This window comes from Lactuca serriola, chromosome 4 (genome assembly GCF_051521515.1).
Source record: "Lactuca serriola cultivar US96UC23 chromosome 4, Lser_US96UC23_V15, whole genome shotgun sequence".
NCBI lineage: Eukaryota > Viridiplantae > Streptophyta > Magnoliopsida > Asterales > Asteraceae > Lactuca > Lactuca serriola.
The window spans coordinates 8,441,165-8,513,253 of record NC_136411.1 but is presented as its reverse complement, the minus strand read 5'-3'; the positions used below and the strand labels follow the sequence as shown (position 1 = coordinate 8,513,253).

Here is a 72,089-nt window from a genome sequence, read left to right as displayed (position 1 = left end):
ATTATATTTCACAAATGTATTTGAGTTTTCTTTACATTTTGGAGAGAATATTGTATTTCGTTTGCAATTGCACATTCTTCAACGAGGCAGGAAAAACAGATGAAGTATATAAACTTATGGAGTTAGATAGATTACGACTTCGTGGTTGGTCTGACCAGAAACATGCAGTTGTCAACAAATGCATAGAGATGAGAAACCCAAATATTCTGTTCAGGAATGGATTGTTATGTTGTTAAATATATGCATAGTATTAATTAATTTGTTTCTTGTTTTGCATTACTTTAACTAGAAATTATGTGTTTAATGTTTTTTTTTCAGATGAAGTTATTTTTGTTAGAAGCTAATCATGAAGGGAAAACGACGCTTGAAGAAACATCTGCATTGGGACATTTGGATTCAACATTTGTCCTAGGAATGATGTTGATGGCTGAAGGGAGACAGAGGAAGCAGGAAGCTTTGTACATGTTGAACAATGCTTGCCGCAGAGCAAAATGTAAGTGGAATCTTAGAGCAACTTGTTCTAAGGTTCATTTCCAGTTAAATAGGGAGGGGAGGAAACATGTCCACTTCCATGGCTTCCATAGAACTTGTGCAATGCATAAGTCTGTGATTAGTGTGCGAGTCGCTTTTGAGAATGGATACAAATGGGTGTTTAGGTGTGAAATTTGTTTGTGGGATGCTTGTTTCGTTAGGTTTTCCAGGGAGTTTGGTATAATCTATGAGTATTTTATTGATATGTACTTTCATATTATGACAATTAATGCTATGTACATTCTTTTGGTTTAATATATGAATATATAGTAGTTTACTTGATAAGTAATTACTTGATGTTGTTACTTCATTAGTAAATATATTGTGTTGCTAATAAGGGGATAAAAGAGTAAAAGTTTGGAAAGTCGTATGGCAAAATGAAACTCAACAAAAGTTTACTACTCCTACCTTGATCAAGTTATACTATGTATATATCACATACTTGGAATGATGTTTGAATAATGTTTTAATATATATATATCACATATTTGGAATAATGTTTGAATAATGTGTTTTGGACTTTCAATATTAGTGTTTATATTGTATTATGATTATAGTTGTATGTAGCAAATGTTTATTCTTTCCTAGTATTAAATACATATAAAATACAATAAAACAAACATAATATATTACCAATTCAAAAACATATCATTCAAACCATTTCTTTCCAATTTGGTTTAATATCATTACATGAATACATACGTGTAATTTGATTAAATGCTAATATGTATTAATTTGTAACTTGGTTTAATATCAATACATAAATGTGTTTTATTTTGGATTTGGTAATTTGGTTTAATATCAATACATGAATATATACTAGTAATTTGGTGAAATGTTAATATAAATGTATTACATTATGAATTATGATATATATGTTATTTTTGTCTTTTTCATTTCAATAATCAAAAGTTCATTGTTACCTATAAAAGGTTATAATATGTAAATAATGTGTTTTGACACAAATACCCTTAGTATTCACATATTTGGAATGATTTCAAGGGTAATTTGGTCTTTTTGCACTCCAAATCGTTAAGGCGCCATCATACCTCTGACGTCACACCGGCGTTTCAATTCTTCAACCATTCAGAACATCTCAACTTTTCCGGACGATAAATCTGCATACAAACACTAAAACCCCCAAATCGTCAAAGGATAATCGTTCTTAAAATTGATTTGCTCCGATAATAGAGACTCCAGTGTGTGGAGCGTGAGAGGTTGGCCCAGGAGTACTTGGATTTGAGGCAGGGGACGAGGTGGTGACAGAGATCACCAAGATGTTCACAGAGAGGGCTATGTTTTGCCCTGAGTTTGCTGCATCCGAGCAGGCTCAGATGACCCGTCACTTGAGTAATATCGAGACGAAGATAAGACAATTTGTTTCAACCCAATGCTATAGTTCTTTGTTGGGGATGCAGGAGGCCGCCAGGCGGCATAATATTGAGATTGATTTTTAGTCTAGAGAGCAGAGACCGGCCCCGGCGCACTCACATCCTGCGCTAAAGCGGTTTAAGGCCGCTGATGTAAAATCTGGGATTCGGAGAAGCCACACTTGTGGGAAGTGTGGAAATGTTCATGAGGGTGCTTGCCGACCATCTTCTAGGTGCCAAAATTGTGGCCGGCAGGGCCATGTGGCAAGGGATTGTCGCCAGGCCCCAACACTCAGTTCCAGGATTTGTTATCATTGCGATCAGGTTGGCCATGTGAATGCCAATTTTCCCATGCTTGCTGCTAGGCCAGCGTAGGCTCCAACTCCTGCTACTTTAAGGATCACCGATGGGAGTTAGGGCAGGGTGGAGCTCTCGAGGGCTCGAGGTCGCGCTTTCCGGCTCCCCGCCAAGGAGGCTAGAGGAGCTCCCGATGTTGTGACTGGTATATTTTTATCCATTATTCTGTTGATTTTATTTATTGTTATGCTTATCTATGTGCCTCTGGTAGGTACGTTCCTAGTGAACTCTTTTCCTGCTCTAGTGTCATTTGACTCAGGTGTGAGTCGGTCCTTGGTATCTCGATTGTTCAATAGAGGGTTTGATATGCTCATTAGGGAGTTAAAGTGTCTGTTGTGAGTTTCTATCGCCAATGAACACATGGTTTCTACATCATCAGTATATATCAGGGTTATATTCTGGAGATCTTCAGGGTGCCTTATCTGATCGATTTGATCCCTATTCTCATGGGGGATGTGTGTGTGATTTTGGGTATGGATTGGCTGAGCATTTTCAGTGCTATGATTGATTCTGAGGGCCATCATGTAGTGGTTCGAACCCCAAGTGGGGGGGAACTGGTTATCTATGGAAAGGGCACCAAGATGGGTTCAGGGTTTTGTTCTGTAGCCAAAGCTCGGCAGTATATACAACATAGGTGTGCGGCTTTCTTAGGTTATGTGGTGGATACGCATGTTAGGGATCAGGTTTCAGCTTCAAAGGTCCCGGTTCTCAGGGGGTTTGTCGATGTGTTTCCGGAGTAGTTACTCGGTGTACCTCATGATAGGTAGGTCAAGTTTTGGAATGACCTTGTGCTAGGTGCGTCCCCGATTGCCAAGGCTCCGTACTGCTTGGCACCACTTGAGATGCACGAGCTTTCATTTCAGTTGCAGGAGCTACTAGGCAATCAGTTCATCAGACCGAGCAGTTCTCTGTAGGGAGCGCTGATTTTGTTCGTCAAGAAGAAGGCTGGTTCACACCGGATGTGCATTGATTACCGGGAGTTGAACAAGTTAACAATGAAGAACCGTTATCCCCTTCCGCAGATTGATGACATTTTCGATCAGTTGTAGGGTGCGTCTTGGTTCTCCAAGATAGATCTGAGGTCTGGGTATCATCAGATCAGGGTGGGAGAGGAGGACGTGGAGAAGACCTCATTTTGGACTCGTTATGGGCATTACGAGTTCGTGGTGATGCCATCTGGGCTCACCAATGTGCCTACCGTATTTATGGATTTGATGAATCGAGTATGCAGGCCGATGCTCGATCATTCGGTTATTGTGTTCATTAATGATATCTTGGTATATTCCAGGGCCAGAGAGCAGAATGAAGAGCATCTTCATGAGCTTCTGGGGGTTTTAAGGCGAGAACGGCTTTATGCTAAGTTCTCGAAGTGCGAGTTTTGGTTATGAGATGTTCAGTTCCTTAGACACCTGGTTAACCAGGATGAGATATTGGTCGATCCGGCCAAGATCGAGGCTGTGATGCAGTAGGAGGTTCTGGAATCTCCCTCGGATATCAAGAGTTTCATGGGTTTAGCAGGGTACTATCGGAGATTCATTCAGGATTTCTCCAAGATTGTAGTACCCTTCACTCCGTCTGACAAGGAAGGGGGGTAGATTTCTGATGGGGCCTTGAGCAGCAGACAAAATTTGAAACCCTTTGGCAGAGATTATGTGAGACCTCAGATTTGACCCTCCCAAAGCAAATTGAGGATTTTGTGGTATTCTGTGATGCATCCATCACTGGTTTGGGGGCGGTCCTCATGCTGAGAGGAAGGGTGGTAGCTTATGTTTTGCGGTGGTCGAAGCCGCAAGATATGCGATATCCCACGCATGATCTGGAGTTGGGGGCAGTGGTTGTTGCCCTCAAGATTTAGAGGCATTATCTTTATGGGGTCCGATGTACTATCTGCACGGATCACAAGAGTTTAAGACATATTATGGATCAGTCAAACCTGAACATGAGGCAGCGCAGATGGCTAGACGTAGTTAAGGATTATGATTGCGAGATCCTTTACCATCCAGGTAAAGTGAATATGGTGCCGTATGCCTTGAGCCGCAAATCGTCTAGACGTTCAAATGGGATATCGTGTATGAGGATATTAGTGGATTCTCTGCTGTTGAGATTGATTAGGGAGGCTCAGGGCGAGGGTGCTTGGGAAGAGAATTGAAAACCCTTGAGATATGATGCGGGCCTGTGTCATCGATTGTGGTGGGAGCTGGGACTCCTACCTACCTCTTGCGGAGTTCTCCTACAACAACAGTTATCACTCCAGCACTGGTGCTCCGTCTTTTCAGCTCTTGTATGGGCGGAGATGCCGTACCCCGGTTTGCTAGGGCGAGGTTGGTCATAGGGTTATGGAGCGGACCGAAGTGGACCCTCAGACAATGGAGATGATTCAACAGATCAGGTAGAGATTGCAGACTGCTCAGAGTCGGCAGAAGAGTGTTAGGGGTGTCAAACCCAACAAGTAATAGGGGTACAATAGACTCCAAATACACTACTTTAATGCACTAAAAAGTAGTACAAGGCAAGCAGGGTCGAACCACAGAGACACGGGATAAAAGTCTATACCTCTTTGTGCAAGGTACTTTGAAAATGGGGTTTTGTTTGCAAAAGTAAAATATAAAATAACAATCTACTATAAAAACATGTTGAAAGTGAAATAAACTTGTAAACAATTTGATTGAGGGGTTCTAGTTGTAGTTCTCAATGTTGTTGTTCAACTTGATTATGACTTGATGTAATTCATGATTGTTATTCTAAGTTGGTACTGAAAGATATTAACATGCTCTAATACCTCTCGCTTATCTAACCAAAACACGCTCTTTGACTAGATAGTCAAGAATGAGAATTGACACATCCTTAATAACCCGTCATGACAATTCAACTTTCATTGAAGCAATGAGCCCACCCGAAGGGGCCCAACTCCTATACTTTCACTTTTTCGAGAGCCACAAGTATCATATCACACAGTTCTTCATTATCCAGATTTGACTTTGAGATGGCTTCTGATTTTATTAAACTTGGATTTGTATTTCGTTTTAAGCTTGAGTTCTTCAATCAACTTTTTGAATTTCTTAAAATTTCTTCGATTGAGTGCTTGAAAATTTGATTTGGGTATTGGATATCATAGTTGTACCATTTCTTCCATCTTGATTGTGTGGATATGATACTTAAGCTCTCTGTTACCACGAGGGTACGCATGTCAACAAATAGGTCCATGTTCTATGGGTCCGGAGTTGTCGATAAAGATTCTTTTTAAACATTCAAAAGCAAATCATCCCAAAGTTGTTATTACTACTCACAAAAACGTTTCAGTATGACAGCTGATTCTACACTTCCAGTAACGATCTGATCGCTTCAGACTTTTTTCATGTTCCCACTTCGCGGAGCTATCGTATGTAAATATTATCCTCACCTCGGATTATTTATTTATTTATTTATTTTGATGAAATGCACGTGGAAAGTAGAACCTAATGTACAAAGAGCCCTCCACAAGCTTAATATTAAGCATCGTCCTCGATGCTCGGAGAGGGTAGGGCAACCTACTGACTGCGGGGGGATGGGGCAACATTGCATGAACTACATAGCTTCTTGTACCATTTGTGTCAGTTTTTGAATGAAGGCATTGGTTGCAGACAAATCAGTGCGAATGTCAACAAAAACTTGATCAAGGTGATCAAAACGCCTCATGTATGTGTCATGGTACTGAGTTTCTCGTTGGGTGTAAAAGTAATGTGCGGTCTCTACCGGGGCAAAAAAAGTGGATCCCCTGCAGTGGGAGGAGTGGAGTGAGCGGGAGGAATAAAGATATTAGCACGAGTTTCATCTTTGTGCTCGACGACCTGCCTCTCAAGAGCTCTAGGGATAGGCTCAGGAGCGCGTGGAATGGAATCTGCAGAAGTATTCTTTGGTAGACACCACCGAGTCTGAGTGATCTCATGCTAGAGTTGGAGGGAACTGAAATCCCCAGTATAAACTTGGAAATGTGGCTTACCCTGCACCTATCATGTGATACTACCACCACTTTCTCTGAGGAAGAAAGATGAGGCTACAAGGACATTGGATGTGATGGTATTGGAGCCTTGTGTGATTTTCTTGAGATTCGGGAGCTTACTCTCAAAAAGCTTGCCACAAGTAAGGCGGTGGCAATATAAGTGATAATCCTGCCACAATGGATAGTGTCGGAATCGCTAGTAGAGACCTTGAGAAGTTTGGAAGGCGCCAAAATGTGGTCTATTCAAGCCAGTGACCATGCACCAAAGAATTTCTAGATCCATCTTACCGGCTCTGCTAACATCTTCTTAGGGGAAGACATTATTAGCAATAATTCGGAGAGCCACCCTTAAGACCGGATGGATGATTTGGGATGCTTTGGAGGATTGAGCCTCATACACACCAAGTCCCGTGATTTAGTTCTAAAAGGATTTGGCTTGGGTTTTGAAAGGGGTATTTTTCTCTCGCATGTAGCCTAATTTGGGACCATAAGTATTGAATATAGAAATCTCAACAAACCCACTAAGATCGTTTAGACACGGAAAAAATTGCAACTACATGAGACAGAATGAGAGACATTTAGCATTGTCATTGAATTCCAAAGATTGTAAGAATTTAATGGTCATGTTTTTATAAGATTCCATTGGTGCCAAAGTGAGAAGTTTCTCCCAACCGATATTGCTAAACAACCTAAGGATGCCATCATAAACTCATAGTTCTTGGAGAGTGGGAATATCTACAAATCATTTCTGAGAATATTTGCGGTCCTTCAAGTGAAGGTAGAGCTCACGGTGATCAAAACGATTGTGAACAATGGTGGTGGCACCATATTTGGATTCCAGTTGTTCCTTTGGATTTGGAATTTTGCGTTTTGGCATGGTGACAAACCGAATGTAAGGCAGACAAGTGGTGACCAAAGACTAGAGCACAACTAGACAAGCACGAGTGAAAAATTATGTGAAGCACAAGAACAAATTCGCAATAATTCTAGCAAAAAAAACTTCAAATTAATGCATCACACTTAAGATATGGAACAAATGAACCATTCAAATTCATGAATTTGCAATGTTTGCTTGAATTATTAACTTCATCTTCAACCTTAAGAAAGCTTGAACTCTTCAATGGTGGAATGCACAATTGGAGATGAAGGCTTCCAATCTTCTTTCCAAAACACCTCCCAAAGATTGCTCTTAAACCCTATACAAGAATTTTGAAATCCAATACAAGAATCAATTCAAATTTTACAAATCAAAAACTAGGGTTTATGAAGAGAAATTTGATTTTTACCCATTTATAGATGAATTTCAACCTAGATAATGAATACGATGAAGTTAGGAACCAATAATAACATACCTTGGTGTTTTAATCTTGAAGAAATTTGAAAGAAATCGAGACTTTGGTTAGGGTTAAGGAGGTTTCGGCCGAAGATAGGTTTAGAGGGGAGAAGAAAACCATACGATCTTGAGAGAAGGGCTCGACGATATTTGATCAAAACGCATGGTCAAAGACTTTTTTCGAACATATCAGGATCAATGCGTTCTTGTGCTTGTGCTGGTGCATTTTATCGTTGCCAAGACATGTTTCAATTGCACGGTCTAATGGTGGCCATGTGTTTTCGATGTTACCCGTTTATTTCGACCATGCGCATTTTTTTCTTTGGAATATGCGACTCGGACGCACGGTCTAGACCTAGGTCGTGCGTTCGTGATTTATCCCGTTCGTTTCTTACTCTTGACCATGCGAAAAAAAAATTTGTTTAAAATCTTCAACGACACACATGGTCTAAGGCTTAAGTCGTTCGTTTTGTACATTTGCTCGTGCTTTTTCAAGTTTGCCCATGCCAATTTTTTTTTTATTAAAAAACCTCAAAGTCCAAGCACGGGTAAAAAAATTGGACCGTGTGTTTTGTGCCTAGCCCATGCGTTTTTTGTGATGGCCGTGCATTTTCTTCTGTTAACCTCAAAAATCACGATTTTTTTCAAAACCAATTTGCTCTTGACCCTTAGATAAGAAATTGTTTTGTACTGAACCCTCGAAAAGACTCAAAAACATCGCAACACTGATGAAATAAAGTAAAAGAATGAAGAATAGAAAGAAATACTCTTGAGTTGTCTCTCAGTTAGCCACCCTTGTTTCAAGTCTTTGGCTCGACTTTGCCCTTTGGATTTACTCAATATAGTTTGGGCGTTCCAAGCTATCAACCTCCATGTATTTCTCTTGGAAACCTTCATAAAAGACCTTTAACACATGACCATTAACCTTGAACACTTTTCCAGTTTTGTTACTTTTAATCTCGACTGCACCATGATCAAATACATTAGTAACAATGAACGGTTCCACCCATCGGGACAGTAACTTACCAGAAAACCATTTAAGTCGAGATTCATAGAGAATATCTTTTGACCAATCTCAAAGGTATTACAGGAGAGGTACTTATCATGGAATTCTTTGGTATTGTCTTTGTAGATGCATGAACTCACAAATGCTTCATTTCTTATCTCCTCCAACTCTTGAGTCTCTAACTTTCGGTGAACACCCGCTTCATCAATCTTCATGTTTAGCTTTTTGACAGCCCAAAAAGCTTTGTTCTCCAGATCAACATGAAGATGACAAACTTTTCCAAACATAAGTCTATAAGGTGACATCCCAATTGGAGTTTTTTATGCAATTCAGTATGCAAGAAGAGCATCTTCTAGTCTCAAAATCCAATATTTGCGGTTTTTGTTCACTGTTTTCTTAAGTATGGACTTGATTTCTCTATTTGATACTTCAACTTGTCCATTTGTTTGCAGGTGATAAGCTGTGGACACCTGATGTTGGACTCCATACTTCTTAAGAACCGATCCAGGAGTTTTGTTGCAGAAGTGTGTACCTCTGTCACTAATCAAGGCTTTTGGATTTCTAAACCTACATAAGATGTTAGCCATGACAAAATCTACAATAACTTTAGCATCATCAGTTCTTGTTGTCTTTGCCTCTACCCAATTGGAAACATAATCAACAGCCAAAAGGATGTATAAGTTCCAAAATGATGAAGGAAAATGACCCATAAAATCAATACCCCATATATCAAATATTTCACAAACCAAGATGGGGGTCAAAGGCATTCGGTTTCGGGAACTCAGATAACCTGTCATTTGACATCTCTTACAACTTTTACAAAGAGTGTAAGATTCATGAAAGAGTCGAGGCCAATAAAATCCACAATCTAAAATTTTTCTGGCAGTTCTTTGAGGACCGAAATCCCCTTCATAAACATGACTATGAAAAAGTTGAGGATAGATTGTACCTCATGGTCTTCAACATATCTTCTTATTACCTGATCTATACAATGTTTCAAAGGTATGGTTCATCCCAAATGTACCTTTCTGCATCTTTCTTGATCTTAACTCTCTGGGACCTTGTGAGATCGGGTGGGAACTTTCTCGTGACCATGAAATTGCATATATCCATATACCAAGGCGGTGTTTGGATAGCAAACAAGTGCTCGTTTGGGAATGTGTCATGAATGGCTGTCGCGTCTTCGGGTTGAACTATTTGGCTCAAATGATCGGCGACCAGGTTCTCCTTCCCGCTTTTATCTTTGATCTCAATATCAAACTCTTGAAAAAACAACATCCACCGTATTAACCTCGGCTTCAAATATTTCTTGGTAAGTAAGTGCATTATAGTTGCATGGTCCGAATAGTCGATCACTTTAGTTCCAAGGAGGTATTGTCGGATCTTCTCTACTGCAAAAACACTAACAAGTAACTCTTTTTCTATTGTGGTGTAGTTGCTTTGTGCATTATCAAGGGTCTTGGATGCGTAGTAGATGACATGATGTGCTTGATACACCTTTTGACCCAATACCAACCCAACAACCCTGTTGCTCGCGTCACACATGATCTCAAATGGGAGATCCCAATTAGGTGGTTGGATGATTGGAGCGAGGTGAGTAAATTCTTCAAACGATCAAAAGCATAATTTCATGGTCAAGTAAACTCCAATTCAACATCTTTTTGGAGTAGTTGACACATTGGCACCGTAATCTTTGAGAAGTCCTTGATGAATCGTCGATAGAAACCTGCATGACCAAGATACGAATGAACTTCCTGAACATTTTTCGGGTGAGGAAGACTCTTTATAACATTTATCTTGGCTTTGTCAACTTCCAATCCTTTTTGGGACACGATATGACCTAAAATCAATCCTTTTTCCACCATGAAATGGCCTTTTTCATAGTTAAGCACAAGATCTGTGTTAATGCGCCTTTGTAGAATTTTTGTTAGATTGCTTAAACGTTCATCAAAGGAGTTTCCATAAACTGTGAAATCATCCATGAAGGCTTCAATGATGTTTTCCACATATTAAAAAAAATGCTCACCATGCATCTCTGAAATGTTGCGGGTGCATTGCATAGACCAAAAGGCATACGCCTATAAGAAAATGTGCCAAAAGGACAAGTGAAGGGGGTTTTCTCTTGGTCTTCCGAGGCTACCGAAATTTGATGAAAACCCAAGAAACCATCTAAGCAATAGTAGTGAGATTTGCCCGCTAATCTCTCTAACATTTGGTCAATTAATGGCAAGGGAAAATGGACTTTTCTCATTGAGGCATTCAAATTTCTATAGTCAATACAAACTCTACACCCATTTTGCACATGGGTTGCCACCAAATCTCCCTTAGAACTCTTGACAACTGTGACCCCGACTTTTTTTAGGACTACCTAAACGGGGCTCACCCATTTACTATCAGAGATAGGGTAGATCATACCTGCATCCAAAAGCTTCATGATTTCTTTCTTTACTACCTCCATGATGGATGGGTTCAATCTTCTTTGTGCCTCTCAGGTTGGTTTGAAGTATTCCTCCATGAGAATCTTATGCATGCATAAGGAGGGACTCAACCACTTTATGTCAGCAATTGTCCACCCAATAGCCTTCTTATACTTTTTCAACAAAGTCACCAACTCATCTTCTTCTGCAATGGACAACTTGTTGGAGATAATGACAGGAAAAGTCTTCTCTTCTCTAAGATATGCATACTTCAAATGATCTGGAAGAGCCTTCAATTCTAGCTTCGGTGTCTGCACAATAGAAGGAAGAAGTTTGTGTTAGAAATGGGCAATTTCACATTGTTATTATCATACCTCATTCTCTTGCTCTTCCATGAACTCCACAATTTCAGCAACTCCTCATTAAGCTTGAAATTTGATGCAATCTCTTTGACTAAATTGTTATCAAAATTTCTGCTCAAAACTAACTCTAACAAATCATGGTTAGTCAACTTAAAACACTTTTCAGTCAAAGGTTGGATCATATCAACAAACTTTATACAATGAACGTCACTTGGGTACCTCATTGCTTCATAGATATTGAAGTTTATGACCTCCCTATCGAATTCCATAGACAATGTACCATTATAGACATCAATTTTTGTTCTTTCTGTTTTTAAGAAAGGTCTACCTAAAAGTATGGAACTCAATATTGGGTGGTCATCATCTTCCATATTAAGCACATAAAAATTTGTAGGAAAGACAAGTTCATTAACTTGCACTAGAACATCTTCTAATCCACCTTTTGGGTGTACTATAGAACTATTTGCAAGTTGGATAATCACTCCAGTTTTTGCTAAAGTGCATATGCCAATAGATTTATAAACAGAATATGGTAAAACATTAATTGAAGCTCCTAAATCTAGCATAACACGGGGGACATAAAAGTTTCCCAATTTACAAGGAACGGTGAAAACACCCGGATCCTTTCACTTTGGGGGCATCCTTTTCTGCAAAAATTCATAAACATTTTCACTTACTTTCAGTGTCTTATTACATCGCAACTTCTTTTTAGATGAGCAAAGTTCCTTAAGGAACTTAGCATATCTAGGTACCTGTTTGATCACGTCTAAGAGAGGGATATTGACTTCAACACTCTAGAACATCGCCATGATTTCACTATCTTTTCTCTCTTTTTTGTTGCTGCTCAATCTTGATGGAAAAGGTGGTGGTGTGATCTTTGCTTCTTTCTCTTCCGGCTTCTTTTTCTCCACCGTTTTTTCTTTCTTTTCATCTTTCTTTGGTGGTTCTTCTATCACCAACTCCTATTGTTCTTCTTCTTTGGGCATCTTCGGGCCATCATATTTCCTTTAACTCCTCAAGCTAATTGCACAAGCATTGTGCTTTGGGTTCTTTTCGGTTTGAGGATGCAACTTTCCTTGATTCTCCATTTTGCTCACTGATTGAGCAAGTTGTGCCATTTAGTGCTCAAGATTCTTGATGCTTTCCTTGGTTTCCTGCTGAAAACTTTGAGTGTTAGTGGCAAGGCTTTTGACTATGTCTTCTAAGGACATGCTTGAGGATCCGACTTGTTGAGGAGGAGGTTGCGGTTGCCTCGGTTGGTAATTTTGTTGTGGAAATGGAGGACTTGCTTGGTAATGGGTGGTTATATTTATTGATAGCCCATGTTTTGGTTGTTGTTCCACCCTTAATTACCTCAGGGATGATCATAGGTTCTTTGATTGTGCCCAGAATAGTCTCCTATAGCATATGCTTCTTCAGATTCTTCTTCTTGCAATTGAGAACACATATCGGTTGGGTGTCCCACTTGAGTGAAAATACCACAAGGACGGGGTGTGGATTGCACACCTTTGTCCTTATCAAGCATCATTACCACTTTAGTCAACTTAGATAGTTGAGCTTCAATTTGAGGAGTGTTCACCTCTTTTACGCCTTGGGGTGCATCTGTGTACCAATCTTCGTCTTGACTAGTATGCTTTGAATCCTCCGCCATGTTTTTTATGAGATCCCTAATCTCAGTTGGGGTCTTATTGATCAAAGATCCTCCATTTGAATCATTAAGAAGTATTCTTTCCCAAGGATTCATGTTTTCAATGAAGTATTGGAGGATTTGATAATCACTAATACCATGCTTTGGGCAATGGGCACAAAGTTTTTTGAACCTCTCCCAATATGTATGAAAGGCTTCTCTCTTGTGTTGTTTGATCCCAATTATCTATCTTCTTAGGGCTGAAACTTTCATTTTTGGGAAGTATTTGTCTAAGAAGAGGCGTACAAGGTCCACCCATGTGTTGACCGTCCCTGGTGGAAGGTCATAAAGCCTATCTTTTGCTAAGTTTTGCACTTCAAAGGGAAATGCCATAAGCTTGAATTGGTATTTTGTGACATTGTGTGGTTTCATGCCAACACACACAACATGGAACTCTATGAGGAACTTATGGGGACCTTCATTTTTAAGGCCTCTAAAGGTTGAGAATAGGTGGATTAGACCATATTTTAGTTCAAGGTTTATGGCTGTCGGATATATGATGTAAAGAGGTTGTTGGGTAACCTCTTTCCTTGCCCATTGGTGAAGGGTTTGTTTGGGTGGTGGATTAAAGGACCTTGGTTCCGTCCACGGTTATCTCCCATGGTATGATTAGGAATTGAGGTTTCTGTGGGTGTGGAGTTTGGAATGTTATGAGTAGGTGAAGAGGGTGGAGTGGTATTTTTGGATGAGGATGGTTGAGGTAAGAGTGAGAGGGTTTCTATTTCATTTTCTGACACACTTGAGAGGGGTATGTCCTCCCAAATGTTAATGACCAGAGGGGTAGATGATGAAGAAGTTCCGAAAACCGATTGTCTCTTACGAAGCTTGTCTTGCTTTCGTAACCTCTTTGCAGTCTTCTCTATCTCCGAGTCAATTGGCAGTGGTGTACCTATATGAAAAGATCTAGGCATAAACAATTAATAACATAGTATCCCTAACAACGACGCCAATTTGTTAGGGGTGTCAAACCCAACAAATAATAGGGGTATAATAGACTCCAAATACACTGCTTTAATGCACTAAAAAGTAGTACAAAGCAAGCAGGGTCGAACCACAGAGACATGGGATAAAAGTCTACACCTCTTTGCGTAAGGTACTTTGATCATAAAAGGGGGTTTTGTTTGAAAAATCTAAATAATAAAATAACAATCTACTTTAAAAACATGTAGAAAGTGAAATAAACTTGTAAACAATTTGATTGAGGGGTTCTAGTTCCAGTTCTCAATGTTGTTGTCCAACTTGATTATGACTTGATGTAATTCATTATTGCTATTCTAAGTTGGTACTGAAAGATATTAACATGCTATAATACCTCTTGCTTGTCAAATTATCTAACCAAGACATGCTCTTTGACTAGAGATAAATTTACTAATTCAACCTAAAAATGCTTTTAGATTGTATTGAAAAACCGCATTAAGTTTTGTACAAACTTCCCAACAATGTTTATTTCTTATCATACGCTTGGAAGTGTGAAAACATGTGATATATGTTTTATAATAAGAAAACTTATTGTTTGTTACCAACTATTAACTTAATATAACGATTAGGTGCCTTAAAATTTAATTAACTACGCAACAATTCAATTCATGAAAGTGGCTAATCAAACACAAATCATATTCAAGGATTCTAGTTTAAACAAAAACATAATCACTAGAATAGAATCAAAAATAAAACATCAAATCATATGCTTCAAGTCAAGCAATCAACATGTTTTGAACAAGAATTAGAAATTAGGGTTTCATAGCCACACATGGCTAAGAACAAATCAATCCAAGAGAAAGATGGAATTAGAAATGTTTAATGCTTACAAATGGAAATCAAAAGTGTTTGCAATGATTTGAATTCTTCAAAAGCTCCCAAAATCGCCCAAGATCGCCCAAAATTGCTCCAAAAACCGTCTCCTCTGTAAAAATGACGTCTTCCCTTGTTTTATTAAGTGATCACGTGCTTGCCATAAGACCATGCATTTTTAGCATGGTCATGCACTTTGCCCATGTATTTTTGGCATGGTCGTGTGTCTTGACCATGTGTTTTTGGCATGACCCATGCTTTTTGCTAAAAGTCAAATAAGTCTTCACTGTTAGCTCCTTCTTCAGTCTAACTTCACCACGAGTCGTGTTACTCAAATATAAGATGAGAAAGGACAAAAATGACCTGTGTTGGTGTGACTTGAACCGTGGTTCAAACATAATCCTTTGCTATGATGATAATGCAACAATGACTCGGTTATGTCTTCACGTTTTCTTCCATGGCACGATCGGTCCATGTTCTCTTCATGCTCCATGCTCCAAGCTCCAAGTTCCATTCTCCATGCATCCAAGCTCCACGCTCCATAATGCCTATAAAATAAATCAAAAATAGTGAAGCAGCAGACATTCTTAATGAAATGTGCAATTGCCCAAATAATTAATTAAATGCAAGAATTATGAAGTAGAATGCTATGAAAGGACGGAAATAAACATGCAAAATAGGTGCATAAAATGCACCTATCAAAGAGCTATGCCGACAGACGCGGATTCGAGTTGGAGTTTCAGGTCGGCAGCATGGTGTTACTGAAGGTCTCACCTTGGAAAGGTGTGATTCACTTCAGGAAGAGGTGGAAGTTGGGTACCTGGTATATTGGGCCATTTAGAGTGATCACCAGGGCTGGTAAGGTTGCTTACAGATTGGATCTTCCTGAGGAACTCAATCAGAATCACAACATTTTCCTTGTTTCGCAACTGCGAAAGTGCATATTGGATGAGGATGTAGTGGTTTCCTTGGATGATATTCAGGTTGATGAGCACCTTTACTATGTTGAGAAGCCAATAACTATTCTGGAAAGGAAGGTAAAGGTTTTGCGTAGCAAGGAAATACCTTTGATGAAGGTACGATGGCAACATCAGAGAGGCTCCGAGTAGACCTAGGAGCCGGAGGCTGAGATGCGGGAGCATTATCCGAATTTGTTCTCTATAACAGACTTCGAGGACAAAGTCTAGTTTAAGTGGGGAGAGTTGTAACACCCTGGTTTTCAGGTATTTTCAAATTCATCCCTTGATTTTAATTTATGACATTGTGGTCCTTATATTAGAAGGAATTAGTCATAAGAAGCCCTAGAGGCAAGATTGTAATTTTGGGGCTGGAGGAGAATGCTGGGTGTACATATATGTACGTTGGGTGTACTCATGTCTAAAAGAAACCCTAAGTTTTAGGGTTTGAGGGGTATTTAAACATCCTTATGGCTCTTTTATCCCCACCTTTTCAGCCTGCAAAGCCTTAGAGTCGTCCCTTGCAAAACCCTAGTCCATCAAGTGTGTAGTTGAGCTAAAAAGTGTGTTTTGGTGTGCTTAAGGAAGAAGGTGTTGCATCAAGAGCATAGAAGTGGAAGCAATCTGGTGGATCTTGGATCATTACCTTCTTGAGAAGCTCCAGAAGGTAAAAAGTCTTCACCTTGATGCTTTGTTTGCTTGGATTTCATTTTGGTAACCTTATGTTGTTCTTCTTGTCTCAAAAGTCCCATTTTTAAGCATGTTTGGTTTTAGATGTTTTAAGTTGTCCTTCCAGACCCTAGGACAGGTCCTAAGCCATTAAAATGAGGTCCCTTTAGCTAGTTTGATGCCATGCATCTTGTAAAAGGTCTTAATGGATTAAGACCTTGTGTTAATGACTTTATGGACGTGTAAAGTCATAAAGTTGGAAACTTTATGACCCTAATATGCCTCTGGACCTTGGATCTGAAGTATGAGCTTAAGTGTTGAAGCCATTAAGCACTTAATGATGAACATGGGGTTACTAGGGTACGCCCCACATATCTGGTCAGCCACCCCGATGATGGTCTTATGTGCAGCTTTGTGTATGTTGAGTGTACCTCTGGAGTACGCCCCCGCATACTTGCATGGGTCAGCCCTTGTTGAGTTAGTTTATTGATTTTGACCAGTTGAGTTTGAGTTTGACCAAGTTTGACTTTGAGGGTGTTTTGGGTATTTTAGGATTTTGATGGAATTGGTCACTTGGTGGATGTAGGCATTAAGTAGAGAGTTGGGATTTAGAGTTGGGCCTTATCGGTTTTTTTAAACTTATGAGGAGAGTCTTCCCCACGGTACTTTCGGGTCGAAGGCACCAAGGTTGTCCCATTGGTTTGATAACCTGATATTCGTTGATATGTTGAGTGTGGAATAGATATGCATGTTAGTTTTTATATGCTAGTCTGGTAGATTTGTAGGACTACCTGTGATATTGTCTGTTTATCTGTGTATGATATTATCTGTTATATGTTGACATATTGTGTGGGTTGGGTTGAGGTTGTACTGCTCCACGCTGTAGCCAACAAACCCTATATTAATCCAGATAAGAGCTGAGGGCCGATGAGGGTATTCCTAACTCATACTAAGGGATCATGAGCATTCCAGATACGAGCTGAGGTCCGGGAAGGGCATGTCAGACTCGTACTGAGGGTTTAGTGGTATTCACTCTGAGGACTGATCAGGTCGCGGAGCAAACAAGACATAAGTTGTGGGCCAAGGGCAAGCGAGACTGATGATGTGGGCACACGGGTAATCCAGTCTATTAGGTGTGGACCCATTGCACGCTATTATTATATATATGCTATTTGTTTGTGTATTAGTATTTTTTGGGAACTCACTAAGCTTTAGGCTTACAGTTTTGGATTATGTTTCAGTTACCTCAGAGGAACACGGGAAGGTGAATGCGTGATCGTACACCTCCTCATGTTTTGTTTTATGATTTTGGGAAGACTATGATATTAAACATGTTTTTGAAAACTATTTTGTAAATAATGATGATTTATGGGTTGATTTAAAAGTTAAATTTTTCATGAATTTTATGGATGTTACAGTTGGACATTTAGTCTTTCGGTATTAAGAGCTTAAAAGTGGATTTTGGCATCAGTGGGATTACGCAGGGTGTAACCCTTGAGTACGCAACATGAGATTGCACCATTTTACTTTTCTATGAGAGCTTGGTACGCAGGACGTAAGGAGAGAGTATGTATGGCATACTCCCAAAAGTGCACATGGTCCATTTTGGGGCCTTGGGTTATTTTTAGTTGGGTCTAGTTTGGAAATGGTAGAATGGTCTTTTACCATAAGTGAGAAAGAATATGATTTGGACCTTGATTATGCGTTATTAACCTAATTATTAATTAGGGTAGGTTTTTACATGTTCAGTGTGAGGAGCTTTTGTAGCAGTTGTGTGTGTGAGATTTCGATCATCTTCAGATTGAGGTAAGTCTCCTCACAATATTTGCGGGTCGAAGGAACTAGATCCTGCCTATTGGTTTTATATTTATTGGATGCTAGTTGTCTTTGTGACTCTTGCATGTGTTTGTATGTATCCGGGGCGGGGACCGACGCTGGACGGGGCCTGATGAATGTGTTGGGTGGGGCTCACCATATGTTATTGACAGTTCTGTACTGGGCGGGGCCCAATGGATGCCAGTTGAGGCTCGATGTATGTATGGTATGTGGTATTTTGGGGAACTCTCTATGCTTTGTGCTTAAAACTATGTTTATGGTTTCAAGTACCACTGGTTCGAAGGGGAATGTGCTGACATGATTGCACCACATCCACAAGTGTTCGCATTCTATAATTTTTGATTTGTAACTTTGATAACTATTTTCTACATTGTCGCACTTTGATTGGCTTATGAAATGAATGTTTGCTGGTTTTGGTTGACTTAAAAATACAAATTCTTACTTAGCATTTTGGGATGTTACAAATGAATTTATAACATAATTTCTCTAGATTTACTCCAAATCATCATGAAACTGGGAGCATATTCCATGAAATTATGGAATTGAATGCAATAAATCTTCCAATATAAGTAGATAACAAAGATGCTATAGGCTTTTTACAAATAAATAATTTGAGGTTTAATCTGAAAAAATGAATAAATGTAAGAACCAAATAAAAAAAATGAAAATGTAAGAGCTAAACTATATATATATATATATATATATATATATATATATATATATATATATATATATATATATATATATATATATATATATATATATATATATATATATATATCTTACTAACTTATAAAAGAAATCCTATTATTTCTATAAATAGATCCAATAAAATAATAATATTTTTTTAAGATATTCAAGTCTTTAAGCTTAAAGTACAACCAACCCTTAATATAATAATATTATCTATATACTCTTTGAATCTAGAATTTTATGAGGTCTAACTAATAATGCTTTAAGTACTATTGTTTATACATAGTGAAATTTATATCCCGTGATTTTTTACTGAAAATAGGGAGATTCATTTAAATCTTTTTGACCTTTCAATCCAAAATATAGCTTAGGTCAACACTGGAAAAAGGGCGGGCTTGCTCAATTAAACTCTAAAACAGATTTTGATTTTTTTTTAAATTAGAGCTTCTCATTTTCACGGCCCTATCCTGTAAATTACATATTTCATGCGTGATTGAGGAGAATGAATTAGAAATTTGAAAATTCTCTATATTTTTCCCTTATCTCGGCCACTCCTCTCCTACAAGTTAGAAATTTAGGTATTTGCATCCTCTAATTTCTCTATGCTCCCTCTCTCTCCCTCTTAAAGCTTCATGTTGTTGTTGGTTCGAAGATGGTGGCTGTTGAAACAATGTTTTCTAGCTCTAAGACCTCCCTGTGTACTGCCCACGAACACCAAACGCCACTATTCCAACTTCAACTAGGCACGGCTTCAGCTGCCTTCAACATATGTTATATGTCGCCGATTCTCCTCTATAAAAACCCCAGACACCGGCTGCCCACGAACACCAAACGCCGCTATTCCAACTTCAACTAGGCACGGCTTCAGCTGCCTTCAACATATGTTATATGTCGCCGATTCTCTTCTATAAAAACCCCAGACACCGCCTTCATCAAATCTCCGAGAATAAATAGGAACGAATCGCAGGTGCGATTTAAACCCTTAAAATCGTTGTTTTTTGGCTTCTTGGTTCTTATTTTTGTTTATGTGCATATAATTTGTTACTAGGTCTGATCTTTTGAGTCCCAAAGTTAAGAAATTGATGTATTGAGTGATTGGAAAGGTCCCCGCTCACAAATCTTCGCATTTTATCAAACTTTTTGTCTAGGAGCTGTTAGTATACATGGATGTAAAACCGAACACATAATGTATATTTTTTTTAATGTGATTGTGTTTGTGCTCTCATCTCATCTCCTTTGTATGATTCAAATTTTGCAGATTTTATCCTCTCATCCAAAAACAAAAAATTGTTCTCGAGTTCTAACATTTGAAAGGTAACACTGGATTTTGTTATGTAAACAAGTTCTGTTGGCTTATGGTTTTTTATGTCTATTGTGAATGTAATATTGTTGGGTCAAAAATATGGTTTATACTTTACTTTTTTGGGCAATTATATTTTTGTGTAATATTTTATGAATTTATGGTCTAGTTTATGGCCGTAAACACCTTACGGCCGTAAACTCATTTACGGCCCATTTGTTTCCGGCTCATATTCCAAGTATAAATAGAGGTGTTAGGGTGAGGAGTAGAGATTGTTGAACCCTAGAGAGTTTACGGCAAGAGAGAAAGGAGCGTTTGTGTGGGTGAATCTTGTGTAAGGAACTTAATTCATATTATCAATTCATACAGAGATTCATATTATTCTTCTTCTCCTTCTCTTCTATTTGATCTAACATCATCCGTTTGATTGAGATTCCGCACCATCAAACGGATCTGACTGATACACAGGCAAATTAGGGACTTACAATTGGTATCAGAGCCAGGTTGTATCAGTCAATTTTGTCAAATTTGGGGCATTATTTGATCTTATTTTCAAAATATTTTTTCATTTTTGGATAGATCTCGCAAAAATAAGGGGGTTTGTTCTTCGTGTTTTTCATAAAAAAATGTTTTTGATCGAGTTTTGGAGCAAAAAGGAATGAAAAACGTCGTTTTTTTAAGGGTTTACGGCCATTGAAGGGTTCTCGGCCGTAAACAGCTTACGGCTAAGGTTCCGGAGTTTGCGGCTCGGAGTGTGCGGCCCGAGGTTCACGATCCGAGCTTGCGGTCCAGCAGTCTCGGTCTTCGCCTCGCACCACGGTCCTCGTCCTCGCTTCCAGGGAGCTTCACAGTAGCAGCAGCCTTCGCAGTAGCAGCACCCTTCGCATATAAAAAAAATAGCAAGCGAAGGTGGAGATGCCAGGGATCGAACCCTGGTGTCCACACGTCTCACCAAGTCTTCTACGCTGCATCTTGGTTTATCACTTCCAATTTTTATTCATAAAGACACCTTTTCACAGCAAGTTTCGCCAATTTGACCCTTTTAACCCAAAAACTAAATTTCTTTTTATTTTTAAATTCCTTTTTCATCCAAAATATAAAAAAAATTAAATAAATAAATAATAAAATAATAAAAAAAATATATTTATTTTTGACTTTTATTTTTTAACTTTTGACCTTAAATTTTGACTTTGACTTTCAAGTTTGACCTTTGACTTTAAACTTTGACTTTTTCGTTTGACTTTTAAATTTTCAAATTTAGCTTTTCGGTTTTACTTTTAAGTTTGAATTTTCAAGTTTGACTTTTGAGTTTAACTTTTTAAAATTTGACTTTTAAGGTTTATAATCAAAGGGTTTGACTTTTAAGTTTGATTTTGGCTTCTAGTTGTGCTTTTTAATTGATTTTAAGGTCTACGAGGGAGTTAAAAACATGAAAGAGAGTCGTCAAGAGATGTTAAGACAAAACTTCAACATGTTCGATTATATCTCTGGAGAAACCCTCGAAGCTTAGTTGCAACGATTTACCACACTCACTACTGAGATGAATATTGTTGGGATCTTTTTGACCAAATCTGAGATAAACAAAAGGCTATTGAATTCACTTCCAAAATCGTAGGATATGAATGTAGCTGTCATCAAGAAGACAAAAGATCTCAATCGTCTTAGTATTGCTGAAGTAATTGAAGAGTTTGACGCTTTAAAGAGTTCTGTAAACCTTTCGGTCAATGAAGTGTCATGTTCTCATTCATGTGAAGTTTCATGTTCTCAATCATGTGAAGATACGATTAAATTTCATCGGGATCAAATTGATTTATTTAAAAGAGAAGTTGAGGACCTGAGATATGAAGGATATCAACTCAGGAAAGGACAGAAACCCCTGAAGGCTGAGTTGGAAGCAAAAACCAAGGACTTTAGGAAACTTCAGGAAGAGTACAACAACAAGTGTGAAAATTATGATTATGTTAAGAGACAACTTGCTGCTGTAACTGAAGAACTTGACGCTTTAAAAATTAAGTGTGGAAAAACTGATGTCAGTTTCAAAAATTATAATGCGTCAAGTCTGACAGTCGAGTCCTTATATGAAACCCAATTAAAATTCAAAGAAAATCAAAACAAGGGTCTAGGGTATGATAATGTACCTCCTCCTTATAATCATAACTACACATCCATCCCTATGACACGGGACGAAACTGACAGGGAGCCACATCTTCAATATGGAAAACGAGTTGGATTTGTATCAGGATGAGTTATTAATATTGAAGATTCTAATGTTGCTACTTCTTGTGCAGGCAAAGTAACAGAGGATGAGAACAAGGAGAGTTCTTCTGAACAAACAAACGACCCCTTGAACTCTGAATCTGTTGCTTCTAATCAACCTCCCGTTGGTAAATACATGCCACCATTTCAAGCTAAACAGAGTGCCTGTTGCAACTGTATGTGTGGGAAAAGTAAGAGACAAGGCAAGGATACGCCACCAGGGGCAGGAAGAAATAATTTCCTAGTGAAGAAAAGGACTTGTTTTCACTGTGGAACACCTGGACACATTGACAGAAACTTTCCTAATCGTGCATACGTTCCCTACTATGCACAAAGGTGGCAGAACGCACCAAGAGGAAGATACTCCAAAAGAAACCCCTCAAGGTCACGTTCAGACAATGCTGATTGGAACGCGCAGAAGGCCAAAAATCAATCTTCCAAGGCCAAGAATCAAAATCCCAAGGGCAAGAAGGGAATGTTGACCAAGAAGTCCAATCCAAGAGATGCCCCAACAAAACCAAGACCGGCTAGGTCAAAGTCATCTCGACAATCGAATTCAAGTTCCAAAGCAAGTGCCGAGGCACCCATAGGATCGAAAAAGAAATGGGTTAAACCCAACTACAAATGGGTTCCAAAGGCTTACTCTCCTAAATCTCTTAATGCTTCTAACGTTTCTACATCTTCTATTTGTGATAAACAGGATATGTAATGGGAGAGAGTATCGTGCGTTGATGACAAAGGTCGACCCAGTTTCAAAATGGACTGGGTTCCGAAGACCAACTGATCCCGCTCTGTGCTGGAGCAGCTATGGAGGCATATCATCAGACTTCGGTTTGTTGGTAGTGGCTGCTCCTGGCATATGATTGGAGACATCTCTCAACTGTACAACATTCATACCTTTGTTTGAGAGTATGTGTCCTTTTGCGGGAAAGGAAGAAAGGAAGAGATCACAAATGGGGTTAGTGCTTAATGATATGAAGAATTTTTGGATCTGTTCTGAGACTATGCTTGCTGTTCTCAGACCTTCAGAATGCAGATTCAATCGGTGAATTACGGTTTGCGTTTTCTTCTCTATACTCTTGCGTTTTTCTTAAGCTGATTCGCTTTAAAGACTGATTTTTGTTTTAGGATAGTTTAAATTTGCGCATTTATTTTCGTTTCTCTCCTATGCACAAATTTAGGGGGAGAAATAAAACAAAACAAAAATCCAAAAACATTAGAATAAAAAAAAATTAAAAAAAATTGTTGGTTTGAAATGTGCTGCTTGAGGGAGATGTTTTGGGAAGTGATATTATCTAGTGATAACAGACAACCTGAGTCTGCGTAACTTACCCAAAGTTGAAGGGTCTATGCTCTGGTTTGATGCGTCGGTAGGCACGGAAATTTTTAAATGGACTTGACTAGGGAGAGTTGAACTTAGGAAATTTATAGACTTGACAAATCTTGACCTAGTTAGATACGTTTAGCCTGACAATACGACGCTCGGATAGGTTGAGCAGGGAGATATATATGGGAATCTACTCGTCACATTAATTGAACCCGTACTTGGAACCGTGGTTTAACTTTTCCTCGATGTGCGGATTCTGTCCTTAATTCCGGTTGGATGGGGCGACTGGTAAATTCCGATAAATTAGGTATGTAGAATATCATTTTCTTTCTTTCCGTCTATTAGTCATATGTTGTCTCCTTTGCGTGACTTCCAATCTGACCTGGTACACAACATATGCAACTCTATTTCTTTGCAGGCTATATATAAATGTGTGAAATACTTCTTATCTGTTAGCCATATGCTGTCTCCTTTGCGCGACTTCTAATCCGACCTGGTACACAGCATATGCAACCTTCTTCTTCTCACCCCCTCTGAAGTAGTTAGCAATAGAATTCTAAATCTCTTCTCTCTCTAAATGGTTGTCTGCTCACCCGGTGTAAGGAGTACTCTGGAAGTTCTTGATGGCTGGGGCATATCAGGAAGCGGGAAACACATTCCAGTACACTTAAAATTGAACTCATACAGATTGTCTATAGATCTCGCTGCTCAATTTAGGTGGACAACAATATCCCTCGTCGTCGTCGGATGAATGGACCTTAAGAATAGTATCTAAGAAATTAGGGTCAGATATAAATTTTAGGTTTTTAAGTTCACCTTGTCTTGTAACAAATAGTATATCCTAAATTTGTCACAAATTTTTCGTGTTTAAGTGGACCACAATACCGACGATCGACCAGACAAAGATGTGAATATGAAAGGTACCGACAAGTGGATAAAGGTTGTCTAAAAACTTTGATCCCAAATCACTCTTAAAGTTAGATATTATTTTTATTTTTGTTAAATTTGTCATAGTTTCGTCTAGTTTAAATATTAGGGGAGAATTAAAAATTAAAAAAAAAATATCAGAAAAATTCAAAAATCAAAGAAAAATCAGAAAAATTAAAAATCCAAAAATAGTGTTATTTCTGTTTTATTTCTTGTTCAGAAAAATCAAAAATCCAAAAATATTTTTCTTTCTATTTTAATTTGTATGCTAAGTTTTCTTTTAGTTTTGTTTTGTCTTGAAAAGTGATTTCAGATCTAGATAAGACTCATGGAGTTTGTGTTGAAGATTTCTGAGCCAAAGTCTCGTCTGTGAGCATTGAAGAATTCGCATTCGAAGGAGCAAGAAATGAAGATTATTCTTTGAACATTCAATCCTTCAACCGCAGAAGCAAGGTGAAGCTGCAATTGAAGATTATGTGACGGATTGCATTGAAGCCTCCTCAATCGGTCTGCTGCTATCATTGTACTTGCTGAAGTGATCCATAAGATTTGTTCTCTCTAATGTTCTCTCTGAAGTCTCTCAAGCTGAAAGCGCTATTTTTCAAGAATCAGTACATCAAGCCTCCTCACCCAATGTGCGTTCAATGCCAAATTCTGAAGAAAAGCCCAACTGCTCAAGATGAAGTCATTCATTGAAGATTCATCAAGTTCATCTTGAAGTCGTGAAAAATTTGAAGATTAATGCTGAAGCCCATCTCCCATTGAAGATTGACAAAAAGAGCCAGCTACTTTTTAGGGGGAGCTTGTTGGGTCATTAAGAAAAGAAAGCTATAAACCAAGGGGGAGATTGTTGGGTCAAAAATATGGTTTATACTTTACTTTTCTGGGCAATTATATTTTTATGTAATATTTTATGAATTTATGGTCTAGTTTACGGCTGAGTTTACGGCCGTAAACTCATTTACGGCCCATTTGTTTCCGGCCCATATTCCAAGTATAAATAGAGGTGTTAGGGTGAGGAGTAGAGATTGTTGAACCCTAGAGAGTTTACGGCCAGAGAGAAAGGAGCGTTTGTGTGGGTGAATCTTGTGTAAGGAACTTAATTCATATTATCAATTCATACAGATATTCATATTATTCTTCTTCTCCTTCTCTTCTATTTGATCTGACATCATCCGTTTGATTGGGATTCCGCACCATCAAACGGATCTAACTGATACACAGGCAAATTAGGGACTTACAAATATCATGTTCTGTGATTTCTTGATGTTATTTTTTTTTATCTTTTATCATAATTTTTTGATGTTGAGTTTTTTTTTGTTGCAGAATAAACTTCTCTCTCACAATATGTAACATACTCTTCTATTTCATATTCTGAATAAAGAATCTCTAAAGTTGCTTAGATGAAAGTTATGGATGGTAAACTATTTTTTTTGAAGGCTATAATGCGTTTTTTGGTTGATTTATTTAATCTTAGTTTTGTATGTTGTAGAATTTTGATTACTTTATGCATCCTTTCAGTAATTTTCTTGATAATCATTATTCTTTATTCAAGAAGGATGCCCCCGCTCAAACATTGCTGATACTAGATTATGAATAATCTTTCCCAAGCTAGATTTACCATTTTGCCCCTATTTTTTGGTTATCGTTTGCTCACATACACCGATTTATAGTTCATGTTGTTGAAAGGAACACCTTTACCGGGGGTAGCCACTCTTGATGCATAGTTATATAGATGACCTGATCAACTTATCAACTCCCATATTTTCATCATGTATATTTTTAATTTGTGGTACAACTCTTACACCATTCCTCAAAGCACCACCAGTTGTCTTACCATCTCATGCATTTGATCCAGTTTTCTAAATTGCACTTTGGTGATTAATGTTAATAAATGTGCTCTTAATTGATCAATCCTACTTTTTGCAGGTTAATATATTAGCCACGTTTACAAAAACACTCATGTCACTGTTGATTAATATTTTGATTTAACTAATAGCGAAAAATCAATATTCAAGGAACATGAACAAAACGTCATCTCCTTCCATCAACAATTTGCAAAAATAAAGGGGGAGAACAACGTATATGTATATTTAAATTTTTAATATACGCATGATGTATATGCATTTCTTAAAGTAGAACAATTCAATGCATGATCCATTCAATATTGGTTGTGACCGGTCTTATAACTAAATGAGTAGATGCATGTTGTTTTTATATTTTACATCTTTTTACTGCGTGGTATATAACACATGATTTTACATTAATGACCGGTGGAGATACAACACCCCAGACGTATTTACATATGATGAAATCCCAGTGAAGACCTCTTTTCAAGCTAATCTGAAATTTACCTATTATAGTATTTTGTTATGAAACTATCTTTTTTTTATTAAGTGAAGAATTTGTATCGACCGTTTGAAAGATCAAAAGGTGAGAACTGAGGTTTGACATGAGAACTGTAGATTAGAAAGTATTCCATGTAAGTCTATGTGTATGTCTGTTGTTTGCTACAATAAGAAGGGATACATTCATGCTCACAATGCATTATTTTGACCATCTCTTGCATACTATCTCTTGATACTTGACTCTATATTTTTCATATTAAATACTAACCATATCATTGGTAAAATGATCAGATGAATATGGTTTCTATGTTAAATATTATTAAGGTTAATTTATCTCTAATTTTACAAAAAAAGATAAAAATATAATTTTGAATTTTGAAAAGTTAATTCATTGTCGATATAAAAAGGGATATTTTGTATGTCTGATTAATGAATTTCATTTTTTAACATAAATTTTTTGATATTCTTTGAAAATGAAACGTATAATCAAATGGTTTATATCTAACGAAGAATTTACGTTTTTGACATCTTTCAAAAAGTAAATTAATTTGGACAAAAATAATATTTACCGTAAAGAAAAAAAAAAAGACTGGTCATCGAAACTAACCACCGCTTGAAAACTATTTACCAAAATGAAACAACAGTCGGTCGGAAATAACTTACCGTAAAACGCTATCCATAGAACAGAAATTGGTTTACATTTGCCAAAACTAATGTAATTGGAGCCTAAAACTCATAGTCGCCTGTTGCATTGCGTGTGTGTATGTGTTTTAATTGTCATGTTTTATAGAGGAAACTATTTTCCGATGAATTGTATGTTTATTGTAATATGATATGTTTTCGAGAGAAAATAATCACCGATAGGTAACTATTATAAAAAAAAACCCATTCACATCACCCACATTCAATCTCTTCCACTGAATTGAAACTAATCATTGTCTGCTAACTAATTGCCGAAAAAAACTATTCGCCGCCCTCCGCTTTGCGCGGGTCAACGACTAGTGTATATATATATATATATATATATATATATATATATATATATATTGAGTATATGTAAGTTCAATTGAAAAAATAAAAAAATATTGGGTATAGGGAATCATTCTCAGTCAATCATTTATTTTTGCGCCAAAAAGCTCTGGTGTACCGGGCCGACGAAGGATGAGTAATATTCATATATGAATATAAATATAAGTGTATTCATATATGAATCCACCACCTCTCTCCCGCTACCAACCACCACCACCACAACCACTTCCGCCACCACTACCACATCCGCAACCAACCACTGCTACCTCTGACACCACCCATCTCCGCCATATTTATATATGAATAACCACTTCCTTTAAACGTATTCATATATGAATATACGTACTCATATATGAATATGACCTGTTCTGTCGGCCCAGTACGCTGAAGCGCTTAAGTAGAAGATTTGAAATGAGTGACCTAGATTCATTTCCTCATTCTTAACCTTTTTTTTCCTCAATTGAACTCATATCTCTCTCTTCTCTCTCTCTCTCTCTCTCTCTCTATAAAAGCTTAATTTTAAAATCAGATCTATATTTTCAAACGACAAATCCTTTTAGACTGTCACACCATTTTTTAAGAACATACATTCCCTATTACCACCACTACCTATCGCCATCGGCACCACCACCGCAAGCAGAGAACCACCGCCAGAATACCGCCTTCACCTCTCTCCACTATTATTGTTCTACCAGCGCCTTTGGCAACCTCCAGATTTGTGATTTTCTAGCGGTCTCCAGATTTTCAATTTTTTGGCAGTCATCAGATGTTCGATTTTCCTACCGATGTTGAACTAGATTTTCCATATTTGTGATTTTCTGACCTCCGCCACCTCCTACACCTCTCGATTCTTCTTTGTAACGATCACGACTAACATCACATCCTCATATAAGATCTGATGCCAATTGCTCTGGTGAAACACAACGAACTCGCATCCATCTTTTTCTCCAATATCTCCGGTGACAAGCCACTAGATCTGTATCATATCTGATGTGTTTGAGCTCTAACATCGACAAACTCCACCATTGCATTCAACCGCCACCACCACTGATGTCCCGCCGCTCCGATGAAACTCTTCCATGTCACCTCCATCTCTTTCTATCTGGTCTCTAGTTACACACCACCAGATCACATCAAATCTGATGTGTTTGATTTATTTCAAGTGTTGATCTGGTGGTTATTTTGTTGTTCATAGTGGTCGATGGTGGTTCCACCACCAGATTTGATTTGTTTCACCTCCTCATCCTCTTCTATTCCTCATGCAGTTTTTCTCTGTCATCACTCATCGCACCATACCAGAACTACATAGATTTGATTAGATCTGACATTTTTATGTGATTTCATAAAGCCTTGTGTTTTCTAACAAGCTTCCTCACCTCAGACCGTCTGAAAAGTCACCATATGTCATCAACCTCTTAGATCTAAAGCCAAAGACGCACCAATTTCTCAAATGTAGTTAGATCTGGTTGTGATCGGTGTATTTTTAGGCATAAATATGGTGTTTATGGAGCATTTCTTGGTGGCCGACGTTGGTCCCACCAACGCACCAGATTTGTTCCATAACCACCGCCTCCTTCCTTTTTATTTGACATGTTGATTTGTGGTGGTGTTTTGATAAAGAAGTTATCACAATAATTTGCACATAAGGTGTTTGATGAAAATCAACATCAATAGACTCTAAGAAACATGAAAATCTCAAATTTGTAAATCACATAAGATCTGAAAACAAATTGCACACAAGGTGTTTAACGAAATACATCAATGAGATCTGTAAGTTTTTAATTTATGAATAAGTGTTTAAAATTTTGTATTAAGTTGTGAACTAGTGTCTTGAATGTGTATTATACTATGAATAATGATTTTTTTGATGCATTAATTTCTAAATTAGTGTCTAAAATATTGAATTAAACTTTGAATTAGTGTCTGAAATGTTGTATTAAAATGTGAATTATAATTTTTTTTAATCCATATCTAAATTTTATACCAGTAAATGAGCTGTGAATGTAGTGTATTAAAATGTGAATATGTGTTTTATGTATTAATTTGTGAATTTATAAATTTTTAAGCCGTGAATGTGTTTTTTTATGCACTAAGTTGTGAATTAGTATATGAAATATTGAATTGAGTCTTGAATTAGTGTTTGATATGTTGAATGAAACTATGAATTCTATTTTTTAATCTATATCTAATTTTATAGGGAAATATGTGATGGGTTTGAGCCATAAGAACATTCATATGTACACATGCAAACCCTAATGCTTGGATCTAGGTTTCTCTAATGAACATGCTTTTCATCCAAGACTTGCAAACCCTAGATCTATGATATACAATTCGAAATTGACAAGACAAAGTAGATCTAGATGATTACCTCTTTCTTGGAAACTTGAATCTTGTTATCATTGGAGCTTAGAGTCACAATTGTCACTCCTCTAATGGCTTACAAACACCAAGAAGCAAGAGGATCGTATGGAGAGAGGTTGACGACACAAAATCGGCTCTAGGAACTCCTTAGGGTTTCTTGTAGCCGATTTCAATAGCTCCTGGGTCCTTTAAATACATGAGCTGCTAGGGTTACAGCCTAAAACCCTAATTAGATTACTTAGGCCTTAAGCAGTCCAAGGATCCTTCTAGATTAGGGATTGGACGATTTCAAGGAGCCCATGCACCTTATTTTCGTCCACCCCAAGATCCATAAGGATCCACAGCCCAAAATCAACTATCACACAATTGACAGTTATAGTCCCATTTATTTAATTAATCTCTTTTAGCCACAAAATTAATTCTTAATTAATTCTTGTCTAATATTAATTAAACTATATGATTTCTATATTAATAACATAATATATTAATAAATCATAATAACCTCTTTATTCATAAAGCATCCTATCATGTTGCTCTGGTGAAGGCAACCCAAAAGGAGCATGCACAACCGGGTCAAGTACTTACCAAATATAGTTACGGGCTTAGACACTCATCCAACAAGATGTTGGCAGTGTTGACATTGATGCTTGGTGGCGGCGATGGCTGGTGGCAATGTTTGGTAGTTGACAGTGTTGATTTTGGTGGTGGTGGTAGAGTAATCATATGTTCTATTTATCACTCATCTTTTTCATTGATTTCAGATAAGTTATCCTCTTTGATGATTCTCACACATATATATATATATATATATATATATATATATATATATATATATATATATATATACATATATATTCTTTTGGTGTTTGCTTTTAAAGTATTCTTTAACTTAAAAGTGACATTTATATTTTCATATCTAGAGGCATTTTTGTCTATTAAATTGTGAATTTATTATACTAAGTTGTGAATAAATTTACAAGTATATTAAATAATGAATTGTTGTATTAAGTTGTGAATTGTGTGTATTAAACTGTGAAATGATTATATTAAACTGTGAATTGACTGTATTAAGCTGTGAATTTTTTTATGAATTTTGTTTTTGCTTCTGAAATATGAGAATAAAGAATCATTATACACATATATATGAGTTTCTATAATTTTAAATAAATTATGTAAAATTTAAATTGTGAATAGTGTGTAAATGAAACTTTGAAAAAAAATGATAACTTCTAGATCTAAAGGTATAAATGTAAGTTTTAAGTTAAGAATGTGACATTTTTACATATTAAACTGTTAATTTATTATATTAAGCTTTAAAATGTATATATTAAACGATAATTGACTATATTAAGTTGTGAATTGACTGCATGTTGCTGCAATTTTTTTATATAGTTTTTCTGTTAAAATATGAATGATTTATGTAACAATTTTTGTATTAATTTCTTGTAATATATTTATTTTTGTGTTGTATAAGTACGTAAGAATTTCTTAATCTTTATAATTATTTTACGTTAAATTCAAAATGGATGAATTATTCAGTTTATTAAACTATGAATATAATATTTAACATGTCATTGTATAACTTCATATACATGTCTTATTTGGAAGAAAGAATTGTTGAAATGTTGACATAGATGGTTGGTGACATCGTTTGGTAGTTGTGGTGTTTGAGTTTGACTTCTCTTAATTAATTTAAGAATTAGTGTAAAATGATTGTATTAAATTATGAATTTTATGTATTAAACTGTAAATAAATTATATAAAGTTGTGTTTTATATAAGTTTTGTGTTAAAATATAAATAAACGCATTAATTAAAATATTAGACTAAAAAAATCACGATTCTGCCAATTTCTTACAATAATACAAAAATTAAGATTTTAATATAGATGATAATAATAATAATAATAATACATATTTACTTATTAAACTAGGATTTTCAGTGTTCTTAATTTTTGAACGACTCCATTTATATATAAAGGTTTTTTCAAAAAAAAAAATGCGAAGTTTAATCAGAAAAACCCCACCTATAAACCGTAAAAATTACAGATTACTGTTAACTTTTTATAACTTTTTCTCATAAAAACTAAATGCAAAACACTATTCCAATTATGAGAATGGTGTGATTCCATGTTTTATTTTGGAATAAGTAAAAAGGGATTCGTCCATCATGGTTTAAATTGTACACGACACTCAACAAGCTTTCCTTCAGCTATACCTTTAAACTCTCTCTCTCTCTCTCTCTCTACTACACTATCCACCAAATCAAAAAGCATCCTCCAAAGCAGAACCCTAACTGTTCTTCTGGCAACTTACACAAGAAGACGGAACTACCATCATTTAACTCATACACGATTAATCTTTCATCTTCGGTAGAACAATTATTTAGTTAGTATTTAGTCTGGAAATCAGTTAAATTCATCATGGAAGAGATGTACGGTTTCCATTCGATGTCCGATTACACTATTCCACCGGAAACTAACCTGATTTCGCCGTCAGACTACCACGGCGATCACTCAACTTCCGTTGATCATTACCGGACGTTTTACGGATCGGGTGATCTATTATCAGCGACTGCTTCTATCATAACCGAAGCTGTTTCCATCGCAGCAACGCCTGATCAGACTCTTCTTCCGAGACGTCGAAGCTGCCGACAACGTGATCAGAATAGAAACGGGAACGTTAGTGATGATCATCATGTTGATGCCTGTGATGATATCATCAAAGCAAGAATCGCTTCTCATCCTTTGTATCCGAAGTTGCTTGATGCTTTTATCGATTGCCAAAAGGTTATTGAAATAAAACCTAATTCTGATAAGTATTAATTTTACGCACTCATCTCTTCCGCTGTTTGTTCGTTTGTCGTCGCGAGCTCACTGTCGCATTAAACCAGTAATGATCTGTTGAATTTCATATTGTTTTGAACAATCGCCTTATTTTCACGAGGATCAACACGTAACATGCGCTGTAGACATCAAGTGAAACTAAATTCTTTGCGCTTTCCAGCAAATTTTTGGTTCAAAGTTTTAAGTGTATCTTTCTTTTTGTAATTATATACTTCAACTATGTGAATAAATTGGTTCGTATTTCATTTTACAGTTAGGTGCTCCTCCAGAAATGGTATGTTTGTTAGACGAAATCCGTCGAGAAAATGACGTTTGTATGCGGAACGCTGCCGCCTCTACGTGCTTAGGAGCAGATCCTGAGCTCGATGAGTTCATGGTTCGTATCGACCTTCTTTTGCATCCTATTGATCACCTTAGTTCTTTTTTTGTTTTTTTTTTTATCTCCATAATCATGTATTTGTTATCAAACACCATGAACATGAACAGATGAAAACATTTTCTGATCCTGTGGCTGTATATGGTTGTGTAGGAAAGTTACTGCCAAGTGTTAGGGAAATACAAGTCCGATCTCGCAAGGCCTTTTGACGAAGCTACTGTGTTCCTCAACAACATAGAAACGCAACTGGGAAATCTCTGTAAAGGTTCGTTCATATATCGTCTCTGATATTAGTTTTTTTAATCAAAAGCAAATTTATGTGTGGCGAGGATTGTAGTCGGCGTATGTTAGCATCAGGAGCTGGTTCATATTAGTCTTCTACTGCCCTCGCTGTTCTTCTTCCCCTTTCAGAGTCCTAGTCGCTCTCTTTCTCTCTCTAGTCTAGACTTAAACTCCTGACTACGGACACAAACAGCAGATTCGCTTTATCGGCTAGATTGTCATTTCTTGTTCCCGATTCTTTCCATGTTTTTGTGTTTAGACGAGATGAAGTGATTAAGCTTAAGCATGATGAAAGTTTAAAAAAGGAAAGATTTAATTGTGGAATATATATATTATATATATACATCTGTACAACTATATCAAAAGTCTGGATGTTACTCTTTTTCTCACTAGATGTGTTTCGAATTTTACTATATCAGCTGTGCGCACACACTGAAGTCTTAGGAATGTATATGTGCGTGTTTTGGTACGCGACTACTTATATATATATATTTGATTCTCGATAGAAAAATAAAAATTAAAACCAAGAGAGACATGCAATCATGGACCTTGGAACAGCATTTATTTTCGGTGTTTTTCTGTCACGCATGAGGTATTTCTTTGCTTTTGGTTTTCCTTTACAGTTCAAGACTTCAAGTTGACATTATAAATACAAATATTGTGTCAGGAGTTGGTCAGATAGTTTCATAAAAATACTAAATCAGGAGTTAGTTAAATAGTTTCATAGTAATTGATCGAATAGCTGAAAAACCTGGTTGTTTTGCATGTTCTTTTGGTAAGCAACTAAGATCTTTGTGTAGGAAGAGCTTCCTTTGTGAATGCTCATATTACTATGTATATTCTTTTGAAATATGATATGTGTGATAATTATGCTTTAGATAAGACCTTCCAAACAAGTTGCAGGATCTATAAAAGTAGGATATATGGACAAAATGATAATATGTCTTCAGTTAACTTTTTTAAATAGGTTTATATATTTGCAATCAAACAGTGTGTTAGTCTTTTGTTATATACTACTAGTATTTGTATGCACAAAATGATAATATGTGTAAGATGTCAATATGCTACAAAAATGTGAAACTTCATGCTTTCTTAATTTCGATCAGAGTTATTGGATAGTTTGTGAAAATAGCATGAATAATTTAAATAAAGAGTTAACTAATGCATGGAGATTAATTAATATATGAAGTATAGATTAATAATCTATTCTAATGGTACTATTTTCTAAGTTGATACTTGCTTCATGTGGTCCTCCTCTATCTGAATCATGAGAAAACATTCCAAAAGAAGGCCATGTTAAGGTTTAAGGCTCTAGTTGTTGTTTCTGTTCTTTTCTCTCTTTTCTGTTCATATGGATTCTCTATTGATCTGAGATATATGGTTAGTTAATACTTAATTAGTTAGTTAATAGTTAATTAAACCAAGTACACTGGTTGTTTTGATCTTAACTTTCCTTTTTGAATTCTTTAATAGCTTCATTCTATCCATATTTTTATTAACTTAAAGCCATGCGTTTTGGTCAGAAATATTCGGCTCTTTGTCTCCATCTCCAAATGGAGTGGTGGAGATCATGCAAGTCTTAGCCTTTTTAGCAGCCTTTGATGCTTAAACCCATATTATTATAATGAAAGTAATTCATACTTATGACAAAAGATCTTGTTTTGGACACTCAGATTTCTATGGTTTAGTAACTATTATTATATATACTCTAAAGTACAAGTTAACTTTTCACTGGCTTCATGTGTTTTGCTTTCATTTATTGCATTTCAGTTGCCTTTTAATCATATTTTCTGCATTCAAGGCATATAACCACGTGCATAGATTGTTCTCATGTTCTTATTGTCCTGCATGTAAATAGAAACTATTTTGGTACTTAACGCAAATTTTATTTTTATCACATGGTTTTTTATCTGTTTAGCATTCAGTAATTGTTCATTCCTGATTATGTGTTCGATTTCAGAAAGGTGACATCTTTTTTGCATTGTTGAAATATCTTAGTCTAGTGGACCTTTTTAGTCAAAAGAATGAATTTCCCTTGAGAAAGATATAGTTGCATTTCATTCCCCAGTACCCATACATGTACGCTGGAGGTAGGTCATATCACTTTATATTTATGGAGTGCTAGTACTAAGTAGTATTTGAATTGAATTACTTATTAAATGTATTTTTAGGTTATTTTATGTTGTATTTAATAGCATTAGTTTTAGACTTCTACTACACCTCTCAATCATATGTACATATCAAATTATGTTTGTCAATCTTACTATTGAATACTTTTTCTTTGGTAGAAAAAAATATCATTATTCATTATAAAGATACTAATTATGCCAAAAGTATATTATATATATATATATATATATATATATATATATATATATATATATATATATATATCACAGAAAAAGACAATTAAGATTAGGATTTAAGGGGCTCTATAAAGTATCTAAGACACATATTAGGATAAATTAGTTTGTTTTAATTAAAGGAAATCTTATGTTTGTAATGATATGATTTTGTTTAAATTAATTAGCTTTATTAGAAATTTGATGTGGTAAAAATAATTGGCCTTCAGAAGTTTTATTATTGTAAAAAATGATTTCGCCATATAATACTGATAAAATTTGATAAGTATATGTATTGTTTATGAAATGAAAAATATAAAAAATTGCATTGGTGTCAAGTTGAGTTATCCCAATCCGTTTGCCCACAATGTGTCCCGTGTCAGCACTACATACATATATAAAGAAGTGGTGGAATTAATTTCTCGAAGTCATTTAAATTTCGTTTGTCTTTGTCTTTGGGTGAATGTTCGTCGTCAATTCTGTTTGAAACAGTAAAACACTCCAAAATTCTATCGATGTAGAAATTTGAGAGGATAGGAATCCACACTGACATCAACCTTAACGCCATAAATGTTCAAATGAAATTCCCTTTTGGCAAAGAAAAAGATACGAGTAGAGAATGATGTTTAGGTGTTTCTTTTTCCTGGGTGATTTTCTCATTGAAAATTTTGTTTTGGTTTTTTGATTTTTGAGTTGAGAAATGATTGGATGGGGTGCAAACCCATATGGGGCATGGGTAGATACATTATTACTATTATTTATGCATGGGGGTTGGGATGTGATGTGATGGGGTTGTGTGGTTGAAAAGTCATCACATGGACTCCCGTGGTTTTCGCTGCCTGCTTTTTGCAGCTTTCACTAAAAAGAAAAACTTCGTAGTCTCACACAAGCACTGTCTAGTGGGGGGTGGTGCTGGTGGTAATCTGTTGACCTGTCAACTCGCTCACGGTCTATATGGCCCTTTGGCCGACGTGTCTTTTTGTGGGACCTTCGGTCTGGTGGACGTGTCATTTGTTTGTAATGCTGTCCTGTTTTTCCCATATTTAACAAAAGGTTTAAATCAAAATAATACTCTATAATTTTCAATGTTTTATGAGATCTTGGCCGTGATGGGTTGCATAGTTTGATGATAATAATTAATCTACAAAAATTAATATCTTCTTACATTTTGTTTTTTATTCATATAAAATAATGATATATGGAATCTTTTACTTTCTGATCTAATGAAGAGAAAATAAAAGATTGGTAGGGAGGACAAAGGGTTATTAGATATTTGTTTTCAGCCACAAGTTCAAGGTTCATATCTTGTTTGAGAGGAAGTGAATAGTTTAGCTGTTTAGAGAGGTATGTATGTTAATCATTTTAACAAAATTGATCTACCGATTAAAACCAGATAACACTCATTAATCATTACTCATTATAGCCCTTTAAATCTTCATTATATTTTGATTAATAGTCTCTGAAATAATGTTATCTTTGTTTATGGCATTATATGTGAAATGTATTATTTTTATTTATTTAATTGTGTTTAAAAAACGACAAGGAACTTTATAGTACAGTTCAGATAAATAAGGTGTAATTATTTAATTGTTAAAAAAACTATCAAATTTTTTTGCTTTGAAGAACGTATGTAATTGTTTGATGATAGATATTTAAAAAAAAAACGACTAAACGTAACAAAATCATAAAGTCTTCTGGATCGAACATTGAATGCGCTTAGTGGTTTTTTGCTGGACTCTGTCACTGTTTGTGGATTTAAAATCTTTTGGCTTGTAGTTGTAGGGTTTTACGTATTTATATACTCATGAACTCCTAAACATTTCCATATTTTCCAGCTTATGATGCTTTGCTTTCTTAAGTCTCATTGCAATTGCAAATCGATGGAAATTGGAGATGGAAGGCTGTAAAGGCTAGTGGCCGACTGGTGTGTGTGTGTGTGTGTGTGTGTGTGTGTGTGTGTGTGTGTGTGTGTGTGTGTGTGTGTGTGTGTGTGTGTGTGTGTGTGTGAGAGAGAGAGAGAGAGAGAGAGAGAGAGAGAGAGAGAGAGAGAGAGAGAGAGAGACGTGCGGGGGTTGCGTGGGTAAAGTTTGTAAGTTTTGTCTGTGGCGACGTAGAAAACAGGAAAAAATCAACATGAAAGATATTGCTGGTTTTGGGGAGTGTGTTTTGCTGACACTTTGATTTGATGGTGGGGTATCCACCTACTCTACTCCCCCGTCAATCAGTCAGTTTTAGTTGTTACTGACACTGAAACGACCTAACGAGCACTTGTCCTATACACCACACTATTCATAAACGACTTTAATTTGTCCTTCCTGCATTATATTCCTTTCATTAAATATTTATCATCTCTAACCAATCATTTTTCTCTAACCAATAAAAAAAAACTGTATAAAACCAACTATTATTAAATCTGTTATAAGCAAAGCTTTATGATGTAAACGGATGAGAAGATTGATGATTTTTACAGATGATGGAGCAGTATCATCGGAAGAAGAATTTAGTGGAGGGGAGACAGAAAACACACAACAAGTGAGCCGAGAAGATCAGGAACTGAAAGATACGTTGTTAAGAAAATTCGGAGGTCATATAAGTTCCCTTAAGCATGAATTCTCCAAGAAGAAAAAGAAAGGAAAGCTCCCAAATGAAGCAAGACAAACTTTGCTTGAATGGTGGGATTCACATTACAAATGGCCTTACCCCACGGTAACAATCAACAACTTTTTATTAATTATCACCCTTCTTTATATATCACCTTTTAGAAAGATAAAAAAATATATATAAAAAAGGGTAATTACATGGGTACGTATTTGATAAAATAATAATAATAATAATAACTAATATTGATCGATGATGATGTAGGAGGCTGATAAAATATGGTTGGCTGAATCAACGGGACTAGATCAGAAACAAATCAACAACTGGTTTATAAATCAAAGGAAACGCCATTGGAAACCATCTGAAAACATGCACTTAGCAATGATGGGTAGTTTTTCTGGTCAGGATTATTATGACGATTAAATTAAAAAGGGCAATGGAAATGGAAATGGGCTCCTGTATATTTACTTAACAATAATATATAATAATTCAATGGTTACAATTGGGGTTAAGTAATCAACCAATCATGTCATTTTGTGGAAATAAGTACATATATTTGAATGCACATATACATGAATACTTTGTATTGTCTTATTTTCTTGCCTTTCTTACCCTTGGCATAAAAGTGTGTGGCCTTCAGGTCCTTAGAGCATAGGGAGGGCTAAATTTGGTAGAAATTATCTATGCTTTTGTATGTGAGGTCTTTTGGGCCTGTGTTCTATCATGTCTACGCATGTCTTTTCCTCTGTGTGATCCTTTTATGTGTTTTTTACCTACACGACAAACACCACACTTTTGTCTCATATATACCCTAATTAATGTGCTTTGTATCCATTAACGTTGTATTCTCGAGCTTGGACAAAGTAATAATACTACTACTAATAATAATTACAATAATCTCGTGTATCAAATTATTGATAGTTATTCCAATCCTATAAAATCTAACTATAACAAAAATGACTGTACTTTAACAAAATGATCGTGCTTATATCTTTAGTTATGACTGCCAACTTTGCAACTGTTTAACATGACGAATTACAAAATACCCATGCTATGATGGGGTGTGGTCACAGGGCCGGTCCTGAGAATTCAAATGCCCAGGAGGAACCGGAAAAAAAAGGCCCTTAGGCCGTAACGTCTAACGAATTAAATTATATAAACTAAAGTTTTTATACTCATATGTCCATTTATGTAATGTTGAAATTGCAATTAATATAACACATAGACCATTTTTGTAATTCAATATAACATATGTACTATTACTGTAATGTTAATATAACACATGGAGAAATTCTGTAATTTATATAAATAAAATTGGTTTTTCCATAATTCTAACTTGTTTGCTTTCCCTTTTTCACACAAATATTAAAAAACCAAAATTTTTGGGTCTTATAAGTCAGAAAATAATGAGAGTCAATGCTTTGATTCAAATGATCAAATCAACTCAAAACCTTAAGAACAAGTAGAGATTGGAGGTCTCCACACAAAAGAAAGATAATAAAAAATCAGATAGTGGTCACACCCTTGTTTCTCAAATGCAAAAAGATATGTTGCAACAAACTCTTTGCAGAAACTGGCCAAAATACCCTTTAACCACCTTGAACCACCCGATGCTATCTTGGCACTAATGTATTTCCTATTTTACCTTTTTTGTAGCATACATGTATTGTAAATGTAGTCTAGTAGCGTGATGGTTAATTTTATTGGGCTATCATTGCTATTTTATGGTTGATTTACATTTTACTTTGCTATAATCTAATCATTTTTAATAAGAAAGTTAAAAAGAAGATTTTCTATCTTGAAGAAGGAAAAGTGGTTGGACAATACCATATATGGTGTTCGACATAGAAGGCATGACTAGCACCTATAAAGCTAGAAGACCATTGTTATCTTTTTACTGCTTTTATATTCAGTAAAATACAATAAAGATTTTGTTCTTATTCTTCTTTTGAATATCATTTGATTATCAGGTCATAGCAGGTCTTGACACTTCCTAATAAACATATTAACATAATCTGATAAACATATAAACATATTTTTAAATTCTAATACCTAATAAACATAAACTGGTATGTACAATTTCGGATTTCTGGAACAAATTGGAAAAACCCAATTCCTATTCAAGGCTTTAAACAAAAAGAAAAGTAGAAATCAGTCTTTTACCAGAAAATCACGCTTTGGCTATTGATTCCGATTTCTGAATCGTTAAGCCTGAACTTCAATCACAGAGATGGTCGTTATTCGTCAGATTTTTCTTTGTATGTCTTCACTTCTGACGGTGCGTCTTGTGTAACCTATAGGATGTAAGTGTATAGTATGTAACCTATAGGATGTAAGTGTATAGTATAAAAAAAATTAAAAGAACGGACCCCTAAAATTTTTGGGCCCTGTGCAGCTGCACAGGGTGCCCCTGCTCTAAACCGGCAATGTGTGGTCATCACGCCACCCCTCTATAAGCTTGAAGCTTGAAAAATAATAAAGTTTAATGTAAGACAACTAGTCTATAAGCTATTTTAGTAGCGTTACCAAACGTTTAATTACAATAATCTCGAAAAATAATCAAGCTTAATGTAAGACAACTAGTCTATATATAAGTTATTTTAGTAGTGTTACCAAACGTTTAATTACAATAATCTCAAAAAATTATCAAGCATAATGTAGACAACTAGTTTATAAGCTATTTTAGTAGCGTTACCAAACGTTTAATTACAATAATCTCGAAAAATTATCAAGGTTTTGTACGTCAAACACATGTAGGTTGTTCAAAAACGTTCTAAATTTGCTACATAGTTGAAATAGAGGTTAATGAGAAAGGTTATGGATATGGAAGATCTAAACCCAAGTTAGAATCTTCGTACCTACATTTAGGGGTGGTTGTGAGAAAGGTTTGGACATGGCTCCATAGAGGTTGATGAGCAATGATGAACCACAACTAGGCCTGGCAATAGAGCGGGTTTTGACCCTGATCCGATCCAAACCCTTAACATTATACAGGTTTGGAGCATAGTTTTTGATCCGTTTACCCGTTAACGACCCATACCCGCTAACCCTTTTATTAAAAGGATCGGGTATGGATCATCACCGATCCGCTCCATTTATAACCCGCCTCATATAAAATTTAGAATTATACATTTATATTTTATACTGCCTAAAGTTTACTTTAAATTCCAATCGATAGTCCAAAGAGAATAGGCCAAAAACTAAACTGTTTTTACATATGACTCGAGGACTCAACTTCTAGACTTCTAGTCTTCTCCCAAGAATCATGATGTCATTTCATTTATATTTCATCATGTAATCACCATTTTCATTTAAAATCAATAAATTCATTTATCAATCGAAAAAAAGTTTGAAGTTGCTATTCTCTATCAATGCAATCGACGGTCAAAAACCAATCGGAAGTAATTATAATAATGATTTTAATTCCAATCGAAAGTTTTCGAGTACATAATGTGTTTTCTAAATCAACATTTTTTTTATTTAATAAATGTGATTTTATGATTTAAGTAAATTGTGTTTGATTATTCAAAAAATCTACGGGTTATGGGGCGGGTTTGGATATCTGTTGATTCGGTGGATAAGGGTATGAGTTTGCTAAAAATAGAACCATACAAACATCAATTTTCACAAATGTCATTGCAAGGAAATATAAAATAACATAAAATCAAAATTTTTCTTTATTTATAAAATGCGGAAAATTGTCCTTACAATGCAAATACATATGAAAACTATGTTGCTACATATTTCTAAGCAATGTATTATAACTCTTAAGTAGCAGCTCACAATTCTGATCATTGAATCATGCGATCGGAATCCATCTCTTCGTGATAAGACTCAACATTCTCTTTCTTTAAGCTTCCTTTCTCTTCTTCGATCCTTCAAAACATCAAAATGTAATCTTATCTAGTGTTCTAAAAGGCGCGCCATGGCGGGCGCCAAGGCGCGCCATGGCGTGAGGCGCGGCGTCGCCGTTACGAAAAGCTTCACAACGTTGCTGTTAGGCGTGGCGCGTGGCAAGGCATGATATGGCGTGCCATGACGCGTTATGGAGTGTTATGGCGCGTGTTTTTTCGTTTGAGACACGTTTTTTTGCTCTTTTTTATACCTTTCTCTAATCGGACATACAAGTATTGTGGTTTTTTATTAACTTTCTGTTATTAGTTTTTGATATAAGACTTCTAAAAACTAGGTATATTTGATATAAATTTATATTTATGCGGTAATATAATTATAAATGAATACAAAATCGCCGCCTTACATCACGCCTTGAAAAACGCCATGGCTCACCATAACTCGTTAAGCTTGAGGCTTGGCCTTGCCGCCACGCCACGCCTCACGCCTTTTAGAACCTTGATCTTATCACATCGTGTATTAAGAATCTAGAAATAGGAACTTAATAGAGTTAGATAGTGGACTTACCTGAAGCAGAGTCAAACACTTTGACTTTACCATCCTGTGGTCTTTCAGGTAAAGACGACAACTTCACATCCAATGCCTCTTCTCTTGGAAATAAAATCAAACAAATTCTTTTGGAATGGCACATGGGACAATCTCAGACTTAGTCTTTCCCTTTCCATTGGGAAGAGAAGACTTTTCTAGACTTCTAATGTTTCCATTGTCAATGTACATGGAAGTTTGAGAAACAGATATTCCAATAAAATTTGCTTTACCAGTGCGCCAAATCATTGCTGATTAAGCAACAATTAGAAAATATGTAAGATCAATAAGGGTCACGTCGTGATCTGTCATATAGTAGTCTTTAACAAACTGACGATACGACGCGGGGAATGACTGAAGAACCAAGTCAACATCCAACTTCCTCGGGAAAATGACACCCAACATTCCCAGCATGTCAATTTGCAACTTCATCTCCAAGACGTGAGCACATACAGACTTTCCATCTTTGTGTTTGCTTGCCAATAGGGTTTGAGTGACCTTGAACTTTTTCAAGTCGACGAACATGTGGATCAGGGAGAATTATTGGAGGAGGTGGAGGAAGTGAAGTATGATTTCTGGGAACATCATCTTCATAAGGAAATCTTTTTCCAAAACATTTGGGAATATCATAGTTGTCAGAACTAGACATCTACAAGGGAGAAATTCAAGTTTAGTTGATTTTAGTCCTTAATATAACACCCAAATGAAATATTAAGGCTAGGACCCAACACAATAATTTACAATTTGGAAGAGGGATGTCGTAATCCAATTGCAAACTATTTGTCGGTAGGTAAATGACGATTTACCAATTCCACCATGAAAACGAAATTTTAAACGAATTAAGTTTTAAATGAAACTCCTAGATCTTTTGAGATTCATTGAACTTTTCAATGACATGTTTAATCTCGATTATGCCCTTCAAGTTTGTAATTGAGATACCGAGGATCACAAACAAGGTGTGAATAACCATGCAAATTAGCTTGGTACTCTCGAAGTCAATTATCACCTAATCAATGTACTGGTTAACCACACACGCTCCATTGGTCTATGATAAACATCAAGCTACCATTTGCCATCCTTAATAGTCCAAGTTAGTGTGTCGGTTAACCACACACGCTCCACTAACGACTTGGTAAGGTGCAAAGTGCAATTTCATGGATTAGCATCAAATTCACATTTTTCCTAAAGTAGCTAAGATTGGGAATTTATAAAAGGTTTACTTACTTTATATTTCATTATACTTTTAATGAGGATTTAAATGACCTATCAAACCCGTTCGGTTAACGACCATCCACTAGTGAATAGTACAGTGGGTAAGAATGGATACCCAATGACGGTCATTTTATAGGCCGCTTCCTTAAACACCCCTTATAGATCAGCTTCGTGAATGAGGCATACTAACGGTAAGACTGACTTTTTAACTTATACATATATATAATATATTAGACTTTTAATTTTATATAGTATTAGGGTGTATTTTACACATTCAAAATACTTGGTGGTTTAATCTATTAATAAATTATACTCTTAATTTAATTAAAATTAAACCATATCATTATGGATTTTAAAATACTCTCTTAATTAAACATTTAATTAACTTAATAAAATCCATAAGAGTGTAATTGAACTATTAAAAAAACTGTAACACCCGAAATCAGAAAGGTCAAGAAAGGAAAGGAAAAACCCTAAGTTAAAAAGGGTTGACTCGTCGAGTCCAGGGACGAACTCGGCGAGTCGGAGCGGGATCCGGGTGTAAAGCAAGTAACCGACTCGGCGAGTCGGCAAGTGGACTCGGCGAGTCAGGTCTGGGTTGGGAAACCCTAATTTTGGGACTTGGTACCCTATTTAAGCATCTTAATCTCTTCCCTAGGGCTCATTTGCGGCCCTATAGTCCAGAACCAGAAACCCTAAGCCTCCATTGTTGCTCAATCAAGCTTTCTTGCCAATTTGGGTGATTTGAAGGAAGGAGGAAGGCACACATTGGGGATTCAAGAATTGGCAGTAGATCCAGAGTTTGTGAGATCTTCCAGAGCTTTTGAAGGTAATGAGTCGCTACCTTCCCTCTTTTGCATATAGATCAACCTTTATCATGGGATTTGGGACTTTTAGGATAAGTTTATGAACCATTTCGAGTTAGAAGCCCAGATATGAAGTTGCTACTTCAGATCTATGTGTATCTTGGCCTAGAGAATCATAAAGCATCAGTCTATGGGTTGATTGTTGAGCCCCTTTGTCTCAAACCCTAGTTTATAGTGATTTGAGCCTAGATCTCATTAGCTACACATAAAGTTTGCCACTTTACGTAAGGAATAGGCTTTAGAAGAGTGGATCTACAGTTTAGAGTCCATGCATGACTCAAAAGTCCTCTGCATGTATGTAGATCTGTATGGACTCGGCGAGTCCTTCGAGTGGACTCGGCAAGTAGCATGAAGATGAGGAGGAACTCGACGAGTGGGATGAACAACTCGTCGAGTCGGATGAAGTTAAGCAAGAACTCGGCGAGTTGGAAGAACAACTCGACGGGTTGGTTGAAGATTTCTTTGGACTCGGCGAGTCTATTAGTGGACTCGGCGATTCAGGTCGCGAAACCCCAATCCCTTCGAGTTGAGATTCGAATCAGTGAGTCGGGTGGAGACTCAACGAGTTGGATAGGTCAGGACTCGGAAATAGTTGGACTCGGCGAGTCATGGACTGACTCGGCGAGTCGAGTCGCGAATAGAAAGACCCTGAGCATATGAACTCGGCGAGTCATTAGGTGGACTCGGCGAGTAGGGTTGACCTGGAAGGTTGACTTTGACCAGGACTTTGACTTTGACCAGAGTTGACCTTGTTGACTTTTAGAGGACTGTCAGACTAAGTGTCATATTGATATTGGTAGCTCGGAGAGCTGGAGGAGCAGCGGCTCAGGGGATTGTCGATCAGCAGCCAGAGGATTATCGGCGGGGCTCAGCAGTTCAGGTGAGTTTCCTTCCAGTAGGAACGGGTCTAAGGCCACAATGTCGGCCCGTTTAGCTAGCAGTAGTTTCCGGATTTTGATCTGATGCAGTAGTTAGTATGTTTGATGCCTTCGTGGCTCAGACAGGATTTATGTGTTATGTGTTCCGGGCTACGGCCCGATGCAGTATGCAGTGTATGTGTGTTCATGATAGTTGATATGTTTATGTTATGTGATGTTCAGTTAGTTCCGGACTTCGGTCTGATGCAGGGGGCAAGGCCCCAATTAGTCCGGACTTCGGTCCGATGCAGGGGACAAGGTCCCAGTCAGTTAGTCCGGACTTCGGTCCGATGCAGGGGACAAGGTCCCAATGAGTTTCCGGACTTCGGTCCGATGCAGGGGGCAAGGCCCCAGTTAGTCCGGACTTCGGTCCGATGCAGGGGACAAGGTCCCAGTCAGTTTCCGGACTTCGGTCCGATGCAGGGGGCAAGGCCCCAGTTAGTCCGGACCTTGGTCCGATGCAGTGGGCAAGGCCCAGTATGTGCTTTATATGTTATTGCATGGTATGTGGTAGATTGGGGGAACTCACTAAGCTTCGTGCTTACGTTTTTCAGTTTTGGTTTCAGGTACTCATTTTTCAAAAGAGGAGCTCGGGAAGATTGTAGTGCACACACCATAGTCAGTTAGCCTGGGAATGTTTGACTCTGATAATGAGATTATGTTTTGAATTAATACTCTAAAAATTATATTATGACTTATGATACAGTTTTGTAAATATGGTTTTAGTAATGTTTTAAAAGAAATTTTTAGTCGTGATTTTTGGGTCGTTACTAGTTGGTATCAGAGCCTTGGTTTGAGGGATTCGGACATACCCTCGAGCGTGTCTGAACTCAAACTAAGGGATTGGTATAAAGGTTTTCAAAAGAAAAAGACAGTTTTGAAAAAGGAGTTTGAGAAAAGAAAAGAGTTTTAGAAAAAGCAAAAAGAATATTTAGAAAGTAAATAACTTGAAAAGAGAAAACGGGTGTGGTGCATGCAATCAGCTGAGCTCAAGTAAGTACTCCCAAATTACCCATACAAGTTTATAATCATTAGTTTTAGTTTCAGTTTTAGTTCCAGTTTCAGTTTCAGTTTTAGTAGAACAACATGCTAGTATAGGACTAAGGATCTAGGAGGAGGCCTTATGTGCCTGCTTTATATGTTTCAGCTTGATAAGAATTTCATGCTAGTATTGAGTAGACAGTAGTAGGATAGCCTGTGTAGGTTATGCCTGATAGTATGAGCTTAGCATTGTAAGCTAGTACAGTTTCTTGTTATGAGAATAGTTTTGCCTGAGTATGTTTCCTTTATCCGAATGCTGCTTGCTTTGTGCTTTGTGGGACTCTGAGTGATGGGAGTTAGCCATTAGGTGAATACGTCACATCACATGTGATCAGGGTTGAATAATCTCAGAGTGCTGGATTTGGCCCTACTGCGCAGCTCTCGTTTGAGTCTAACCGTTGTAGGGACGAGACTTTTACTCGAAGGATTATCCGAGCCTCATTGCATGTGATGGTATTCAGGTGGTGGCTAATTGGCATTACGAGGAGGCCTTCAGCAGCTGAGGATTGGTTTGAGTGGAATCAGAGGTTCCCTAGGGCAAGCCTAGGATGAGAGTAGCAGAGATCAGTAGTAGAGAAAAGGGGACTTGGTGGAGTTGAGGTAACTCTTGAGGAAAGTACGGATAGATGTGGAAGGTAGTATGGGCCCATACTACTGAAAGCAGAGGATCCGTACTCGATTCAAGAGGGGCCAAGGCAAAACCATGGAACTAGTAGAGTGTGTCAGAGATCCCTCAGCAGTAGTGTGTAAATTGATCAGGAATTGTTATATTTTCAGTATGGTGACGTTGCGTGAGATATTAGTTGGCAGTTCAGGTGCCGGGGAGGGATCTGGCTCAGGCTCTAGAGCCGGGCAGCTTGAGGATCAGATGAGGGATTTCATTTCCGCAGAGATCATGCGCAACATCATTGATCAGACTCCAATGATTTTCGGTTCGGTTAGAGAGGCCATTGTGGAGCTCATGGACAGTCATCTTGAGGCCTTTAAGGCCGGGATAGTTTAAGGACAAATTGGGGCTCGTCTAGACCCCGATTCTTATGGAGTTCAGGGATCCATCGGGAGAGGAGATCCCATTTCTAGTTTTTTCCATCAGGGGACAGGAGTGAGTGGGGCACCCTGTCTCCAAGAGAGACCTTTGCATGATTGGATAGTTGAAGAGGTTACGCGAGCCATTCGCGAGGATCTACCCGACATGGTTGTGAGGATCACTGATAGGTTGATTGCGAAGCTCCAGGATCAGACAGCTGTTGTTCAGTCGACGGGCGGTGTCGACAAGGGAACGCAGGAACGAGAGGCGGGAAGGGAATCGGAAAGGAAAAGGAAAACGGATGAGACTCAGGAAGCCGCAGGTTCGGGCAAGAGGCCCAAGGGGTCGGATTTGAGGACGAGGAACTATCAGAGCCGCAGTCGATGCGGGAAGTGTGGTAGGACGCACATGGGTACATGCAGGCGTAGAAGTGGTGGTGATGCTGGATGTTTCAAGTGCAGCCAGATTGGCCATTTTAGCAGAGATTGTACTGTTACCATCGCCCATGGACTTGATCCGATATGTTTCCATTGCAGTCAGAGGGGCCACAAGAAGGCCCACTGTTCGAGTTTGTATACAGCAGGGCAGATGCCAGCTCCTGCCCTTGGGACTTCAAGTACCGCCAGTGGTTGCCGAGGCCGGGCAAGGGCGCCCACAGCTCGGAGCTGAGTTTTCCGGTTGATTTCAGCAAGGATTCGAGCAGCGCTGAGTGATGGAGGTATGTATCTTTTACCTCCCTGTCAATTATTATTCATGTTATTATTCATTATGTTGTTGCATTGATATCAATAAGTATATGTGTTGGGGGTATTATATTACCTACTTGTGACGGAGTGTTATGCCATCTGCATACCATGGGATTAGAATGGTTAATTGGAGGTCGTTCCCTCTAGATCAGGTTACTTCAGATGTGGTGACTGTAACATGTATGTGTAAGATTCAGTAGTGCCTTACTACTTGCGGAAGGCGTTAGTCGGGTAATGATCAGTTATATTCTCAGTAGTGATAATCCAGAGTTTTTAGTGGAGTAGCTAGCGGTCAGTAAGGAAGTGGGTTGGGGATGTGCACCCCAAACGCAGGTTCTCGGGATGTAGTCCCTAAAGCAAATACAGTTAAGGATCGAAGGGTGCTCAGTCAGAAAGCAAGAAGGGTGCGGATCTGATAAGAGTTAGTTGGAGCGCTGGCAAGGGTAAACGTTGGCGGACAACATATCGCCCTTTTAATGGAAGGAAGGTTGGGAATCCTTTCGACCAGTGAGCAATAAGGAATTAGCCGAATCCAGGTGGGGGAGAACCCTCCGGGTATACAAGGATAAGAGCCACGTAGACCCAGAATGAGTGTGCGACCTATGAGAAGAAAAGATAGTAGCATAGTGATTGATGGATTGAGAAGTTCAGAATTGGGAGTTCGAGGACCTTCCCAACAGTTAGTTCATGTAATCGAGAGGGTTAGAAGCTGGTTGCGAATCCAGGATTGGAGGACCACCTGTAGGGCTCAAGTGAGTCGGAATGAGGATCCTGAGTACGGTTAGCAAGAGATGCTTTCGTATTAATAGCCAGTGACAGAGTCGGCATGCAGAATTGTGTAGATTCAGGAGTTGGGAGTTTGGAAACTTCCCAACAATAGCTTCTTGTATCCGGATTAGTAGACGGTTGGTTTGGGAACCAAGCCAAAGAATTCCTCGACGAAGTGCTAAGTATATCAAGGATATAAGATGTCGAGGTTGATGCAGTATTCAAAGACTGAGGGCTGGTTTTGAGAAATCAGGATGAGGAATCCCTAACAGGACTAGGGATAGTCAGGATGTCATCAGATAGTAGTAGTAGTGTTGTAAGTCAGTGGGGGTAGCCGTAGCATTCACTAGCAGTCAGAAAGTAGTAGAGTGTTGTAAGTCTGCGGGGGTAGCCGTAGCATTCACTAGCAGTCAGATAGTAGTAGTAGTAGTGTTGTAAGCCTACGGGGGTAGCCGTAGCATTCACTAGCAGTCAGATAGTAGTGGAGTGTTGTAAGTCTATGGGGGTAGCCGTAGCATTCATTAGCAGCCAGATAGTATTAGAGAGTTGTAAGTCCGCGGGTGTAGCCGTGGCCTTTATCAGATTGGTAGGCAGCATGAGTGCGTTGTTGGACGCGGGAAAGCAGTAGTTCCCACCCGTTCGGGTGCAGCAGTGAGGATATGGGAATCCACGGGTTAGATTTCGGAATTTCCCAAATGGTTCAGTTATGTCTAAGTCAGCAATTTGGCTATAGATCGTCACATCAGTTATGAGATCAGAGTAGCAGTGGACCGTTGGGGTTTGGGTATGTTAAGGGCTACCACCAGTCTGGGAGCCATCATGTTGTTAGTCGTGGAATTGATGATGTAGGATGTGACGTATGGACCCGATCGGTTGGATCGGAAGGTTGTTAGAGCCACAGTGATAGGATAACTAGTGGAAACTAGTTCCAGAGAAAGATTTCATTCAGAAGTCGTGGGAGCGACTAAGTGAGGAGTCCTTTGACTCCACAGTTGAGTTGGAACTCAGTGTTGTAAATAACCGACGAACGACTGGAGACCAGGAGGGTCTCGAGATATTTGGGAAGCAGCCATATGTCAGTTCAGTGTTTCAGGCAGTTCAGTGTTTCAGGCAACTCAGTGTTTCAGTCAAGTTCAGTGTTTCAGGCAGCTTAGTGTTTCGGTCAGTTCAATGTTTCAGGCAGTTCAGTGTTTCAGTCAGTTCAGTGTTTCAGGCAGTTTAGAGTTTCAGGCATGTTCAGTATTGCAGGCAGTTCAGTGTTTGGATAGTTTCAGAGTTTTGGACAGTATTAGTATTTGTGTTGGAATGCAAGTGCTGACGGTATAGTTGGTTGATTTGGAAATGGCAAGTCCCTCTCAGCAGGATCAGTTGATCCTTCTGCCAAGTATAAGTAATCTGTGAGGATAGCTAGGCAGGTAGCTTTTCTTTCAGGATGGAAGGCTCGAGTTAGTAGGAATTGAGTAGTCAAATGAGAGGTAAGTAGGCTGGTTCCAGCAGCATCGATTCAGTATGGATGGCAGAATGGATAGAATAGTTATAGATAGTCGAAGTGTCTTCAAGAGTCGCTGGGAGCGACTAGGAGATTGCGATGGAGTGTAGTGACCGGTGAGAGTCCGGTAACTCAGATATCGGCAGATTACTTATACCTGGGTAGTCTCAGTGCATCTGGTAGGCGGATGAGGGGCAACAGGATTTTCAGTCGGAGGAAGTAATGTTGAGGAAATTATGGAAAAGAGAAGGATTCAGTATGTACCAACAGTATTGACCAGCACTGTGAGTGGCTAGAGTGATGGACAAAAGGGTGTTAGTTTTCCCAGACAGAGAGTTGGAGGCAGTTCGCAGGACAGTTGGACATAGCAAACTTCGAGGACGAAGTTTAGTTTAAGTGGGGGAGAGTTGTAACACCCGAAATCAGAAAGGTCAAGAAAGGAAAGGAAAAACCCTAAGTTAAAGAGGGTTGACTCATCGAGTCCAGGGAGGAACTCGGCGAGTCGGAGCGGGATCCGGGTGTAAAGCAAGTGACCGACTCGGCGAGTCGGCAAGTGGACTCGGCGAGTCAGGTCTGGGTTGGGAAACCCTAATTTTGGGACTTGGTACCCTATTTAAGCATCTTAATCTCTTCCCTAGGGCTCATTTGCGGCCCCATAGTCCAGAACCAGAAACCCTAAGCCTCCATTGTTGCTCAATCAAGCTTTCTTGCCAATTTGGGTGATTTGAAGGAAGGAGGAAGGCACGCATTGGGGATTCAAGAATTGGCAGTAGATCCAGAGTTTGTGAGGTCTTCCAGAGCTTTTGAAGGTAATGAGTCGCTACCTTCCCTCTTTTGCATATAGATCAACCTTTATCATGGGATTTGGGACTTTTAGGATAAGTTTATGAACCATTTCAAGTTAGAAGCCCATATCTGAAGTTGCTACTTCAGATCTATGTGTATCTTGGCCTAGAGAATCATAAAGCATCAGTCTATGGGTTGATTGTTGAGCCCCTTTGTCTCAAACCCTAGTTTATACTGATTTGAGCCTAGATCTCGTTAGCTACACGTAAAGTTTGCCACTTTACGTAAGGAATAGGCTTTAGAAGAGTGGATCTATAGTTTGGAGTCCATGCATGACTCAAAAGTCCTCTGCATGTATGTAGATCTGTATGGACTCGGCGAGTCCTTCGAGTGGACTCGGCGAGTAGCATGAAGATGAGGAGGAACTCGACGAGTGGGATGAACAACTCGTCGAGTCGGATGAAGTTAAGCAAGAACTCGGCGAGTTGGAAGAACAACTCGACGGGTTGGTTGAAGATTTCTTTGGACTCGGCGAGTCTATTAGTGGACTCGGCGATTCAGGTCGCGAAACCCCAATCCCTTCGAGTTGAGATTCGAATCAGTGAGTCGGGTGGAGACTCAACGAGTTGGATAGGTCAGGACTCGGAAATAGTTGGACTCGGCGAGTCATGGACTGACTCGGCGAGTCGAGTCGCGAATAGAAAGACCCTGAGCATATGAACTCGGCGAGTCATTAGGTGGACTCGGCGAGTAGGGTTGACCTGGAAGGTTGACTTTGACCAGGACTTTGACTTTGACCAGAGTTGACCTTGTTGACTTTTAGAGGACTGTCAGACTAAGTGTCATATTGATATTGGTAGCTCGGAGAGCTGGAGGAGCAGCGGCTCAGGGGATTGTCGATCAGCAGCCAGAGGATTATCGGCGGGGCTCAGCAGTTCAGGTGAGTTTCCTTCCAGTAGGAACGGGTCTAAGGCCACAATGTCGGCCCGTTTAGCTAGCAGTAGTTTCCGGATTTTGATCTGATGCAGTAGTTAGTATGTTTGATGCCTTCGTGGCTCAGACATGATTTATGTGTTATGTGTTCCGGGCTACGGCCCGATGCAGTATGCAGTGTATGTGTGTTCATGATAGTTGATATGTTTATGTTATGTGATGTTCAGTTAGTTCCGGACTTCGGTCTGATGCAGGGGGCAAGGCCCCAATTAGTCCGGACTTCGGTCCGATGCAGGGGACAAGGTCCCAGTCAGTTAGTCCGGACTTCGGTCCGATGCAGGGGACAAGGTCCCAATGAGTTTCCGGACTTCGGTCCGATGCAGGGGGCAAGGCCCCAGTTAGTCCGGACTTCGGTCCGATGCAGGGGACAAGGTCCCAGTCAGTTTCCGGACTTCGGTCCGATGCAGGGGGCAAGGCCCCAGTTAGTCCGGACCTTGGTCCGATGCAGTGGGCAAGGCCCAGTATGTGCTTTATATGTTATTGCATGGTATGTGGTAGATTGGGGGAACTCACTAAGCTTCGTGCTTACGTTTTTCAGTTTTGGTTTCAGGTACTCATTTTTCAAAAGAGGAGCTCGGGAAGATTGTAGTGCACACACCATAGTCAGTTAGCCTGGGAATGTTTGACTCTGATAATGAGATTATGTTTTGAATTAATACTCTAAAAATTATATTATGACTTATGATACAATTTTGTAAATATGGTTTTAGTAATGTTTTAAAAGAAATTTTTAGTCGTGATTTTTGGGTCGTTACAAAAACATCAAGGTTATAAAAATTCAAAATAAAACTATTTAATTAATTTTCAAGTTATGAACCCAAAAGTTGCACCTTTTGAAATATTTCAATTAGTAGAGTTAAATTTTCATAAAAGAGACTTTTTAAGTTCCAAAACTTGAGGGCAAGTTTTGTAACTCTTGAAAAACTTTGAATTCCAAACTTGATGGCAAGTTTTATAACTCCTTAAAAAACTTTTTGAGTTCCAAAACTTGATGGCAAGTTTTGTAAATCTTCAAAAACATTTAGATCAAACTTTAAACTATAAAATAATCATATTATCTTTTACCAATTTGACCTAATTACAATTCATGTAGCAAGATAAATCAAATAATACAAATAATTCGTTTATCATATAATCTAGTAATTATTTTATAATTTGACAATTTATCTTTTAATTGGATGAGGATAATCATCACCTTATAAGAAAAACGAATTTTAACAGTCCAAAATAGTTTTTGGTAATGATCCTAATCAAAAAATAGTTAAAACTTTAAATTCTACACACAGATGGTCCACCACGTCGTGGTAACTTTGACCACGTCGTGGTCATCTGTCAAATTCCAAAAAAAATGATTTTCTTTTGCTTTGAACAATCAACCATTGCATCTATATAACAGAAAACACCCATGGCTCTGATACCATTGTTAGGTTTTATGTACTATAACACTCCTATGGTGCACATACAACCCTAATGCTTTTTTATCTAAGTTTTCTCTAGTTATACATGCAACAAAAATTATCCAAAGCATGAAACATATAACTAGCATACAACATAGATATTTGAAAACACAAAAACTAATTAGAAGAATACCTCTTGTTGTAGCTTGTAGAATTTGGCCTTTCAAGAGCTTAGCAACTCAAGTGTGATGCCTCAAACGGTTCACAAGACACCATGAATAAAAGATGAATATGAGAGAAAAGTTATGAAGCTCAAATCGGCTATGCTTACACCCTAGGAGTCTTGGGCTGATTTTGCAAGCTTAGGGGTTCAATATATAGTTTGGAATTCCTAGGGTTTCAACTTGTAAACCCTAATTCCCTTGGGCTTTTAATCCAATAACTCATTAGCATTATGCACTAACACTTCATGGACTCTTACATAAACTTATTCCATCACTAATCAATCATGGATCATTGGCCCAAACCATATATATATATATATATATATATATATATATATATATATATATATATATATATATATATATATATATATATATATATATCACCGATTTACATAATTAGTCCCCGCTAATTTAATTAGTCTCTTTTGATCACTAAATTAATTCCAAATTAATTCTTGATCAATACAAATTAAATAATATGATTTCTCAATTAATATATTATACTTATAAATATTAATAAATCACAAATAACCTCTTTCTCAAATATCCATCCTATCAAATTGTTCTGGTGAATGCAACCCGAAATGGACTATGCTACTCTCAGGCTAAGTACATACCAATTATAGTTATGGGCTTAGACACCTAATCCAACAGTTATCTCATTAGGACTTTGGTCAAGGTTCGGTCTTTTCCAAGGTAGTCTAACACCAGGGTGGCAGTTCGTTTCAGAGAGAAAAGCTCTCGAATGCCAAAAGAGGCAGAGAGAAAAACAATAAATAGAATGAAATGTTACACATAGAACCCTATACAAAGAAACTATGACAAAAAAAACATTAAGTACAAGTATTACGACTAATAGCCCCTGTCAAGTTGAACGGTGGGGGACCTATAGTGAGCAAGTCTTTGAAGAATTCAAATTGGTGACGCGGTAGACTCTTTGTGAAAATGTCAGCCACCTGAAGCTTGGTAGAAACGAACTTGGTGTGAAGCTTGCCGGAAGAAACAAGTTCCCGAATAAAATGGTAGTCAAGCTCAATATGCTTGGCGCGCTTATGAGAAATAGGGTTCTGTGTGAGAAATATGGCACTCTTGTTGTCGCAGAGCAAGGTGGGGCGAGCATCCGGGAGAGCATGAAGTTCTCGGAGCAAGTGAGTAATCCAGATTATCTCAGCAGCAGTATTGGCCATAGCCCGATACTCGGATTCACAACTGGAGTGGGAGATGGTAGGTTGCTTTTTAGCACTCCAGGAAAAAAGATTCCCGCCTAAGAAGATGGAGTACCCATAGGTAGAGCACTGTGTCTCAAGGTAACGAGCCCAGTCGGCATCGGAGTACCCGAGTAGAGTGGATGGGGGCGTCCGATGAGAGAACGTAAGGTCATAAGACACGGTGCCTTTGATATACCGGAGAATCCGTTTTACACTTTGAAAGTGAGAAACAGTCGGTGCTTGTAGAAACTGACTCACTTGATTCACGGCATACGAAATATCAGGACGGGTAATGGTCAAATATTGAAGAGCACCGACAAGAGACCGATAGTGAGTAGGATCAGCGTACAGATCACCAGTGGTCACAAATGCTGCATTAGCGGCTAGAGGAGTCGACACCGGTTTGGCATCTAGCATGTTTTCCCTCTGGAGTATGCCATGAGCTTATTTGGACTGACCAAGAAACAAACCATCAGATGTATATGTCACTTCTAGGCCAAGAAAATAGTTTAGGCGGCCAAGATCCTTTATTGCAAATTCAAGATGCAATTTTTTTGATAAACGAGCAAATCACGGAGTCCTGATTGCTGGTAAGAATCAGATCGTCAACATATACAAGTAAGTACATAATGCATGTGTCTCGTTTAAAAACAAACAAAGATGGGTCAGCCCTACTACACTCATAACCATTCGCAAGCAGGAAGGTGCTGAGATGATGAAACCATGCCCGTGGGGCTTGTTTGAGGCCGTAAAGGGCCTTGTTAAGGCGGCAAACATGATCCGGAAACTGGGTACTATGGAAACCTGGCGGTTGCTCCATGTAAACAAGCTCACTTAAGGACCCATTGAGAAATGCATTGTTGACGTCTAACTGGTGGAGAGCCCACTTGTTTACCACAGCCAAAGATAAGACGACACGTACCGTGGAAGCCTTGACCACAGGGCTGAACGTATGGGAGTAGTCCAAACCCGGAATTTGGCTAAACCCTTGAGCAACAAGACGGGCTTTGTGACGATCAACTGAGCCATCAGCGAGATATTTCGTTCGGAACACCCATTTGCAGCTAACAACATTATGATTGGAAGGTCGAGGGACCAACGTAAAGGTGTTGTTTTTCCGGAGAGCATCCAACTCACGTTCCATGGCTTGGACACAATGAGGAGATCGAGCAGCAACTTTGTACCCTTTTGGATCAGTAGAAGTGTGAAGCTTTGCAATAAGCCCATGAGAGATGGATCTAGCCATATCCGCTTAATGTTTTGGTTTGAAAATATCGGCCTTGGCTCTAGTAATCATTGGGGGACTCGAGATCGGTATAGGTACCGAAGAACCAGATGGCGGAACCGGTGAAGCCGGAGTAGGTGATGTTGTCGGTGGGAATCTGAAAAGGAATCATCACCAGAGTCAGAAGGAGCTCCACCTGGATATGTTAGGGCATCACTTGTATCAGAAACAATGTCACTGGAGTCGTAGGAAGAGCCCGTGGCATCATTGGTGGGATTAGGCTCAATGGTAGCGGAAGATGGGACAGGATCAACACAAATATTGCATGGCATTGGAGATGCTGTTGGATCAGAGGAAGGAGTCGGCGAGACCGGAGCAGGTAGCATGGCATCAGAAAATTTTGTGAGAGCAAGCAAATGTGCCGGAGTAGCCTTGGAATCATCAAGGAGTGGAAAACATTGTTCATCAAACTTAGCATGCCTGGTTATGTAAATACGAGATGTTGATGGTTCAATGCATTGAAAACCCTTGTATTGTGAGCAATAACCAAGAAAAATGCAGGGAAGGCTGCGAGGGGATAGTTTATGATCCGCATAATCCCGTAAATATGGGTAAACCCGACACCCGAAAGGGTAAAAATGAGCATATGTGGGCGGTGTGTTGTAGAGCAACTCAAATGGAGATTTATATTGCAAGACAAATGAGGGGAGGCGATTTATGATATACACCGCTGAGCTGAACGCATGAACCGAATAATCAGGGGAAACACGGCCATGAAACATCATTGCGAGACCGGTCTCGATAATATGTCGATGCTTGCGCTCTACCCGACCATTTTGGGCAGGGGTATAAGGACATGATATGCAATGGAACGTGCCATTAATATCAAGTAAGGACCGTACTTTGTGATTTAGAAACTCTGTGCCACCATCACTTTGAAAAATATTCACCTTGGCATTAAATTGAGTTTGTACATATTTGAGAAACACATCCAATACATCAACAAAACCGGACTTAGTTTTGAGTGGGTAAAACCACGTAAAGCGAGAAAAATCATCCACAAATGACACATAATAGCGATAAGAATCAATAGAACAAACGGGGGAGGGACCCCAAAGATCACAATGAATAAGATCCAAAACATTCATAGCACGTTTATTATTGTTTACAAAAGGTAGCCAATGTGCCTTTGCCATTTGACAAGAACATATGGACGAGTTAGGTAAAATGGAGGAAACCAACAACTAGCACTGTTTATTTAAAAGTGAAATAGTGTCATAAGAGACATGCCCTAAACGAGCATGCCATAAATCAAAAGAAGCTGTCAACGCAGCTTTGGTGGACGCAAAAAGGGCTTGAGGACCGGTGGAAAGCACATAAAGACCTTGACTACATTGCCCCTGAGCTAGAACCCATTTCGTCTTTCGATCCTGAATGTAAAAATGCGGGTGAGAAAATAAAACATCCAGGCAATTATCATGGGTTAATTTGCTAACAGATAAGAGGTTTTTAGTAAGTCGCGGAACGACTAACACATCCCGAAGGTGGATATCTCCTTTGAAGGAGACGTGTCCTGTATGAGAAATTGGAAGAGCAGTATCGTTTCCAAAGAAAACCTTGCCGTTTCCGGGGAAAGGAGCCGGATTTGTAACAGATGCAGTGGTGGAGGACATATGATCGGTTGCACCCGAATCGACATACCAATCAGGACCAGATGAAGTCACGTGGTAGTGGGCATGAAAGGCCCGAGCAAGATCAGCGTCCGATCCAAGGGAAGGAGAACCTGGAGTGAGCGAAGCATACTCGACAAGTTGCAGACACGCATTGGAAAAATGGCCATTTGTGCGACAAAGCTGGCAGTGTGGAGGACGATGCCCACGACCTCGACCCCCACGAAAATTCCGACCACCGCGACCCCGATTTGGTTGAGATTCGGTCGAATGAGCAATGAACGCCACTGGAGGAGTGACAGACCCATGGATGGATTGCATAAATAATTCGTGACCCTCGGCATGAGCAATAAGGTCGCGAAACATCACAGTAGAACGAGATGCTCGAATGGCGGTGGAGAATGTCTTAAACGGAGCACCGAGACCACACAAAAACCAATGGACTTTATCAGAATCGGCAATAGGGTGTCCAATGGCCGACAATTGGTCACAAATAGTGCGCAATTTTTGCCCAAAATTGGAGACAGAGGAAGAGCCTTTTGACACCTGGCGGAGTTGATCTCGAAGGTTTTGAACTCTTTAGACGGAGGAGCTGCTATAGGCGGCTTCTAGGGCATCCCAGATTTCCTTAGCGGTAGAGAGACCAACAATTTCTGAAAAAGCCTCTTCAGAGAGAGAAGCTTGAAGAAGTATGACTGCCCTTTGATCGACAGATTGCCACTCTGTTAATTCAGGATTTGGAACAGAGGTCCCTTCCTTGACAATCGTGGAAGGCGGCTTAGCGGAGGAGCCATCAACGAGAGGCAGGAGATTCTGATATTGGAGAAGTGGCAGAAGTTGATTTCTCCAAATGAGGTAATTGGAGGAGGTAAGCCGATTGGAGATTAGGTGGAGAATAGTGTTCATTGAGAGGAGAGAATCAGAAGAAGATGATCTGGCCATGGAGGAGGAGAAGAGTTTTTAGAGAGAAAAGGGAGAGGATCGGATCAGGTTCTCTAATACCAAGAGATAAAAGCTCTCGAATGCCAAAAGAGGCAGAGAGAAAAAGAATAAATAGAATGAAATGTTACACATAGAACCCTATACAAAGAAACTATGACAAAAAACATTAAGTACAAGTATTACGACTAATAGTTTCCCTCCGTAAGGGACGAATATCCCCTACAATCTACTCATTCACTCACAACCAATCAGAAGGCGACGAATAGCTCAGGTGACGCCCAGAACTGACGTCACCTGGCAGTTAGTTAGCATGGGCAAATCTCCCAGGAAGAGGAGGCCACGTATCACGCTAATTGGACGAGGTCCCCACGATCCGTTAGAGGCAAGTATAAAAGGATCTCTTTCGCCTCAAGGAAGGGATCAATCTTCTCTCTCAAAAAGATTACCCTAAAATTACCTATCTCATAAATCTAACTTGATCGTCAGAGCGACCTCCTGGGAGAACACTCAGACGTCCTTTAACGATTCTTCTTTGTGTTGTGTTCTCAGGAAAACTCTCAAGGCAGATTCATCATCCGACTTCCAAACCACTGTTGTACATGTCACAACATTTGGCGCCATCCGGACGTATCCTTGGAGTGATACAGCTAATAAATGACATTAGTTCTCTGCAAAAAAAGGATATGCACCCAACAACATCGGGGACAACAATAGAAGACCTGTTCAAATTATCGGTGACGTTAAATAACGATCATTATTGCGAGTATAAGACACAGATCCCAATATAGGTGCTAATGGCACAGATCCCGCCGATTACGGTAGCAATAACCGAACCGGTACTCCAGAGCAGTTTCCGACAACTGCCGTCGGATGTTCCACTGCCTCATGTGAAATCGCATCTCGATCTGTTGCAGACAAGTCCATATGACGGAAAAAAGGTACTCACCATCTCTAACTCTCGTAAGAGAAGCACGCCTCATTATGAAGAAGATGAGATTGAGGAACTCTCGAGAAACCTACTCAATATTAGCTTCTCGAGTAGTGATCCCAGACCATCGAACTGGGATCCACGAGATCCATCACCAATGGTAGCTGATCCGATATAATCGATGAGCACTGTTTATGAGAACTACCAGATGCATGGAAGGAGGGACTACAACCCCCAGCCGGTGGACCATTGGTTGGATTCACTGGTCACAGCTTGTGGCCATTGGGCACTATTCGGCTGCCCTTAACATTGGTCAGTCACGACAAGAAAGACCGAATCACAAGAACGATCGAATTCTCTATGATCCGGTACACAGCAGAACACAATATTCTGTTCGGACGATCAGCAATCTCTTTACTGCACCTCATACCATCGACGATCCATGACATTGTTAAATTTAGCACGTGCCAGGGATCAGTGACGGTCCTTGCCACAAACACCAGGGCACAATATTTCCACTAGATCATAGCCGCCCCAGAGCTTGTACGCGCACCAAAGAAGTCCAAATAGGGATGTTCCACCGATCAACACCAAATAAACATGGAATATCCATAACAGCTCGTGCGGATTGGCGCTTGCCTATCAGACGAGACTAGCGCACGACTACTGACACTCCTAAAGCAATACTCCACCGTTTTCGCCTGGAAACCAACACATTTGACATCTGTTGATCAACAAATTATAGAACACACTCTCAATGTCTTGCCCGGAAACAATCCGGTTAAAAAAAAAAGAGAGAGGCCAGACAGCAGAAAGGAATAAGGCAATAAATAAAGAAGTGGTCGATCTGGTGAATGCCAACATACTCAGGGAGGTAATGTTTCCAACATGGATAGAAAATCCTGTCATGGTAAAGAAAGCCAATGGGTCATGGCGAATGTGCACCGATAAGTCGGAACTTAACAACGCTTGCCCAAAGGATTGTTATCCTCTCCCAGAGATTGATCAGAAGGTCCAATCGCTCGAAGGATTTCAGGTCAAAAGTTTCTTCGACGTATACAAGGGTTACCATCAAGTACAAATGAAGCGATGGGACGAAGCTAAAACTGCCTTCCACACTGAAAAAGGGACCTTCTGCTACCAGAAAATGCCATTCGAACTCAAAAACACGGGTGCTACTTACCAAAGGCTCATGGACAAAGTATTTGCCGATCAAATAGGTAGGAACATCGAATTCTATGTCAATTACATGGTAATTAAGAGTCACAATGAAGAAGAATTACCCCGCGATGTGGAAGAAACTTTCCAAACGATAGCCAAAGCGAAGATGAAGTTAAACCCAGCTAAGTGTACCTTCGGAATTTAGGAAGGGCAATTTCTCGTGTACCAGATATCCAAAGAAGGAATTCTGCCCAATCCCACCAAAATCTAGGAGTTCCTCAAGTCGAAAAATCCTCTCAACCTCAAAGGCGTGCAAGAGATCAGCGGTAGATTGATGACATTGGGAAGATTCATCGCCAAATCCACAGAAAAAGCACTCCCTCTGTACCAAACACTTAAATGGTGCATAGACAAGAAACAGTTCAAATGGACAAACAAAGCGGATGTGGCGTTGCAATAACTCAATGACGCCCTACAACAACTACCGACTCTTGCTTGCCCGCTACCAGGGGAAACACTATAGATGTATCTAGCCGCCTCCGAAGAAGTTATCTCATCTGTGTTAGTAGTAGAAAGGGAAGGCATGAAGGTTCCCATCCATTTCCTTAGCAGGGCCCTACAAGGTCCAGAGGTCAATTACCCGGCCTTGGAAAAATTGGTCCTCGCCCTGGTATATGCCGTCAGGAGACTATAGAGGTATTTTCAAGCTCTCAAGGTGGATGTTCAAACCAGTTACCCAATAAAACAAGTGCTGCTAAGGCCGGAAAAGCCTGGGCACCTAGCCAACTGGGCCATTTATAGGTGAGCATGATATCCATTATCACCCCCAGAATAGCATCAAGGCCTAGGCCCTCGCAGACTTACTGGTCGAAATTCCAGATACCATTAAAGGAGTGCCAATTACAAGCTCCGTCGATCCTCTCGAACGTGAAGCTAGCAAAGAACTCTGGAAGTTGTACACCGATTGCGCGTCAAGAGAGGAAGTTTCAGGCGCATGCTTGATCCTACAAATCCCTAAGGGTGAAGAAATCACTTACGCGTTGTGGTTCAATTTCCAGGTATCAAACAACGAGGTAGAGTATAAAGCACTCTTAGTAGGTCTGCGACTACCCAAGGATGTTGGTGCGAAACAACTAGCAGCTCTCAGCGACTCGCTACTTGTCACAAACCAAATAAATGGGATGTATAAAGCAAAGGACCCCAGGATGTAGAAATACCTACACGCAGTCTGAAAACTAGCCAACACATTCAAAAGTTTTTCAAAAAAACAAATATCCAGGAGAAAAAATACAAGGATGGACGCTCTCAGCAAGCTGGCCTCTACTTCGTATGACCATCTCACAAATAAAGTATTGGTTGAAGTACTCCCGGAAAGAAGTATCGAAAACCAAAAGGTTAATACAATATCAGCCCCTCCAGAATGGACCAAACCTTTTGTTGACTACTTGCGCTATGGAGTGCTTCTAGACGACCCAAAGGAGGCGAGAAGAGTCAAAATCAGAGCACCGCATTTTGCAATCAGATACAATCAACTTTACCAAAGAGGATACTTAAGCCCATGGCTCAAGTACATCTTTAAAACAGAGGGGAAGACATTCCTCAAAGAAAGCCATTCCGGGGACATAGCGGCACACGAAGGCACTCGCGTACTCACGGGCAAGATACTCTGTGACATCGCCAAAATCACGGCCAGAAAATACCGATTTCATTTATGCTTTTTAAAATAATTTCAGAGTAAATCCTTTTGATTTAAAAGTGTTGCAGAATTTGTTCCCAAAACAAAACATGATAAAATAATATTTATCAAAGCATTTCATCAAGAGATGCATTTTCATTATATAGTCAAAACTCGGGATGTCATGTTCCGATACAGACCATAAAGCATAAACGATAACATTACAATTCATTCAACAAATATATACATATACAGACTTGTAAACAAAACAAATCGATGATTCATCCATCTTACGCCCTTGCGCCACTTCCTGTAATACAAATAAAACTGAGTGGGTCAGGCTTGGGAGCCTGGTGAGCATATAGGGTTTTCAACCCACAATAAATAATTTATATTTAATTTCACCAACCAATCACTATCCCGATTACCCATTCCCGTTATCCTCACTTTACGTCCCTAAAATAACATCTATCTCAAGGGACCTAATCTAGGATTTTCATCGGGACGGACATTACTGCTAAGGGGTTTCCTCAACAATAGATATCCTAAAGGAAACCATGAGGGGGATAGAGTACACCCGTGAACACATCGTTCACAACACCTATAGGTTATGAACCTACTAGCGTTCCACATGACTGTCTAGAAAGAGTTTGTGGTCGTTATCCATACTCCGCTGAATAACTAGATCAACAACAACAACAACAACGAGACCTCTCATCTGTTTATTACACACCAACTATCTACCCATGTTCTACCCAACATATTAGTAGATAAAAATATATATTTTCATACATAGTTTAAAACCTGTATATCATTTTCATTCAATACATATTCCACATAACAGATGAGGCACACCCACATAACACGTATTTCATAGAAAGTAAATCAGATCTATGAGATAGAAGAGAATGAATATACATTCACACTTATAACAACACAATTATACACATAAACAACAATATACTTAATACACTCAAACCATACTTGTATTATTATCGTGTTTATGAAAGGTAGTATACACTCACTTGATCAGAAGACGATCAGACAGCACTACGGCTTGTAGAAGTAGTATTCTTCGGTAGATCTGGAAGATCTCCACAAAAATCGAACTTCTCGTGGGCAGAGCTTCGGCTCAGGAACCGCACTTCTCGGGATCTTCGGGATCTCGGGACTTGCTTCGGGGCTCGAGAATATTACCGGGGCTTCGGGGTATTTCTGGCACGCAAATCGATGCAAAACGGGAGAGAGAAGAGAGAAAAATAGCAAAGGAGTCGGCTGCCCTCGCATCCTATTTATAGGAGGCTGGAGCCTGGGAGTACGCGGGGCGTACTGCCTCAGAATCGTCATTGCTTACGTATCCGAAGAACTCGAGTGCGAGTGTCAACATACCTCGGTGTACGCGGGGCGTACTTCGGATGAGTCCGATGACTCCTCGTCGGATAATGCCGGATTTTCCAATTAAATTTAAATACAAATTATTTAATAAACTTCGGAAATTCATATCTCCTTCATACGAACTCCGTTTTCGACGTTCTTTATATCTACGCGTAGGTGAGACTACGCTCTACAACTTTCGTTTAGACTCCGTCGGATAATTTTAACTTTATTTTTAATAGGCCGGGACAGAAAAACTTCGTTATAAATTCATAACTTCTTCGTTTGACGTCCGTTCTCGCCTAACTTTTTAACGCTTCGATACCAACAACGAGACCTTCGATCCGCGTTTAGATTGCTTCGGCTAAAAACCGCTCGATCTCAAATCGAGTATTTTAGGCTGCATACCGCTAAGTCAAAACTTCAATAAATCATAACTTCCTCATACGAAGTCAGATTTGGGCGTTCTATATATATTCGGAAACCTCGTTTCAACTACTACAACATTATCCAAAGATATCAAGTTTATTTTACACTTAAATTTCGACGCTTATTTTTATTCTTAATTGATCAAACCACATAATTAAGAAATTAAGCACAAAAGACATAATACTCAAATAATATACTTCTATTATTTCAAAACGGGTTACAAAGGTTAACCTAGACTATTATATCAACATTAATGACAGGCCCAGAAACACAGGCGTTACTATTCTCTCCACCTTAGAATGATTTCGTCCCCGGAATCACACATTAACAAATAACTGCGGATAGCGACCCATCATGTCACTCTCCGTCTCCCAGGTGAGATTCGGCCCATTCGTGTGTTTCCATCGGACAAGCACTAACTCGACCATCTTGCGTCGCAACTTCTTATTCTTTCGGTCAACGATTGCCTCTGGTTCTTCAAGCAACCTTTTGTTCTCATCGATTCTCAACTCCGAAAGTGGAATCATGTCGGGAACTTCCCCCTTGAACTTCCTCAAATAACACACATGAAAAGTGTTATGAATTCCATTCAGTTCTTCTGGTATTTTGAGCTTGTAAGCTTGGTTCCCAATCCTCTGAAGAACTTTAAACGGTCCAATAAACCTTGGACTCAACTTTCCCCTTTTACCAAATCTTATAAGTCCCTTCCACGGCGAGACTTTAAGCAAAACCGAATCTCCAATTTCAAAAGTTATCGTTCTTCGCTTTTTGTCAGCATAACTCTTTTGACGATCCTGAGCTGCTAACATTCTTTCCCTAATTATTTTCAAATTTTCAGCAGTTTGATGAACCATCTCCGGTCCCATAAACTTCTTTTCCCCAGCCTCAGGCCAACAAGACGGCATACGACACTTCTGTCCATACAAAGCTTGGTAAGGTGCCATCTTAATGCTCGAGTGAAAACTATTATTATAGGAAAATTCTACCAAAGGTAAATGTTCATCCCAATTACCTAGGAATTCCAAGGTACAAGCTTTCAGCATATCTTCAAGTGTTTGTATCGTTCGTTCGCTCTGACCATCAGTCTGCGGATGGTAAGCTGTACTTAAACATAACTTGGTACCCAATTCCTCTTGTAGACTTTTCCAAAACCTCGAGGTGAAATGGCTATCACGATCCGATACAATCGTTAACGGAACACCGTCAAGCCTCACAATTTCCTTCACGTAAGAATTCACAAGCTTTTCCATAGACCATTTCTCCTTGGCTGCTATGAAATGCGCACTCTTAGTGAATCGATCAACGACCACCCAAATCATGTCGTGACCATTCTTTGTTCTGGGCAGTTTAGTGACAAAATCCATAGCAATGTCTTCCCACTTACCCATAGGCACAGGCAAAGGTTCTAAACTCCCGTACGGTTTCTGATGTTGTGTCTTTACTCTCGCACAAGTCACACACTCAGCCACATACTTTGCAACATCAAGCTTCATCGTCGGCCACCAGTAGTAGGGTTTCAGGTCCCTATACATTTTAGTGCTACCGGGATGAATCGAGTACATGGTTTTGTGAGCTTCTTCCATCAGAAGATCTCTGACTCCTCCTGTCTTAGGTATCCAAATCCGATCTTGGAACACCTTCAGTCCATGACTGTTTACACCGAACACCAACGTTTTGCCCAAACGTTCCTCCTTTCGGTCATTCTTTTCAGAAGCTTCCTCTTGAGGTTTCTTTATACTTTCCACAATGGTCGAGACAACTTCAATTCTCAACGCTCTTGGCCTTTTCCTTTCAAGATTGACTTTCCGACTGAGAGCATCAGCAACAACATTAGCCTTACCGGGGTGGTAAAGTATCTCGCAGTCGTAGTCTTTAAGTAATTCTAGCCAGCGTCGTTGCCTCATATTCAATTCCTTCTGACCAAAGAGATATTGGAGACTCTTATGATCAGTGAAAAGTTTGCACTTAGTGCCATAGAGGTAATGCCTCCATATCTTCAGAGCGAAAACTACCGCTGCCAACTCCAAATCATGAGTCGGGTAATTCTTTTCATGCTCTTTCAGCTGTCGAGACGCATATGCTATCACCTTTTCTCTTTGGGTCAGAACACAACCCAATCCAACCCCAGACACATTGCTATAAACAGCGAAGTCTTCAACTCCATCGGGTAAAGAAAGTATAGGTGTCTCGCATAGCTTCTTATTTAGCTTCTCGAATGCTTCTTTATGCTTATCACTCCAAGCATAAGTAGCTCCTTTGTGGGTCAAAGCTGTTAATGGACTAGCGATCGAAGAAAAGCCTTGGATAAACCTTCGGTAATATCCGGCTAATCCCAAAAAGCTTCGGATCTCCGTGGGACTTTTCAGTTGTTCCCATTTCATCACAGCTTCGATCTTCGCTGGATCAACCATTATCCCTTCTTGGTTGACCATGTGACCCAAGAATTGGACTTCACGAATCCAAAAATCACATTTGGAGAACTTTGCATACAACTTCTCCTTCTTCAAGACTTCTAACACTTCTCGCAAGTGTCTGCCATGATCCTCTTGGCTTTTCGAATAAATCAGAATGTCATCTATGAACACTATCACAGATTTATCTAGGAACGGATTACAAACTCTGTTCATTAAATCCATGAATGCCGCTGGAGCATTGGTTAGTCCGAACGACATAACCAAAAACTCGTAGTGTCCATATCGGGTTCTGAATGCAGTATTCTCTATATCATGCTCTCTTACTTTCAGCTGATGATATCTTGACCTTAGGTCGATCTTCGAGAAATAGCTCGAACCTTGCAATTGATCAAATAGGTCATCAATCCTTGGCAACGGATATCTATTCTTTATTGTTGCCTTGTTCAGCTCTCTGTAATCGATGCACATTCTCATACTTCCATCTTTCTTCTTCAGAAATAACACCGGAGCTCCCCAGGGCGATGAACTAGGTCTAATGAAACCTTTGTCCAATAACTCCTGAAGTTGCATCATCAGCTCCTTCATCTCCGTCGGTGCTAATCGATAAGGTGCTTTTGCAATTGGCGTTGTTCCTGGTAACAAGTCTATTCTGAACTCCACTTGTCTATTAGGTGGTAATCCAGGAAGATCTTCGGGAAATACTTCCGGAGAATCACATACGACAGGAATGCTTTGCATCGCCTTTTTCTCCTTCTTAGCATCTATCACGAATGCTAGATACGACATACATCCTTTAGCCAAACACTTTCTGGCTTTCATCAATGAAATGATTCCAGAATTTACTCTGCGTTTATCTCCATACACCATAAACGACTCTTTCCCAGGCGGGTTTACTTTAACTATTTTCTTCTTGCATAAAATTTCGGCGTCATTGGCGCTAAGCCAATCCATTCCCAAAACGATGTCGAAACCATTAAGTTCGATAGGTAATAATTCCTCGTGGAACTTATTCCCATTCAGATCAATCAAGATGTTTTTTATACGATGGCTAATAGGTACAAACTTGCCACTAGCAACTTCGACTAATAAAGCATTATCTAGTCTATCAACAGGCAACGCTAGTTTTCTACCAAAGTCATGCGATATAAAGGAGTAGTTGGCTCCAGAATCAAATAAAATTTGGGCAGGCAAATTGTTAACGAGAAAGGTACCTGAAGCGACATCAGCTTCATCTTTCGCGGCCTCAAGTGTCATCTGGAAGGCTCTCGCCTTCGGCTTTGGTGGAATGTTGGGTCTAGCTGCCTCCTTCTTCTTCGGGCAGTCCCTCGACATGTATCCCTCCTCACCACAACCATAGCAAACCTTCTTAGAGAGGGTAAATTCATTGGCATAATGACCTGGCTTTCCACACTTTTAGCATGTGGCCACTACCTCACATTTTCCATGATGCTTCTTCTTACATTTGTCGCACCATTTCGCTTCGCCTCCACTTCCCCTCGAACCAGACTTCGAGAACTTGTTTTTCTTATTGGACCCTGAAGTTCCATCGAACTTCCTCTTTTCACTAACATCTATCCTTTCCAGACCCTTTTCCTTCTGTTGGGCCTCCACATTCTTAGCTGCACGAACAGCCGTTTTCAGAGTAGTTACCATCTTGACTGTCGGACCAAAGTCGGCAGACAGTCCATTAGCAAACCTCTCAATCTTGGAGAGTTCCGTTGGCACTAGGTACGGAAATAACTTCATTTTCTTAGTGAATTCAGTAGCATAGTCATCTATGCTCATCCTCCCCTTCTTCAAGTTTTGGAACTCATTGTTCAGATCAATCAGATCTATCTCTGAACAATACTGCACCCTTAGTTGTTCCAAGAACTCCTCCCATGACATTTTCAGGGCTTCTCCTCGTGGCATAGTATCTGCCAACAACTTCCACCAACTCAAGACTCTAGTCTTCAGTTGTCTGACTGCAAAGACAGTCTTCTGTTTGTTGCTACAGTCGCAACTTTCAAATACCATCTCCATTTCGGAGATCCAATCCATTATTTCAACAGGCTTTGGGCTTCCAGAAAGACTTGGCGGCTTGGCGCCCAAGAAGTTCTTGTACATTCGCCCATCGTTGTTGTTTCTCCTTTCCGGGTCGTTCCTTCGTTCTCCTTGAGTCCCAACTTGACTCAAAATGCGACTATTGTTCCCTTCCTCTGATTGCTCGGGAATCAATTCGGGTTCCTCAATAGGTATGATAGGTTCGTCCCTATTATCATGCAACATCTGTCGCATCTCATCCCTTTGTTCGGCTAGCATAGCCCGAATCATGGCTTGCACCCCATCCATTGCTATTGGTTCTGGTGCTGCTGCTACAACGGGTATTTGCTCAATCACTGGCGGTTGATTCCTGTTTTCATCTGCGTTTCCAACGCCACTCCTTGTTCTCACCATTTTTGATCTACACACCGAATAATTTCACCTTATTACTCCAAACGATTACATGCTAGTTCTAATATCGTAGACATACGCTTAGAATCCTACACACATAAGGTTTCCAGATCCGGTCGGCAACAGACCATAGATCCGAACAATTAATATCATATATGGCAACATATAACATTTAGCACATAAAAGCATTTTAGGAAACTTTCCTAAAATAAACTAGTGCTCGTGTCTAAAATCCAACAGACACACATCTCAAAATTCCACTTAGCATTCTAAGTTTAAGTCTAGTAATCCTACAAATTCCTAGTTCGCTTAAACTAATGCTCTGATACCAACTGTGACATCCCCAAAATCACGGCCAGAAAAAACCGATTTCATTTATGCTTTTTAAAATAATTGCAGAGTAAATCCTTTTGATTTAAAAGTGTTGCGGAATTTGTTCCCAAAACAAAACATGATAAAATAATATTTATCAAAGCATTTCATCAAGAGATGCATTTTCATTATATAGTCAAAACTCGGGATGTCATGTTCCGATACAGACCATAAAGCATAAACGATAACATTACAAGTCATTCAACAAATATATACATATATAGACTTGTAAACAAAACAACTCGATGATTCATCCATCTTACGCCCTTGCGCCACTTCCTGTAATATAAATAAAACTGAGTGGGCCAGGCTTGGGAGCCTGGTGAGCATATAGGGTTTTCAACCCACAATAAATAATTTATATTTAATTTCACCAACCAATCACTATCCTGATTACCCATTCCCGTTATCCTCACTTTACGTCCCTAAAATAACATCTATCTCAAGGGACCTAATCTAGGATTTTCATCGGGACGGACATTACTGCTAAGGGGTTTCCTCAACAATAGATATCCTAAAGGCAACCATGAGGGGGATAGAGTACACCGGTGAACACATCGTTCACAACACCTACAGGTTATGAACCTGCTAGCGTTCCACAGGACTGTCTAGAAAGAGTCTGTGGTCGTTATCCATACTCCGCTGAATAACTAAATCAACAACAACAACAACAACGAGACCTCTCATCTGTTTATTACACACCAACTATCTACCCATGTTCTACCCAACATATTAGTAGATAAAAATATATATTTTCATACATAGTTTAAAACCTGTATATCATTTTCATTCAATACATATTCCACATAACAGATGAGGCACACCCACATAACACGTATTTCATAGAAAGTAAATCAGATCTATGAGATAGAAGAGAATGAATATACATTCACACTTATAACAACACAATTATACACATAAACAACAATATACTTAATACACTCAAACCATACTTGTATTATTATCATGTTTATGAAAGGTAGTATACACTCACTTGATCAGAAGACGATCAGACAGCACTACGGCTTGTAGAAGTAGTATTCTTCGGTAGATCTGGAAGATCTCCACAAAAATCGAACTTCTCGTGGGCAGAGCTTCGGCTCGTGAACCGCACTTCTCGGGATCTTCGGGATCTCGGGACTTGCTTCGGGGCTCGAGAATATTACCGGGGCTTCGGGGTATTTCTGGCACGCAAATCGATGCAAAACGGGAGAGAGAAGAGAGAAAAATAGCAAAGGAGTCGGCTGCCCTCGCATCCTATTTATAGGAGGCTGGAGCCTCGGAGTACGTGGGGCGTACTGCCTTAGAATCGTCATTGCTTACGTATCCGAAGAACTCGAGTGCAAGTGTTGACATACCTCGGTGTACGCAGGGC

At 38.9% G+C, this 72,089-nt stretch overlaps 1 protein-coding gene across 1 annotated transcript; it reads left to right on the top strand.

Moving 5' to 3' along the window:
- The first annotated feature begins 32,705 nt into the window (after positions 1-32,705).
- LOC145100985 (homeobox protein knotted-1-like 6) lies at positions 32,706-39,497 on the top strand. Its single transcript, XM_079038140.1, has 5 exons — positions 32,706-33,322; positions 33,633-33,755; positions 33,909-34,020; positions 38,850-39,085; positions 39,242-39,497. Exons 1-5 carry the CDS (start codon positions 32,957-32,959, stop codon positions 39,398-39,400), a joined length of 996 nt encoding a protein of 331 aa, XP_078894266.1. The 5' UTR covers positions 32,706-32,956; the 3' UTR covers positions 39,401-39,497.
- Positions 39,498-72,089: the final 32,592 nt, after the last annotated feature.

Excerpts from the sequence above, each read along its gene's own strand:
- LOC145100985 (XM_079038140.1), top strand. The coding sequence starts at position 32,957 with ATGGAAGAGATGTACGGTTTCCATTCGATGTCCGATTACACTATTCCA. Across the intron at positions 33,323-33,632 it reads CTTTTATCGATTGCCAAAAG|TTAGGTGCTCCTCCAGAAAT; the intron begins GTTATTGAAATA and ends TTCATTTTACAG. Across the intron at positions 39,086-39,241 it reads ACAAATGGCCTTACCCCACG|GAGGCTGATAAAATATGGTT; the intron begins GTAACAATCAAC and ends ATGATGATGTAG.